The 62,374-nt window shown below is 44.2% G+C and overlaps 1 protein-coding gene and 1 long non-coding RNA gene across 2 annotated transcripts; one reads left to right on the top strand and one right to left on the bottom strand.

Moving 5' to 3' along the window:
• Window positions 1-9,675: 9,675 nt before the first annotated feature.
• LOC108516700 (EMILIN-2) lies at window positions 9,676-51,253 on the bottom strand. Its single transcript, XM_017854304.1, has 6 exons — window positions 51,203-51,253; window positions 50,688-50,954; window positions 50,079-50,201; window positions 18,925-19,100; window positions 11,651-13,576; window positions 9,676-9,812 (listed from the first exon to the last, which is right to left on the bottom strand). Exons 2-6 carry the CDS (start codon window positions 50,819-50,821, stop codon window positions 9,676-9,678), a joined length of 2,496 nt encoding a protein of 831 aa, XP_017709793.1. The 5' UTR covers window positions 50,822-50,954; window positions 51,203-51,253.
• A 1,714-nt stretch (window positions 51,254-52,967) lies between these two features.
• Window positions 52,968-56,709, top strand: LOC108516709 (uncharacterized). Its single transcript, XR_001881912.1, has 3 exons — window positions 52,968-53,075; window positions 54,347-54,520; window positions 56,610-56,709. It is a non-coding gene; the product is annotated as an uncharacterized LOC108516709 (long non-coding RNA).
• Window positions 56,710-62,374: the final 5,665 nt, after the last annotated feature.

The following is a 62,374-nucleotide window of genomic DNA, read 5'->3' as shown; positions in this document are numbered from 1 at the left end:
ATAATGTAAATATTTATAATTATATATACATAATATATATTATACACAAATATGTATTACAAAGACACCCCCACCCAAGAAAATAGCATATAGAAATGCCCAAAAAGATCTAATCCTGGACTATATATTATATTATATTGTTCAATAATATATATATGAACAATCCTAATAAATGTGTATTATCAATTCAATTGAAAAACATACCTTCATACTCTTAGTATATACATTTTCCCAAAATCTGTTTGCTATTATTTTTCTCTCTCAGCTTTATGATTGCTATTTCCTGAATAACTTTTATGAGTAGCCTTTTCCATCTTGATTGTAGGTCTATATAGTCTATAGACAATTACTCCATCTAAAAAGAGAAAGAGTTATCTGTCTATTCTTATAGTGGTTGTACCTTCAGATATTTGGTTTACTTTAACACCTGGGATCTCGGTATGAAACCCAAGATATAGTTCTGTTTCTCCACATTATTTGACAAAATTTATTTCTTCTTGGTACATTTTTTTAAGGGAAATAATTTCTTTCAACTAGATTATTCCAGGATTAGATCTTTTTGGATATTTCTATGTGGTGTTTTCTTGGGTGGGGGGTGTCTTTGTGTGTGTATGTCAGTTATAATTAGTATTTACTATGAATACTATTCAACATGTTACATAAAAGCATATACTGAGGAATAATAATGATTTTTATGTAACAATATAATTTATATCATATATTTAATAAGATGCCCTTAAGTATTATAAGTAACAAGAATAATAAAGAAACATGTTTGTGAAATTTCTTCAATATTCTCACACAGTTGGCATAATTAAAAATTGACCCAAATATCTAAACTGCCTAAGTAGGCAGACATGATGCTAGAGGGACGGACCAGAATAGGAAGAGAAGAAAGAAATGGCAGGTAGCATACCTAACTACTTAATAAAAGTTGGCAGTTATAATCTTGATAATTTTATGGTTACTAATTGTTGTTTGATTCTGCTGTACTTTCATCTTTTTTGTTAATTGAAGGGATTTTTTTTTTCCCTCTTCACTTTTTTTTTTTCTTTAAGCATCTCATTGTCTAAAGGAAGTCCTAAAATGGACACAAATTCTACAAGTGTTTGCTCTTCGTTTTTGACCATTTTTTTTTGGTTTTGGTCTATTTCTTTTTTAGTTTAGGAAACTTCAGCTGACTCTGCAGATGAGTAAACATAGGTTTATTGCAGTTTGTTACTTTCCAAGCTGTTCTTGTCATCAAATATCTGCTTCTGTTTCACAGAATTCAGGTGCACTTTATCCAAATATAACAAATGACAATGTGGTTTGTAGTGGACATGTGGAAAAGTAAATGGTCTTTCTCTTGTAGATTTCCAAAAGACAGTATACGTTGCTGACTAGCTGCTTTCAGCATAATACAAACTTTCAAGTTCTGCTATTGCACAAAATATGGATGCTAGAGTTTTTTTAAAAAAATTGTGACTTGGGTTTGTTCACAACTTTTCAGAAAGGATGTATAGTTTTCTTATTGTTTTCATTTGTTTATGTTCTATTTTGGTCCCAAAGAATAAATGAGAGTTAGAGATGTATTTTAATCTTTTAAAAGTTACCAAAAAAGTATTAAAATAAGCTTTGATGCTGCCACCCCCCCCCACCCACCATTTTGTCTTCGAGTCACGGTTCATTGCCCTTTATATATGGAAAATTCCTTCATCTTCACAAAATTTAAAAATTTTTTCATATGTTTACTTACGAAATTTGGGGAAAAGTACTCCCAAAATGTTCCTAAGTTCTGGCTTTCTTTTTGTTTTTTTTCCAAAAATGTCTTGAAATTCTGAATTCCAGAAATTCTTCTACTTTGAATTATTTAAGGAACTTTTAATATACAGTATATGATTTATGCTTTGGATAATTTAAGAAAGTATTTTAAAAATAGAAACGTTTTTGTCACCTAAAACTGCTCTAAAATAGTGTAATTATAAAAAGAGAAAAAAAAACAAATACCACCTATATCAGAATTTCAATAGCCTATAGCAACTCCTTTTAACAGTGTGACAGTTTGGTGTTTCTGTTTTGTATGTATAAAACTGGAATCTGATTTATATGACATGAGCATTCTTTAGTATCAGATATTCTCTATAAATGTGGTTTTAAATACATGCATAATAGATCATTGTGTGCTTGTATCTAAATATTATTTAATATCCTGCTTATTGTTAGACACTTCTTTTGTTAGACACTTTCATTTTTTACTATTTTTGTTAGACACTTTCATTTTTTACTATTAAAAAGTAAATGCTGAAATAATTGTGCATATTCCTAAATTTATTATCTCGGATAAATTTCTGCAAGTAGAATTACTGGGTGATGGGTGATGAGCACTGTTTAAGTTCTTTATACAGATTATCAAATTGCCCTCAAAGTAGTAACAGTTTTTTCTACCGTAACCATATATGAGTGCTGTTTTTTTCTTGCACATTTGGTATTATCATAAAATAAATGCCAACTGTTAGGTTTCCTTATTTATTTATTTATTTACTTACTTACTGTTAGTGAAGTTTAACATTTCTATATTGGTCATTCATATTTCTTTGTGAATTATCTGTTCATGTCCTGCGTCCCATTTACATGTTCATTTTCTTCATACTGATTCATATAGGCATTGTTTATACACTAAGAAGATGCTTAACCCTCTGTTGTGATGTGATTATTTTATTCATTTTGTTTTTTGTATTTTGCATTAATTTTTTGTAAGTTTCTTACCTCCAATATTCACTCATTTTCTGTTCTCTTAGAATGAAAGATACATTCACATTTCACGTAGAGACTACACTTCATTTTATCGCCTTTGGATTCTGTGTTAATGATTATAAATCATTGATGACAATGGTTTACATCATACTTCCCTCTGCCACTCCTCCTCTTCATTCCAGTTACCACCCCTCATGGATTAGTACCTCTGTGATTTAGGTTCTACTCAAGAGCTGATTATGTTGGTGCAACTCATGTCATTGCTTTGAAACTGTTTTCCTCTATGTAGAAGGGGTAAGGTGGGACTAATACCCAGAATATACAAGAAGATCAAAGGACTCAACAGTAAAATAAATAAATAAAATAATACCACTAAAAATGGGCAAAGGGCATAAATAGACATTTCTCAAAAGAAGACATATAAATGGCCAGCATGTATGTGAAAAAATAAAAACCACAATGAAATATCATCCTACCTCAGTTAGAATGGCTATTATTAAAAAGGAAAAATGTAACAGATGTTGACAAGTATGTAGAGCAAAGGGATTTCTTATATATTGTTGGTGGGAATGTAAACTACTACAACCTCTACAGAAAACAGTATGGAGATTCCTCAAAAAATTAAAAATAGAAATGCCATAAGATTCAGCAATCCCATTACTTGGTATTTATCCAAAGGAAATTAAATCAATATATCAAAAGGATACCTGCATCCTCCTGTTTATTCTGGCACTATTCCCAATAGCAAAGATACGGAATCAACCTAAGTGTCTATCAACAGATGAATGGATAAATAAAATGTGATGTATATATGCAATGGAATACTGTTGACCATAAAAAAAGAATGAAATCCTATCATCTGCAGCAATGTGGATTGAACTGGAGGTCATTGTGTTAAGTGAAATAAGCCAGACACAGGAGGACAAATACTGCATGATTTCCATCATATGTAGAATCTAAGAGAGTTGATCACATGGAGGTAGCAAAGGAATGATAGATACCAAAGGTTAGGAAGAGTGGGTGTTGGATAGGGGGTAAAGAGAGGTTGGATAATGGAAACAAACATACAGTTAGAAAGAGTAAGTTCTAATGTTTGATAGCAGAGTAGGGCGCCTATAGTTAACAACGATGTATTTTTCAAAACAGAAGAGAGGCGACTTGAAATATAATAAATACTTGGGCGATGGACATCCTAAATACCCTAACTTGATCATTACAAATGTAAGAAAATTATCATTCGTGTTACCTTATGCCTATAAGAGGATATCACAAGTGCCCCATGAATATGTACAAATATAATGGATCAAAAGATAAATTTAAAATAAATAAAATTGAAAAAACAAAGCTCCCACTAGTTGCACAAGTGTCTGAATGTTAATTTGTTTCTTTGTATTTCTCCTTTCCTTTATCCTGGCTATTCTTACAGTCCCCAAAAATGTAAAGAACAAGTAAAGGAGCATGACTTGATACTTTACTTTCAGGACAAATCTTCAGGTCATTGTTTTTGAATCTTTATAGGTACTCTTACTTCCTAGTCTAGAATACCAAGGAACTTGATTTCAAAAGTTAGCTTCTTCCCAAGGAATTTGGGAATATCTGCTCCAATTGTCCACCAGCAGCTGTCAGGTTGGCATCATTTCATTTATCTCTCTTCTTCCCGTAACATTATACCTCAACTCTTCATATTTACTTAAAAATAATTGGAGTTGTTTATTGGTTTCTTTGTAAAAACTAAGAGCCTTTTCAGGCTTTTTTGTTGTTGTTGTTATTTTTATTTATTTTTTATTTTTTTATTTTTTGAGATGGAGTCTCACTCTGTCGCCCAGACTGGAGTGCAGTGGCGCGATCTTGGCTCAATGCCAGCTCTGCCTCCTGGGTTCACGCCATTCTCCTGCCTCAGCCTCCTGAGTAGCTGGGACTACAGGCGCCCATCACCATGCCCGGCTAATTTTTTTTTTGTATTTTTAGTAGAGACGGAGTTCTTTGTATTTTTAGTAGAGATGAAGTTTCACCATGTTAGCCAGGATGGTCTCGATCTCCTGACCTCGTGATCCACCCGCTTTGGCCTCTGAAAGTGCTAGAATTACAGGTGTGAACCACTGTACCCAACCCAGGCTTTTTAAATTTTATGTAATTACCTCACTGTTTTAGTCTTGATAATGTATACTGCGTTGCCTGGTCTTATGTTTGTCAGCTTAGAGAGAGAGAGGAGCTGGGAAGATTGGTATTTAAATATTTTGATGAAAAATTTTTGTCATTTTATTTTGGAATAGAAAAATTTACTTTTCATACTTCAAGGGATGTTTGACCTGTCAAAATACCTTTTAAACTTTGCAATAATGCCCTGGAAAAGGCCTGATCACTAAGTAAACCAAGATTGGCAGCCTGTGGCAAGAGGAAATTAAAAAAAAAAAAAAGTCAACACATTCACAGATGAAATCCATAACCAATAATGAGAAGTGATATTCTAAATTTGCACTGAGCTCTGCAGATCACATTGTATTTGCTATTTTTGATATTAACCATTGTATTTCACTTCATATTTTCTTATATTCTAAGGATGACATTTTAAATTATGCGTTGTGTAAGATTTTGCACAATGTGTTTTCATGTCTGAGATTCTTATTGCTGTATACAATATCTGGGTTTCTGCTACCTGTGAGTGTGTTCTGTAAAGTTGCCTGCATTCTTGATGGCAACCATTTTGTTATGAAGACTGGATAATGCATGGATTATAGAATTTTGTTGCTTAACGATAGCTGAGGAAATCATCTTGTTTGAGCATTTTCTTCCTCTCTCTTCTTGCATTTTTTAGGTGAAACTGAGAGTGTCAGTTTTGCATGCCTACCTAGCAAATTTGTTGCAGCGGGCAGGGCTAGACTTCTCTCTGTTAACTCTTCATTCTTCTCTTTTCTTCTGCTTCTATATTCTTATAAAAGGATAGTGCATCTATATAGGTGGGCTGTGGGTAAGTAAACCTGGTGTAAATTCTCAATTTCACCAATGGCCTAGGCATTTAGTCCAAGCTAGGTAGCCACCACGAACAGAAAGAAGCACATGCAATTTACTTCAGTGTAGCGTTCCCTAATTCCCAGGCCCAAGGAAAGGGTGCTCAGTTTAGAGCTAACACGTTGCAAAGACAGGACCTTGACAGATCTGAGAAGCTTATGTTTGTGCTGTGCCATACATAGTCTTAATACTTTAAACTAGCACCACAATTCAGAAAGAATTTATGTTCATACCTATTTATAATCCTTTGAAGGGCACGTTTGTTTATCAGGCTCTCCGATACCCTTGGTTCTTTAACTAAATCCAGCATCAGCAAAGCCCTATCTTTCATGAGGGAAAAATGCCAAGTTAGTACTTAGAGGAATTCTGAGCTGTGGCACTGCTGCAGCTTTCTGTTGGGGAAGTCCATTTGATCACAGATTCCATTTTACAGGATTACTCCTTCATTAATCAGGGAAATGCTCTTTAACTTTAAATGCCTTTCCTCAGGAAGTTATTTAGTTTTATTCATTTTCGTTTATTTATCTTGTCAGCTTAAGGTTAAGTAATGTTTCTTTGAACACCTATAGTTAGTTATGCACTTCATTAAGCGATCTCTATCTTATATGTGGATAGTTTTTTTTTTTTTTTTTTTTTTTCAGGAAGCTCTTCCTAATTTTAGAGTTACAATTTTCTTTTATGTTCTTTTTTAAAACAGTTTCTAAGAGTAAATAATCCAATTTCCCTGACTCTATGACCCTGAAAGCATCATAAGTTTTATGCTTGCTCAAATGTTACTCTTAAGTCAGTTTCGTGCATGTCCTCTGCTAATCCTCTGTCAGATTTACTCAATAGTTCTTTTTATCATTAAGCTTCTATTTTTAAAGCTTTTTCTCTTTTCTTTGGCTTCAGGGAGAGATCTTGAGAGAAAACACATGTACCTGTGTTAGCACAGTCACAGTGGGGGCTGGCTTCACCTTGACATACTTAAAGCTTTTCTCTTTCATTGTCATAAAAATGGATAGATTAAGGTTTTGGAAAGCATAGAGCATTAAACAAGTAACATACACAAGCCTGTGACTAGCTAAGATAGTCATTGATCATCTGTTTTCTAGTACACTATTGGTTTTGTTTATAAAATTTAATTTTATATTGATTACTATCAAAGTACTTACTGGAAGGATAATTTTCATTTGACACAACATAAAACATACTAAGGACATAGTCCCCCTTACAATTGTCAAAAATATTCATTTTTGTCATTGACTGTTTCTATGAGACAGTATGGAGAATCTTATTTTCATAAGAACGTTGAGAAAAGCATTCTTTTGCATCTGAATCCAGATTGGTGAATGAGAGTTTTATTTAGAGTGGTTAAGCTGATGAGTTAAAATTTAGTGTCTTGAATAAACACTATTTGAAAAAAAAATTCAAGCTGTTTAGGAGATACCAACTCTTTTTAGGGATACAGGGATGATATAAAATGTGTATGAATTTATCCTATAAATAGGTATCTGCTATCTGTGCAGTATCATGCAGGCATCCTCCAGGGCGTATTGGTTCTACCTTGCTCTTAAGTACTTCCTCTTTCAGTGTGAATTAGGGCACATTCCCAGCATTCGTAACCAACATGTGAGGCAAGACCATGGTCTCTCTCTGTGGCCTAGACTGGAGTACAGTGGTGTGATCAAAGCTCACTGCAGCCTCAAAGTCGTGGGATCAAGTCATCTTCCTGCCTCAGCCTCCCAAAGGGCTGGGATTATAGGCATGAACCACTGTGTCTGCCATTTTTTGACTTTTTAGTACTAAGCCATTCTGACTGGTGTAAGATGCTATCTCATTGTGGTTTTAATTTGCATTTCTCAAAAGATGAGAGGATAGGGGGAGGGAAGTGAGGGATGAAATACTACCTATTGGGTACATGTACACTATTTGGGTGATGGGTACACTAAAAGCCCAGAAGGTTCATGCAATGTATCCATGATATAACACAACTACACTTATACCCCCTTAATCAGTCTATCTATCTATCTATCTATCTATCTATCTATCTATCCGTCCATCCATCCATCCATCCATCCACATACACACACACACACACACACACACACACGCCTATGCATATATATTATATATGCATATATATATATTATATTATATATAATATATATATTTATTATATATATTATATATATTTTATATATATTATATATGCAATATATATGTGTGTGTGTGTGTGCATGTAATTTCAGGAATCCCTTTTAAGCCCAAGAAAGAACACCTGCCCTTAACAGAAGGACACGAAAGAGACTTGGATCTATTTAAGCATCAGTTGAAGCCCCTTCTTCTCCCCTATTGGTTGCTTCTTGGATAATTCAGCCTCACCTCAGTGATGCTTCCAAAGGAAACAGGATCTGTGAAGAGGGCAACAGGCTGAGTAGAAACACCACAGTGTGTGTTCCTGGTCTGGCGATCTGCTTACTGGTCCGAAACCGTCACACATCTTCACCTCTGGACCTGTGCTCACTGTGGTAGATATCATGACCACCATTAATCCCCCTTCCTTCCCCAAACATACCAGCCACATCACCCTTCAAGAGCAGACCTGCTTTGACAATAGAATGTGGCAGCAGTGATGCTGCTCCAGCTCTGGGCTAGCCTGTGGGAGGCCCAGCAGCTTCCACTTTCCCTTGACAGTCGCCATCGTCTGACTACTTGAGACCGCCATGCTGTGAGGAAGCCCTGGTTGGCCACACGGAGAGAGAGGGGCCAGGTAGAGGAGCACCGAGGCACCAGACGTATGATGGAGTCTTCACAGACCTTCCAGTCAACCACAAGCCAAATGCAGCTGAATGGGCGACTCAAGTTGATGCCACATAGAGCAGAAGAACCGCTGAGCCAAGCCCTGCCGGGGTTCCTGACCTACAGAATAATGGAAACTAATACATCTTTGTTGTTTTAAGCCAGCAAGATTTGGAATGGGTTGTTAAAATGCAATAAATAGCTAATCCACAATGTCCTCCCCTCCTGCTTTCTGAATCCCATCCATCCCTCAATCAGATCCAGTAACACCTCCTCTGGAAGCTTCTCTCATCTCACCTCATTCCTCACCCTATCAGCCTCTGTACTCTGCTGGGTAAATACCTACACTGAGGGCTCGGCTCAGGGCTCTCTCCTCAGAATCCCTCCCTGACTTCCACTGTGGGTGCTTCTCTGAACACCCAAGGTATCTCGTGCACACCCCATTCCTGTGACCATCTGTCTGCTTGTTTCCCCATCAGACTGTCTTTTATCCACATACTCCCCCACACAGCCATTACCTCCCACATAATAGGGGCTCAATAAGATCTTATGAACTAAAGGGATCAACCGCTATGATCTCATTCACTCTCTCTGCAGACCTGAGTCTCTTTCCCACTGTGATTGCAAATGCTTTAGACTAAGGATTATACCTACTTATCTCCAGGTCCCCCAAGAGCCTTGCACATGGTAGGCACTCAATAAACATTCTGTTGACTTTTAACTGACTGACATGTCACTCTCACGGTGACCTTAGCTCCAGATTCTCCCATGTCCCTCTGATACTCAGGTTCCAGGTCTCCTAGACCTGGATGCTAGACAAGGGCAGAGGAGGCTCTGCTTGTTTATTTCTGGCTCTTTTCCAATCAATGAAATTCTCGAAACTCCATGCAGTCTACACTCACCACAATGAGCTCTGTCCAAAGGGATAATGTTTTGTAAGCCACATTCTCTTTTAAAAGGATTCACCCCCGACTCCTACTGCAACAGACAAATGTGAAAATGTTAACACAGCTTCCCACGCCACCAGAGAGTTCCAAATCAACTGGAAATATCTGATTCAATCTGTTATCGTAAGACACAGACCAGACAGCGTTGTCACCACAAGGGACAATCATTCTATGAACACATACATGGTCTTGTGACCTCTACTCAACATTCCAGAGATAGAGGAGCTGTGTGGCCCTGGAGCGGGGGAAGGGCTGGGTTATAAATAGTGAGGTGCAGCAGGCCGGACACTGGGGTGGGGGCCAGATTCCTGGTCCTCCTGGGCCTAGGCGACTCCTCATCTGCAAGATAAGCACAGTGCTCTGGGGACATCCAGGGCATTTCCCACCTACCTCGGACCCTCTCCACCCTCCTGAGCTGCCAGGACCTGGCCCTGGCTCTCCCTGGCCAAGCCAGAGCTTGCCTGCTTCCCATGTTCTAGCCTGCCCTGCCTTGGGTTTTATGTCACATCTGGGACTTGATCATAAAATCCCAAGGCTCACAGAGGCCGTAAAATCTCAGTTCCTTGTGCAAGGGCCTGTGTCACCCGGAGCGGAACCAGGTCAGGGAGGTAAAAGTCCCAAAGGCAAGGAAGGGAGAAAAGAAAACAGGGACGGGGAGGTCAGGAAATAGGCTCCTTCTAGCACAAAGCAGGCCCCTCAACAAGTCCCTGTGGACCAAGTAAGTCTGCACTCAGCTCTGGGAGACACACAGTCATCATGGCCGGACGGGAAGAAAATAATTCTTGGATGTAGCCTGGCCTGGTTCTCATCCTGGCTCCCCCACTGAACAGCCACATGACTTCGGGCACATTTTCACTGTTGGAAAACAGCCTTTCTGTGAGGCCGTGATGGAATTCAGTCCCCGTGAAGGGACTAAGCCGGAGCTGTACACTTTCTATGTGTGTACATAGAAAAATGTACACAAAAATGCGAGCTCTCTCTTCCTTCCTTTCACACCCGGACTCCAACTAGAGGGGGCTGGCTCATGTCTGAGGCTGTCTCAGAGTGTAAACCCAGGTACAAGAGAAGTTCTGTCCTTCAAGGAGACTGCGTTTAGCACCCCCAAGTAGCAAAAAATCTTATTGCATATATTACTCATTCATTTGTTCAACAAACATTTGTTTGTTGAGTGCCTAAGGTGTAGCTAGCATTGCTCTCAGCACTACTGCTGAGCTTCCTGGATCCAGGCACTATGGAGCTTCAGATAGTTCCTGCCCCTAAACTGCTCTCATCCACGGTCGTGTCTGGAAACAAATATGACAGCATCCTATCTGCCATCAGCCAAGCCCTGAAGATGATAATGACACAGATAAAAAGTGATGCTTGAAGAGAGGTACGCAGGAGACTCCCTAGGTAGAAGAGAGGACAACATCCACTGCCCCAAGCTGTTATGCCAAAAATCTGACCCCAACTCTGAGCTCACCAACCTGATTCTACAGATAATGTTTTGCCATCCTTCTGTGGGAAGAACCAGTTTTCCTTTATTTTCAATGTGTTGTGAACTGATATTTTTGTAAAATACATAGATCATGTGCTTAAACACTGCAATGTTGTTAGTTTGTTTATTTATTTGAGATGGTACTTCACTCTGTTGCCCAGGCTGGAGTGCAGTGATACAATCTTGGCTCACCTTAACCTCCGCCTCCCAGGTTCAAGCAATTCTTCCACCTCAGCCTCCCTACTAGCTGGGACTACAGGCGCATGCCACCACACCCCGCTAATTTCTGCATTTTTAGTAGAGATGGGTTTTCACCATTTTGGCCAGGTTGATCTCAAATGCCTGAACTCAGGTGATCCACCCTCCTTTGCCTCCCAGAGTGCTGGGATTACAGGCGTGAGCCACTGCGACCGGCCTGTCAAATTATTTTAGAAGTTCCTAAATATTAACATTGAGAATATATAATTTATCTCATTGCTACCCAGCACCAAATAATCCAGGCACCAATCTAGGAACCACATTTGGGTAGGACTGATGGCATTTAGTTCATTCCGTGAACTGTCCAAAATCTAGCATAATACTGTCACATTTTTACCTGATGAAGTTTCAACAAAATCAAAAATGAACAAAATATTATTTTAAAAATGTTGTTGCATGCTGCAAAGAAATACAAGAAATAGAATTGTAAGATTCAACTTACTTGCTGATGGTTGAAATTTGACCAGATCTTGCAAATCAGTAGAAATCTGGAAGACGTGGCTGTAGAACTGCTGGACTGAATTCTTCAGGCCAGAAATGTCTCTGGAATGCGACCTGAGTGTTCCGTTCATCTGCCTAACGCAGTTCCACAGGCTGCTGACATGCTTGTTGAGCCCTTCCTTGATCCTCTGAAGATCTCCTGAGATAGAGTCCAGCTTGCTGCAAGTTTTTTCCATATGAGACACCCTGCCCTCCACCATGGAGACCTCCCTCTGGACCCCCTGCGTGCTTTCCTTACAAGCGTCCAGTTCCGAGAGGAGCTGGCTCTGCAACCTCTGCCACCTCTCCTCCAGCTGACTGCAGCAATGGGTCATGGGGTGCTGGGGGGACGGCAGGGTGTCCACTGCCCTTTCTTGCTCACCCACCTTAGTGAACCCACCCACGCCAGCATTTTCACCTGCTCTACAATTGCTCAATTCCTTCTGAAGATGAGCCACATTATTTTCTGTGTGGTTTAATTGAGAATAAAGAAAACTAAAATCCTGTTGAAATTTCTGGATGGTTCGTTCGGTTTCTTGAAACTTCCTGTGCATCGTGTCGTTGAGAGATTTCAAAAGGTGCAGGTTGTCGCGTACTGCGCGATCTTCCCTGTTTGGCAAGGCACCTTCCATCCCGTGAGGCTTTCCCTGGATGTTCTGCAGGCAAATGTCTTCAACAAATTGAACTTTGTCCTTCAGGTGGTTTAATTCCATCATGACCCGCTCATCTCCTGGCCCTGACACTCCTGGCGGGGCTGCTGCCCCTGGGGGACTGAGCTCTGCACCAGTGTTGTTGGCCATGTGTAGGAGAACAGCCCCCAGACGGTCTTCCAGAGACTGTATTTGCTGATCGACAAGCTGCTTCAAGTCACCCACCTCTCCATTAATGGTCCCCCGAAGGGTTTCCTCAATGTAAAAGCAATGTTCTTCAGCGTTCTTCTCTGTCACGTTGATCCTTGCATCAAGTTCGTTCCATTTTGCATCAAAATCCACATCTGGCTCTGGAACTATAAGGCGGTCAAACTCATTGTCCATTCTTCCATTCAGCATTCTGGTGGCTTCAGCAACTCTCTCAATTTTCTGGTCCAATGTCTTGATCTGTTGACCAATGTCACCATTCTTTTCACTGTCACAGCAGTTTGCCTGGGCTGAAGGCTTCTGTAGCCGGGCTCGGAGGTCATTTATTTCTTTTCTCAGGCTTGTTTCCTTCTCCCCTATGAGCTCTATCACTCCCAGGTAGCTGCTCCCATAGTCGTCACACTGCTGTTGGAGGCCAGTGAGCTTGTACTCACACGAGTTTTTCAGGTCAGCCAGCTTTCTGTCCATGCCCTCCATGAGCTCCTCTCTCAGGGCGTCGATCTTACTGTCCACATAGGCTTGGTAGAGCTCGTTGGTTGTCATGGTCACCGTTGGGCCCTGGGCTGCTTCCTGGAGCTGTCTGAGCTGCCCTTCGTAGCCCTTCACTTTTCCATCCAGCTCTTCCAGCTTGTCACTTTTGTTCTTTAGAGTATCTTTGACTTCAGCCAATTCAGACTTGATGTCCTTCACGCCAGATTCCTTAGTGTTGAAGACGCCAGGACTCCGGGCGGTTTCTGTGTCTCCACTAATGGTGGTGTCAGGCTTGGGGTGCTGGCTGCTGAGCCCTGGTGCCCGTGTTTTACTGGCATCATCCTGAGTGGCATGTTTGAGATTTTCACTCACTCCAGCAAGGGAAGACTGGAGGTCAAGAACCGTCCTTGTGAGTCGGAGAACCTTCTCCTCTAGCACCTGTATCTTCTTTTCCTGAAGTTCCTGGGGCCCCTCTTTTGGATCTACTCCCCGGCTTGGTTGTGCTGTACCAGTTGGGGACAAAGTCTTCTTGGGCTGTGAGACTTGGCTGGGTTCATTATCTGTTACAAAGATAAAGTTGGACATGAATGAACACTTTCTACCTTTAGCCAGATTCTGCCAAGACAGTAAACAGGGTACCTACAAAATACACGTACACCTTCACTTACAGGTCACTACACAATTGTAGGTAATTACTGTGGTACAGTAGAAAAGAGTAAGGGCTTTGGAGTCAAATAGACCTCTATTTGCATTCTGGCTCTGCTATTTACTGTTTGTCCTTGAGCAAGTTAACTAACTTCTGTGAACTATAATCTTCTCATCTATAAAGAAGGGGTACAATCCCTCCTAGAGCTGTTAAAATAATATGTACATGGCACCAATTAGATAACCAATGGTCTCTTTCACCCTAAGGGGAAATATTCGTTATCTGCTTTATCATATGAATACTTCATTCCATATTAGTGAACTGCAGCCACACCCCAAGAGTTGACTACATACAGTAAAACCACAAGAAGCCACTTTAGCAAGATCCACCCATTAGCTGTTGCATGGTGATATCATATGATATCATATCATCTGATGTTACCCTCAAAGCAGTGCCTGAATGTTTTCTCTTTTACTTTTACTAACATCTCTGTGCTCGAAGAGTCTCAGAGACATTGTTTAGCCCTGCTTGCAGTTTGGGAGACAAAAAACAATAGAGATAAAGCAACTATTCCATCAGTGCCTCCTAACAGCAGCACCGTCTGACCATATATAGTAAGATTCACTAAGTCAAAGAATGCAAATATTGAAAGTTGGTCAGGGAGGTGGTGTGTGCCTGTAGTCTCAGTTACTAGGGAGGTGGGAGGATGGCGTGAGCCCAGGAGTTCAAGGGCATCCTGGGCAATATAGCAAGACCCTGAATCTAAAAAAAAAAAAAAGAAGAATGCAAACACTGAATTTTGGGTAATCTTATTGTGAGAAAACACCAAGGAAACAATCCAAAAGAAAAAAATATTAATTTTTAATAATGATAAGGGGGGAATGATAGTGATGAGTCCTAAAACAAAGATAAATTAATAGACATAGAGATAAATAAAAAGGGGACTATTGAAACCTGCAGCAATAGGACAATAAGAAACAAACTATGCCCTGAGAACAGCAGGATACAAGAAATACTGCGCCCGCGCATGACGGCTCACACCTGTAGTCCCAGCACTTTGGGAGGCTGAGGCGGGTGGATTGCTTGAGGATAGGAGTTCAAGACCAGCCTGGCCAACATGTGAAACCCCATCTCTACTAAAAATACAAAAATCAGCCAGGTGTAGTGGCGGGTGCCTGTAATCCCAGCTACTAGAGAGGTTGGGGCAGAAAAATCGCTTGAACCCAGGAGGCGGAGGGTGCAGTGAGCCGAGATAGCACCACTGAACTCCCGCCTGGGCAACAGAGAGAGATCCTGTCTCAAAAAAAAAAAAAAAAAAAAGAAATACGGCGCCGGGCACGGTGGCTCAAGCCTGAATCCCATCGACTTTGGGAGGCCGAGACGGCGGATCGACGAGGTCAGGAGATCGAGGACCATCCTGGCTAACACAGTGAAGACCCCGTCTCTACTAAAAAATACAAAAAACTACCCAGGCGTGGTGGCGGGCCACCTGTAGCCCAGCTACTCGAGGAGCTGAGGCAGGAGAATGGCGTAACTCGGGAGGCGGAGCTGCAGTGAACTGAGATCCGACCACTGCACTCCAGCCTGGGTGACAGAGCAAGACTCCGTCTCCAAAAAAAAAAAAAAAAAAAGAAATACTGAAAGAGGTTAACACTGACAAACCTGCAACTATAGTTAGTGAGACATATCATATAAAGTAGAAAAAGTCAAACACAACATAGGTTGCAATTAAATAAAATGCATTAACACAATACACTGGAAAACATTGGAAATTAATTTAGAATGCTATAGATATTTGAATTCAATGATCATTGTTTTTTCCTCCTCTGAACTTTTGCACAAGCTCATAATAGCAGCTTTTATTAAAATCAAGTTAGTAGTAAAACCAAATCTGAAATTCAGATATCCAAATTCCCAAGAATCTTTCTTTTTGCAGAGAACTAAAAAGAACACCTCGTTTTCCTTACTGAAATATTTATTCTCTCAAGATGCTAAAGAAAGAAACAGGTTATTGAATCATATGCAAGTGGAAATGCTATTCTGAGCAAAGGAAGCAAAACAAAGCGCAGTGAAGGGGGAAGGGTTGAGGATGTAAGGAAACGCTTTGCTCATATGCCACTGGTGACTGTGCAAACTGCATTTTTTTCAAAGGATAATTTGGCAATATGTATCAAAATACTCAGAATCTTTTGACCCTACAATTACACTTCAAGAAATTTATTCTAGTAAATAATCAGAAATGAGTACAAAAATTTAATAGGAAAAGATGCATATTCATACATTATCTATAATAGTGAAAAATTACAAACAACCTAAGTGACCAACAGTAGAGGATGGTGTTCAGTAACTCATTCTCTCAAGTCATTAAGTGGTATTGTAGAATATTTCATGACATGGAAGGTTGTCCATTATAGGTTATTCAGTAAAAAATAAGTTCCAGGTCAACTGCAGTGGTTCACGCCTGTAACCCCAGCATTTTGGGATGCTGAGGTGGGAGGATCACTTGAGTCCAGGAGTTCAAGGTTGTGAGCTATAATCATGCCACTACACTCCGGCCTGGGTTACAGAGCCAGACCCTGTCTCTAAAAAAGAAAAAGTTGCAAAAATAGTATGTTTTTTTATAATGACAGTGAATTCAGGATATGTTCGTCCATTCTGTGTTGAAATAAAGGAATATCTGAGACTGGGTAATTTGTGAAGAAAAGAGGTTTATTTGGCTCACAGTTTTGCAGGCTGTACAAGCAGCATCTGCTTCTGGTCAGGACCTCAGGAAGCTTTTACTCATGATGGAAGATGAAGAGGGGGCCAATGTGTCACATGGTAAGACAGGGAGCAAGAGGGAAGGGAGAAGGTGCCAGGCTCTTCCAACCAACTAGCTCTCATGTGTACTAACAGAGCAAGAACTCACTCATTACTGCAAGCAGGGCATCAAGCCATTCATGAAGGATCAACCTCCATGACCCAAACACCTCCCATGATGCCCCACCTTCCACAGTGAAGATCACATTGCAACATGAGATCTGGAGGGGATAAACTTTCAAACATATATATCACAGGATAAGCATTTCTTTTTACTCCTTCCTAAAATCCCACCAAAAGGACAAAAGAGGGGGGAGACAAAAAAAAAAAAAAAAAAAAAAAAAAAAAAAAAACTATTCAAGTCACACACAAAAAACTGGGAGTCAGAAGAGTTTTGGTCTTTTTTTTAACAGCAATATTGGAAGCTAGAGAAAAACTGAGCACTATTTTGAAAATTCTGAAGGAAATTGATTTCTGACCTAGATTTCTGAAGCTAGAATAAAAAATAGTTTTCATACTATAAAGTGGTAAAAAGTTTGCTTCCCATGTAATTGTCTCATGAAGCTACTAAAGGACATGCTCAAGCAAAGCAAGGGGATAAACCAAGAAGGAGGGAGCAGGCAACACAGGAAACAGGGAATTCAATAGGAGAGGGGTAAGTTAAGATCCTCGGGTGATGACAGGGAAAGAGAACGTCCCGTCCAGGTAGGACAAGTGAGAAGGCTCAAAGGAGACTTCTTCAAGAAGATGAAACTGCTGTGTCTGAACATATGGAGGGGACATTTAGAGAACCAGAGAAGAGCTGGGTTGAAATAGCAATAAAAAGAAAACCAAGCAAAGGAAAAACATAAGACAATGATTAACTGTAAGGATTCAAACAGCTGTGTAGAAAGAAAACCTATTCACAGTACACCACATGGCTCAGCTGTAAACATTATCTACATAGTTATTACAATGTAAACATTGAATACTGAATAAATAAAGAATACGGTCTAACTGTATGGAAGGGATGGGGGGATAGGAGCCATGTGTTGAGGAGTGGATGAAAGGGAGTTAAATTCTCACCTTCCATAATGAGAAACCAATAGATGTGGAGGTAAATTCCAAAAGATTCATCTGAAGAGTTTAAAGTACTACCTCTGAGAAGGGAAAATGAGGGAAAAGGGTTTGGGGGTGATCATTGTTTTTCCTATTCGTCCTTATAAAGCTGTTCAGCTTAAACTACAATATGCTTAAACTTCTGTCAAAACTAAAATGAAACAAAACAAAATAAACAATTACAAGCCCCAGCCCCCATATCATGTTCCCCCTATCCCAGTATCTGTCATGAATTATTGTCATTACTGTCTAATGTCTGCCTTCTATGAAGTCAGGGACTCTGTCTGCTTTTTTTCTCACCTATTCCAAGTACCCAGTATAGAGCTTGACAGATACAGAAGTTCAATAAATATTTGTGAGATGAATGAATTTTTAACAAAATGAATGTACAGACATAGGAAAGAGAGTAAGGTTCTATAACAAAATGTCAACAGTAGTTCTCATTTAGTCATGAGATTATGTATCCTTAAATATTTTTCCTATATTTTATAAACATTCTTTAATTGACATGCATTACTTTTGTAGTTAAAAAAGCATTTTAAAATCTATTTTTACAGACAACGTTGGGAAGCACTACAAGTTTCAAAATTGAGAACACCTCATGGCAAAATATCATTTAGGCATCTAATTTCATAAGAAAACTATGCTGCATTTATTGTGACTGAACTTAAAAAGATGAAGTGATGGCCAGGCACAGTGGCTCACACCTGTAATCCCAGCACTTTGGGAGACCGAGGTGGGCAGATCACCTGAGGTCAGGAGTTTGAAACCAACCTGGCCAACATGGCGAAACCCCGTCTCTACCAAAAGTACAAAAATTAGCCAGGTGTGGTGGCAGGTGCCTGTAATCCCAGCTACTTAGAGGCTGAGGCAGGAGAATTGCTTGAACCAGGTAGGCAGAGGTTGCAGTGAGCCGAGATTGTGCCACTGCACTCCAGCCTGGGTGACACAGCGAGACTCCATCTCAAAAAATAAAATAAAAAATAAAACAATTTTAACCCCTTTAAATTCAGATGTATGGACCCAAGTAAAAACAAACAGTACATCATTACATCTGAATCTCTTTACAACCATGCCTCCAGGTGACACAAATCTGAACCCACTGGCATTTCCTACCCTGATTTTTAAGGCACTGGCTTTCACAACAAGCTGGCCCTAGCAAAGCAATTTACTTGCAAGGAAGTTTGTCTTACAATTGCTACTGCTCCTACGAATAAATTTGTCACGTGTGGCTACCGCAGGCATTTATGTGTGGTATTTGTAGGCCATTCAAAGTTCACCACTGTAAAGCACAAATCCCGTTGTTTGAAGGAGCACCGGAAATATTAAAGGTGGCCATACGTAACAGCACAAATAATAAGTTACCTGTGGCTTTCTTCAAGCTGTTTCGAGGCCGAGCGGGAGTGGGTTGGAGGGTCTTCACCGGCTCTTTGGGACCTTCTTGGCAATCTCCCCCTCTAAAGCCAGGACAGCACCTCCATTCCAACTGCGTCACTGTCTTATACCTAGTGACATACCTAGGTCTGAAGTTCACTCGATACCTGTGGACACAAGGGATGGCATCTCTTCTTTATCGGCTGCCATGACAAGCATCTTCCAGCGCTAGACCCAAATAAAGAGGACTCAGGGCACGCAGGACCCTGCCTGCTCTCCAGGTTGGCCCAGAGGGGATGTCAGTCTCCTCAGTTCAGATCTGGCTGTGGGGGGTTCAGCCTAACTCAGATCAGCCTCAGGAAGCCAGGGGCTCCCCGATCCTTCACCTGCCCTGAGTGCCCCTGTTTCCCAGCAAGGGGAAGACACAGCTTAGAAAATCACCAAGACTCCCATTTGAGAAGGACACTTTTCAGCCTCCAAACCAAGCTTCTGTTTCACCAATCATCTGTTCTACAATTCACAGTTTGTGGGGACTTGTTTCCAGTGTCACTAGCAATTGTTTTGTTTTGTGTTTTAAAGAAATATTCCTGGCCAGGCACGGTGGCTCATGCCTGTAATCCCAGCACTTTGGGAGGCCGAGGCGGGCGGATCACTTGAGGCCAGGAGTTCGAGACCAGCCTGGCCAACATGGTAAAACCCTGTCTCTACAAAAAATACAAAAATTAGCCAGGCGTGGTGGCGTGTGCCTGTAATCCCAGCTACGGCTGAGGCATGAGAATTGTTTGAATCCAGAAGGCGGAGGTTGCGGTGAGCCAAGATCATTCCACTGCACTCCAGCCTGGACGACAGAGCGAGACTGTCTCATAAAAAAGAAAAAGAAACATCCCTGGCGCCCTGCTCTCCATCATGTCTGTGTGTTTACTGCTGCACCTCCCTTCCCCGACACTAGCAAAGGTGGCCACCAGCTTTTGGAGATAGCAGCTCACGCTATTTGTGTTCACTTTTTTACAGAGATGCCCTGGTTCATACTGTCAGTGACAGAAATCAGGAAGCAGAATTGGAAGCTCTCAAAAAGCCCTATTGACAGTGCACATTCCCTCATGCCCTGAGCAACACAGAGAGCTTTGCAGCGAGCTGGAAAGCCCTCCAGACTCAGGGCTGGGCCTGGGCCTGGGCCCACAACAGACTTCGACAGCCCCGCAGCCCTGGGCTCACCAGGGATGGAGGCGGGAGTTCAGCCCCCACAGGGACCCCTGTTCACAGCACAGGGAAAAACCACAGCCACACAGGATGGGGCCTCCCTACTTCAGCCCAATTGCGATTTCCTGCCTTGGAAATCATCTCTCTTGAAACTCTTCAGCTCCTCTTCATTCCTTACACCAGCACCAGCAGCTGGCCTTCTTCTTGAGCCAATTCCCAGAAAGCAACAAGCTGAGTGTCACTTTTCCACATGGGTTGCTGAGAGCTGCCCATGGGGGAGGCGGGACAAAAGCAGCAGGGGGGTTACCCAGCAAATCTATTCCCTCCCAAGCACCAGCCCTGTGGCAGGTGGACTTCAAAGTTACCTCCCTAAGGAAAGCACAAATCATGTGCTGGACCTTTGACACGTGATGGACCTTTGACATCCTCCCCCAGGGCCACACCCTGACAATTACAACCTGGGTATAGGATCCACCCCACTGGGACTGGCCAGGCACCCTGCAGAATCCCAAGAGGGCCCTGCTGACAGCCAGGACCTGCCAAGCCCGTTAGACTTCCTAGCACCTTCCACTGTCCCTGTTTCCTTTGGCTTTTCTTGTGTTTTTTTTGTTTTGTAGAGATAGGTATCACTTGGTCGCCCAGGCTGGAGTGCAGTGGTACGATCATGGTTCACTGCAACCTCAAACTCCTGGGCTCAAGCAATCCTCCCACCTCGGCCTCCCAAAATGCTGAGATTACAGCCACCATGCCTGGGTAATTTTATTTATTTATTTATGTATTTATTTGAGACTGAGTTTCACTCTTGTTGCCCAGGCTGGAGTGCAATGGTGCGATCTCGGCTCACTGCAACCTCTGACTCCCGGGTTCAAGCGATTCTCCCGACTCAGCCTCCCAAGTAGTGGGGATTACAGGCACCTGCCACCACGCCCGGCTATTTTTTATATTTTTAGTAGAGACAGGTTTCACCATGTTGGGTGGACTGGTCTTGAACTCCTGACCTAAGGTGATCCACCCACCTTGGCCCCTCAAAGTGCTGGGATTACAGGTGTGAGCCACTGTGCCTGGCCAATTTTTTATTTTATTAAGAGTTAGGGTCTCATTATGTTGCCCAGGCTGGTCTCGAGCCCATGGCCTCAAGTGATTCCCCAACCTCAGCCTCCAAGTGCTGGGATCACAGGCACGAGCCACCATGCCTGGTCTGTTTGCCGTGGTCTTTTGGGCAGTGGTTCTTAGCTTGAGCCATCAGAATCACTCCGGAAACCGTGAAAAAATACCCATGCCTGGGTCTCACCCTCAGAGGTTCTGATTTAAGGGGTCTGGGGTGGTGGCCAGGCATGCAGATGTTAGAAAGTTCCAGCTAGCCTTTTCCAAGAAAACTAAAGAGGAAGCCCGATAGCAAAATGAAAAAACAAGGGCTGCTCCAGGGGTTGGGGGGATGAGGAGGGGAAAGACCTTCCTTCCAGGCTCTTCCTTCTCTCATTCTTGTCCGCCTCCACCAAGGCCCCACTATACATTTTCCCCTTTTCACAAGTGAGAAAACAGAGGCTCATGGGGTTAAGTGACTTGTCCAAGTTCAAACAGCCTGGAAGGGGCAGGGCCGCTGAACTCAAGCGTCCTCCCTGCACCCCACACAAACAGCCCTTCTCTCTGGTGGTGCCTTACGTTTGAGGAAGCAGCCCTACCTGGAGATGTTCCAGAAGGCCCTAAGGGCTGGGTAAGAAGGTAGGCAATCCCCACTTCGGCCAACCCATTCCTGAGCATCCCACCCGTGGCCAGGTACACGCCAGCCCTCCGTCTCCACCACCATCTAGCAAGAGTCCTCTGTGTGGTCCTCGAAAATGGAAAAAGGGAAGAAAGCATCATTGCACTGGATTGTTTTGCGTTCTCCAGTAGAGCATAATGCCGGAAGAATGTGTAATCTCAGAAAAACGTGGTTCCTCTGAGCATTCAGACTGAATATGAAATGTGTTTGCTCTTGGGTTTTGTTCATCTGCCAGGAATGACGGCCCAGGCCTGCATGAAACCCTCTCAGAGGAGGCCGAGCCAGGCCAGGCAGACCACACTCCTGTGCCCACTGAAGAGGAACGGCCCCCACTCCAGCCCAGCAGGGGGCTGTGACCTCCGTCATGCCCCAGAGCGGAAGAAAGGCCTTGCTGTGCCAACACACTTTGTTCTTTTCTTTCAAGGCAATTTTATTCTGGGGCCAGCTCCCCAGCTCCTAATGCTGGAAAGTTCCCTGGAGCCTCCGCCCCTCCCACTCTCCACATGTTCCCCACTCCTGTTCGGCGTCTAATCTGCCTGCTGTTGAGTTTCTGGCCAAGGGAGTTCAGGTTGAGGTGCTCCTGACAAGTTTTTAAGTCTAGCGTGGGGAAGAGGCCTTCCTGGCTGGCACCAACAGCTGGAACCCGTCAGCAGCCACCTCCTGCGGTGGGAAAGCTCCCTAGGGATGTCGCACGGTGATGACAAGGCTGGATCTCAGAGGTGGCCTTGGACCTGCTAGTCAGCCCTCAGGCTCAGTTGGGAGGGAGCTCAGGGGGAGGGGGAGATGAAAGGGTTGGCCAATCCCAAATCCCTACTGGGATTTTCCCAGCAGAAAGGGGTTCCCACTAAGGCAGTAGCCAGCTAGAAGGTTCCCCAGAGGATGGGGAGCAACCAAGGAGTATTCTGGGTCACGCTCTTCATCACCTAAGGCACTGCAGGAAAATAGCCAGTAAGCTTAGAAAATGTCAAGGAATTTTCAGGAAAATTGTGCCTTAATTGGTGGAGGGTGCTCATACCTTTCTCAAAGTCCCCAAGTCATTGTCAAGTGCAGCCAGAGTGGAGAAGCCCAATCCAGGCTCCATTTCCTCCCTCCAGGGAATCGGCCACCCTCGTATTAGGCCTGGGAGCCAGAGGACCAGGCAGGGGACATGAAGCAGAGGCAGGCAGCCCAAGCATCCCCAGGGGCCCCTGGGCTGCGAGCACACGGGAGATGCTCACTGCATCCAGAATCAGTCAACTAACTGCAGCGTGGGGGTGGCCAAGCCGAGGCACCCGCAGCCAGAGGAACAGTTAAGGTGGCGGGGCTGGGCGGCGCTGGAGGGGCGGACTAGGCTGCAGCCCTGGCTCCCTTCCCAGCCTCGGCTGTGACTGTGATAGTTCCCCAGCCCTCTGGAGAGCCCCGTCCACAGCTGCCTTGGGTATGGGCGGGGGCGGTCCTTGGAGCTGTAACCCTGGGCCTGTTGCCCTGCCGCCTCACCCCTGTGAACTCTCCCCCATTCCAGCCAAGTCTCCTTTCCCCGCCTCTTCCTCTAAAACCCTTTTGGAGGTGAAACAAGAGTTTCCCATTTTTATGGGTTCAGCCAACATGTCAAGACACTGGACTGGCCCAGGAGATTCTAATGAGAAGGAAGGTATCAAAAAAAAAGGCCTGGAAAAGTTGTGTCAGTGTCCAGGGACCATTTGACTGGAAGTGTCCCTGTTAAAATGTGATAAAATGACAGTACCTTCACTTGACATCACCCCCACAGACTCCTTCTACTGACTCAAGTTGAGACCTCCTTCCTAACACACCTCAGTTCACACTTGTGTTTGCTCACTCCGTGTTTGTCTTCCCTGCCAGACTGTAAGCCCATGAGGATAGAATTCCTGTTGGTTTTGTTCACTATAACATCCCATTTAAAAAAATTAATATACCAGGCTAGGCACAGTGGCTCATACCTGTATTCCTAGCACTCTGGGAGGCCAAGGAGTGAGGATCACCAAGCTCAGGAGTTCAAGACCAGCCTGGGCAACACAGCAAAACCTCGTCTCTACTAAAAATCTTTAAAAGTTAGCTATGCATGGTGATGCACACCTCTTATCCCAGCTACTTCGGAGGCTGAGGCAGGAGGATCATGTGAGCCCTTGAAGTTGAGACTGCAGTGAGCCATGATCACACCCATTGCACTCCAGCCTGGGCGACAGAGACCCTACCTCAAAAAATCAATCTATCAAATTAATACACTTAATTTTCTTTTTTGGGGGGCGGGGGGGTAGACAGAGTCTCCCTCTGTCGCCCAGGCTGGAGTGCAGTGGTGCAGTCTCGGCTCACTGCAACCTCTGCCTCCTGGGCTCAAGTGATTCTCCTGCCTCAGCCTCTTGCGTAGCTGAGATTACAGGCGCCCACAACCACGCCAAGCTATTTTTTTTTTTTTATTTTTTAGTAGAGATGGGGTTTCACCATGTTGGCCAGGCTGGTCTCGAATACCTGACTACAGGTGACGTGCCTGCCTTAGCCTCCCAAAGTGTTGGGATTACAGGCATGAGCCACCGTGCCCAGCTAAACTTTTAAGAGCAGTTTTAGATTCACCGACAAATTGAGAAGGTACATAGATTTCTCACATACTTCCCTCCATCACGTACAGCCTCCCTATCAACATCCCCCTCAGAGTGGTGCATTTGTTACAACGGACGAACCCAACCTCCAGTGACACACCATCAACACCCCGAGTCCATAGCTCACCTCAGGGTTCACGCATGGTGCTGTCCATTCTACAGCTCTGGACAAGTATATAATGACATGGATCCACCATTAGAGTATCGTACAGGGCATTTCACTGCCCTGAAAATCCTCTGTGCCCCACCTATTCATCCCTCAGCTTTTTACTATCTCCACAGCTTTGGTATTTCCAGAATGTCATATAGTTGGAATCATACCGTATGTAGCCTTTTCTTCTTTGTTTGTTCTACAGGGTCTTGCTGTCTTGCCCAGGCTGGCGTGCAGTGGTGCAATCACAGCTTACTGCAGCCTTGACCTCCCATGCTCAAGCAATCCTCCAGCCTCAGCCTTCTGAAGAGCTGGGACAAGAGGCACGTACCATCATGCCTGGCTAATTTTTGTTTCTAATTTTTTGTAAAGACAGGGTCTCACCCTGTTGCCCAGGCTGGTCTCAAACTCCTGAGATCCAGTAATCCTCCCACCTCAGTCTCCTAAAGCGTTGGGATTACAGGTGTGAGCCACTGCATCTGGCTATCTGTAGCCTTTTCTGATCAGCTTCTTTCACTTACTAACATGTATTTAAATTTCCTCCTTGTCTTTCCATGGCTTCATGATTCATTTCTTTTTAGTGCTGTATAACATTCCATCATCCTTTCTTAAAAACATCCCCGTTTTTAGGCCAGCCATGGTGGCTCACACCTGTAATCCCAGCACGTTGTGAAGCTGAGGCCAGCGGATCACTTGAGGTCAGGAGTTTGAGGCCAGCCTGGTCAAAATGGTGAAACACCTTCTCTACTAAAAATACAAAAAAAAAAAAAAAAAAATTAGCCGTGTGTGGTTGTGTGCACCTGTAGTCGCAGCTACTTAGGAGGCTGTGGCATGAGAATCGCTTGAAACTGGGAGGTGGAGGTTGCAGTGAGCCAAGGTGGCACCACAGCAGCCCAGCCTGGGCAACAGAGTGAAACTGTGGCAAACAACAACAAAACATTAAATCAATAATTAATCAAACAATTAATGACCAGTCATCTTGTGCTAGTAGGTTTTAGGGAGTCCAGTGTCCATACTGTAAACCCCAGTGTCATCCTCAGGTCTAATCAAAGCAGATGTGAATTCCTGAGTCTTTCCAGAACCAAGTCAAGCTCCAGGATCCTTAGGCTGTAATGATCTGGACGAGAATCACACCAGAGCTGACCTAGGGCTGTGCTGTCCAATAAGGTAGCCATTGGCTGTACGTGGCTCTTAACATTTAAACCAATTAAGATTGAACATTTCATTCCTCAATTACACTAGGCGTATTTCACAGACTTAACAGCACAAGTGGCAGTGGTTGTGCCTGCAGTGTTGGGCAGCGTGAACATCTCCATCATCGCACAACATTCTACCTGACAGGGCTGGGCTGGGGATTCATGAGACTGTTGAGTAATCAGCAGCAGGCACGCATCTGTTCACATCTCAATCCCTAACCCCCCATCAACCTGTCTTCTCTCTCCCCCTACATCCATTCCAGACCTACGAATGGAATCTTCCCTGAAAATACCCGCATGTCCCGGAGGGAATCCTCCCAGGGGACCCTCTCTCCAGCTGCTCCACAAGGCAAGACTCCTTGCTGTCCTTGTGTTTATGGCACTGACCTGGGTTTTATTTTGACACAGGCTACTAAAACTGCACAGAACCAAAACCTGGTGCCCCCCGGGGACCCTCGCTGAACGGGATTTCTCCTGAGAGGGAGAGCTGACTTTCTACTAAATCCCTCTCGTTCTAGTCATTGACTGCCCCCAGAGGCCTGGAGCCAGCTCTTCTTGCTCCATTTGTGTGTTGGGGAACACAGTATTGACTGGAACAGAGCCAAGGGGATGGAGGAAGAAACCAGAAAGGAGGTGTTTCCGCAGGGATGGTAGGAAGTACCCTAGCCAGGCCAGGAGGAAGAACTGCCTCCCCCAAAGAAGGAAAATGAGCATTTCCAGGAGACTCCGATTCTCATGCAGGGCAGACTGGGTTGGGTTACCCAGAATCCTCTACTGCACTGTTTCCACAGAGCTGTAGTTCATTCCAGCCACCGTAATTCATTCTTTTCAAATTTGTAAAATACATATTACATGAAATTTAGAATCTTTTTCTTTTCTTTTCTTGAGGCAGAGTCTCACTCTGTCACCCAAGCTGGAGTGCAGTGGCGTGACCTTGGCTCACTGCAACCTGCACCTCCTGGGTTCAAGTGATTCTCCTGCCTCAGTCTGGCAAGTAGCTAAAATTACAGGCACCTGCCACCAAGCCTGGCTAATTTTCTTATTTTCAGTAGAGACAGGGTCTCACCATGTTGGCCAAGCTGGTCTCGAACTCCTGACCTCATGTGGTCTGCCAGCCTCTGCCTCCCAAAGTGCTGGGATTACAGGCGTGAGCCACCGCACCCGGCCACCTGAAATTTAGCATCTTAACCACTTTTAAGCATACAATTCTGCGGTGTTAAGCACACTCACGTTGTTATGCAATCATCACCACTAGCCATCTCCAGAACTGTTTCACCTTCCCAAACTGAAACTCTGTCCCCATTAAACACCAACTCCCCATTCCCCTCTGTCCCCAGTTCCTGGAAACTACCACTGTACGTTGTCTATGAATTTGATGACTCTTATACCTCATTTAAGTGCAATTATAGAGTATTTGTCTCTTTGCAACTGGCTTATTTCACTCAGCATCATGTCCTTAAGGCTCGTCCAGGTCATAGTGCGTCAGAATTTCCTTCCTTTTTACACAGCAATTCACTTTTACAAAGTTGACTTCAGTGTTCTAATTTAAAAATTCACAAAACAGTGGACTGATTTTCTTTCTTTTCTTTTTTTGAGATAGAGCATGGGTCTGTTACCCAGGCAGGAGTGCAGAGGTGCGATCTTAGCTCACTGCTACCTCCACCTCCTGAGTTCAAGTGATTCTCCTGCCTCAGCCTCCTGAGTAGCTGGGACTACAGGCACATGCCACCATGCCTGGCTAATTTTTTGTATTTTTAGTAGAGATGGGGTTTTGGCATGTTGGTTAGGCGGGTCTCAAACTACTGACCTCAAGTGATCTGCCCACCTCAGCCTCCCAAAGTGCTGGGATGACAGGCATGAGCCACAGCACCCAGCCAGTAGACTGATTTTCTAGGAACTACTTATGACAAATGTTTTGTTTGTAAAACAAACAAACAAACAAAAAAAACAAAAAAAAAAAAACAAAAAAAACTGCCAATCAACGAATAAAAAAATAAGCTTTTTTCTTAGACGATGTAGTATGAGAAAAAAAAAGAGGGCTTTTTATATTTATTGACACTGCTAAACGTGTTGGGCAGTAGAGGTTATAAAGTTTGAAATAGGAAGTAATTTCAAAACTAGGTTGAAGGAAAAGTAGTTCTGTCCAGTGGAAGCAACACTTCCCATCTGAATCTACTTTGTCCTCCTGACAGTCAAAAATCGGCCATTTGGAACCATGTGCATCTGAATCTACTTTGTCCTCCTGACAGTCAAAAATTGGCCATTTGAAACCATGTGCATCTATAAAGCCAATCTCTGCATATTAGGAGGTGCACTCTGACCCCTGAGATCCCTTCCAATGCAAACATTCCACAGTCTGAAAAAGTCTCCCACTCCAGATAAAGTCAAGGAACCAAAGGACCTTCTTGCAGCTTAAAGTACATCAAATGCCAAAATCAGAATTTTCATCTTATCTCTTTCTGCTACATTACATATTTTAATCAGATCTCTACATGGAGAAATTAATAACATGAAAGCAAAGCAATGTGAAAATATTTCACTTGGCCTTTTAGGAAAATTCATCTAAATTCTAAAAGCCAGAATGCTTGGGCAAATATATTTCTGAAACACAAAATGTACCCAAGGAATCTAAAAGATTGAAGAGCCCTGATAAAAATCAGATTATAATGTAGCTTTGTACATATTTTTAAAATCACAGATCTAAGACCAATGCAGTGTGTTCGAAATGAAAATATTCTACAGGAAACTGTTTCCCAGTACAAAGGATATATCTGCTGGAGAAACCACAATTGCAAGCTGCTTATTTTTCCATTTCCTCTTGAATTAATTTCCTTATCACAGAGAGTGGCAAGCTAGATTTTAAAATCTAAAATCCTGGCCAGGCACAGTGGCTCACGCCTGTAATCCCAGACTTTGGGGGGCCGAGGCGGACCAATCACGAGGTCAAGAGATGGAGACCATCCTGGCTAACACCGTGAAACCCCGTCTCTACTAAAAATACAAAAACTTAGCCAGGTGTGGTGGTGGGCGCCTGCAGGAGTTCTCTATGAATTTGATGACTCTTACACGTCATTTAAGTGCGATTATAGAGTATTTGTCTCTTTGCAACTGGCTTATTTCACTCAGCATAATGTCCTTAAAGCTTGTCCAGGTCGTAGTGTGTCAGAATTTCCTTCCTTTTTACACAGCAATTCACTCAGGAGGCTGAGGCAGGAGAATCACTTGAACCTGAGAGGCGGAGCTTGCAGCCAGCCAAGATTGTGCCACTGCACTCCAGCCTTGGTGACAGAGCAAGACTCCGTCTCAAAAAAAAATCTAAAATCCTTTTCACTTCTCAGTATTTTTGCCCTGATCATATAGCATAAGGAACAGGAGTTTTCCCCACAATTTATCACCCCCCATACCCCAAAAGACGGAGCAATTCTATAGTCCAAAAGAAAGGTGATGAAAGAAAACCACAGCGGCTCTGCTGCGAGGCCTGGTCCCAACTTGGCTGCAGCAGACAGTGAAGTTGTTATTCTTAGATTCACTAGGAGAGCAGGACCTTCCTTCTGAGTAAACTCACATGGCTAAAAATGACATCATCTCCAAGTGCAGGCTGCACCCAGCCCCATGAAATACAGCTCATCGCATGCCTGCCACCGTGGGAGATGCAGCACAAAACTCAAGGCACTGCCCTGAGCGTGGGGAGGCAGGGTGTGAGCGTGGGGCATCCCACGAGCCTTAGCTAACTGACATGGCTGAACCATCCAGGACTTGGTGGAGGCCCAAATCCTCCTCAAGAATTATTTTGGGGAGGGCCATCGCTGCTGCAGGCTCTTTCAGCCAAATACATTCTATACTATCCCATTCTGAAACTGACATCATGTTTCCTCATTCCTGGAGGCAGAATCACAGAACACTGGTCTCACGATCCCTCCCTCATCAACTCCCCGAGTGTTCCCACGGCACAGCCATGAGAACATCTGCTGGCCTGAGCCATTAACGTGGTGCTCACCACGAAGCGACCCTCCCTCCGTGGACTTGGGATCCAACCCTTTTTCTATTTGGAGCTGCTGAGCAACTCTATTTTGATTATTTCTTTCCTTTTTAAATGGCCCAAGTTCTCCTACAAAAGTCACAAGTATGACTTTCTTTCTCCTGCTTATCCCTTGACCTGGCCTTTCCCTGGTTTGCAGCTCTTCAAGGACTCCCTCTTCAAGGACTTTGGTCACCCCGTGCTTTTCTCTTCCCAGGTGGCACATCCTCCAGCTGAATCAAGTGATTCAGCTTCAGAATCACTTGAACCCAGGAGGTGGAGAGAACTGCCCATCCACTGTTCTCAGTGTTGTTTTTAGATCCTGTACACCAAGAGAAGTGGCCGTGGCATCCCTTTTGGAATCAATTTCAGACCTTTGGGTGAAGGCCACAGATGCTGACAAGCTCTTAAACAGGCCACACCTGTAACCTGCTGCCAGTCACTCAGAAGCATCGAAAATCTGGAGACATTAAGAGTTTCTTTGCAGATATAAACATAGTTTCTTCCTTTCAGCAAATTTATTCTCATTTTAAAAATATCTAGATTTGAAAACACAGGGACACTTACATTTCTGTTCTAATTTATGACCATATATGGAAGGAAAAGGACCCAAACATTATAACCTGGTTTCAAATTTCTTCCGTAGTCCAGGTTAACACGGTATTACTATGTTTTCAAAATTCAGTTCACATAGTGAGGTGCAGACGTTTTCATTCACCTGCACTCTGTTCAGGAGTGGCATGGCGTTTCTGGAGGAAAGTGCCAGAGCCCAACCCACCTCCAGGCTGGAGGGATAGACAGTACCAAGGAGGGGAGGGGGCTGCTTAGTGAGATAAAGAGAAGAACTGATGCAGTTATTTTCCCCATTCTGTATGTCACCATGTCTTCAGCAAATGATGGTACACACACACACAAAGAATCTCTTCAACAACAAAAAGTAATCAACTACAGCTGGGTGCAGTGGTGCACACCTGGAGTCCTAGCCACTCAGGAGGCTAACGAGGGATTGCTTAAGCCCAGGAGTTTGAGACCAGCATGGGCAACATAGCGAGACCCTGTCTCTTAAAAAGAAAAAAAAAAAGTAATCAACTACTAATATATACTATTATACAACCTGAATGTATTTATTTGCTCTTAAATGTGAAGAGCGATGGAGGAGGTGGCCATGGGGGGAGTAAGAAGGAAAGAGGAGCTTTTCTCCAGGACGAATCAGGGTGGCCGACAGACTTTTAAGGTTGGGGACAACTATGATGTCCTTTAAGTCATTTGCGTTGTGACAGTCATCAGTAAAGTCCCCACGACTTTTGCAGGCTTGTGCGACTGTACTTCTATTAGAGAACTTGAGGGTATAAGGTTTCACATCAAGGCCAACCCAGAGCGGTTCAGACAGCTAGCACAGAACTCGGGAAGCTGCAGGACACTAAGCCTTGGGAATCGTCCCTGTCTACAGGGAAGATTTGGGGCTGCCCCAATTCCTGTACTTCCAGAGGAATGAGACACATATGTAGACTTTTGAGGTGAAGAGGAGCCCAGCTGACATCTGTTCACAATTGTTTTCATTTTTTAAATTTTTATTTATTCAGAGACAGAGTCTCACTCTGTCGCCCAGGCTGGAGTGCAGTGACGCGATCTCAGCTCACTGCAAGCTCCGCCTCCTGGGTTCACGCCATTCTGCCTCAGCCTCCTCAGTAGCTGAGACTACAGGCGCTCGCTACCACGCCCAGCTAATTTTTTGTATTTTTAGTAGAGATGGGGTTTCGCTGTGTTAGCCAGGATGATCTCGATCTCCTGACCTCGTGATCCGCCTGCCTCGGCCTCCCAAAGTGCTGGGATTACAGGCATGAGCTACTGCGCCCAGCTATTTATTTTGTTGAGATGGAGTCTCTCTGTCACCCAGGCTGGAGTGCAGTGTTACAATCTTGGCTCACTGTAATCTCTGCCTCCTGGATTCAAGTGATTCTCCTGCCTCAGCCTCCTGAGTAGCCGGGATTACAGGCATGCACCACCATGTCTGGGTAATTTTTGTATTTTGAATAGAAACGGGTTTTTGCCATGTTGGCCAGGCTGGTCTCGAACTCCTGACCTCAGGTGATCCGCCTGCCTCGGCCTCCCAAGGCGCTAGCATTATAGGCATGAGCCACCATGCCCTGCCCCGGCCTGTAAGTTTTAAATATAGGTGGCTTGCTTCCCATTTCTTTAAAATTAAGTTTTTTTTTTTTTTTTTTAAATCACATAATCTGCATTATTTTGTTGTTTTATTTAAATACAACACTTAAGATCTGTGGGTTAAGCAGTGTTTCTTGCCCTCTTAATAATAAACATGGGCATAAGCTGGCCCACGACCCCAAAAGACTTCACTTTGCCTCAATCAATTTTTACAAATAAAATGTAAAACCAGGCATGGGATTCTCAAAGAAGCCACACAGTTAATATGAAAAACAATTCCCTATGTGTTTAGTATTCACCTTTTTCAAAGAACAGTTACATCTTTGGTCACTGTATCCTCTCGGTAATGCCAAACCCTTCTCTATAGTGGCATGACATTAACCCTCACAATTTGAAAGCCGTGTCATAGATCAGAGACAGTCACTTACAGCTTGGCAAAAAGCATGTAAGGTCACACCGAGATTGCCAAGTAAATAATCTACATTACAATTTATATCATTACTTTGATTGATTTAATTAGAATCTACCATATCACATCACTTTAGCTGCAAGCTACTGCTTTTTCATGGAGTATTAAAAACCATTTTCAGTCCAGGCACGGTGACTCATGGCTGTAATCCCAGCACTATGCGAGGCCGAGGCAGGAGGATCGCTTGAGCATAAGGGTTCGAGGCCAGCCTGGGCAACATGGTGAGACCCCATACGAATTTTTTATGTTAAAAAAAAATTCAAAGACTATATATCTCATAATTTCTATTTTAAAAATACAAGCCATGGACAGTTGTTCAAATTTATAGTCTCCATGACTGCAAATTGAAAACCCAACCCAGATCACATGATTCTTAGTAGAAGAAAAGACAAGCTAAAAGCACTTGCTTTTTCATCCATTCATTAAGCAACAGCAGCATCCTTTGGATGCCTACCAGGTGGTACCCAGGCACCACAGCCTTTCTTGAGCCATCAGTATTCAATATGAAGCAATTATACTAATATGGAAACTGTATGAACAATCAACATATCTCTATCATCCATAACAACTGAGGTGCACTAGTCCCAGCTTGGCCAAAGATCAGTTACATCAGACAAGCCCCAACCCTGCTCTAATCCTCAGTTACCTCAAATATCAACTAAGATTTATAATATTTGCTCCTCTTTTGCCCTCCAGACATTAAAAAAGGAAAAAGCTTTGAAACAATAAAGCTTTACAGAAATGAAAATTATATACAGTGTATTTATTTACCATAAGGCAAACATTTGCAATAAAAACTTGGATTCCCTCCATAATAATGGACTCCACTGCCCACATGAACGGTTATAATTTCTGACCATCAGGTGATGAATAATGAGGTCCTGATTGTCTCTCAGATAAAAGCAATCCTGCCATAACCTCCAAATGACAGGCCATGAACTAATTCAACTTTCTTTGCAACACGTGGTTCTTTCTAGCAATACCCTCAACAGAGGAGCACACCGATCCCTGCTCAGTGCCAAATCTCCACGTCCTCAGAACCTGTGGGGCAGGAGGAGCTGCAGTCCCTGGCCCAGTGCTCACTCCCTCCACTGCCAGCTGGGCATCCCCCTCAGTTCTGGCACGGACTGCCAGTCTCCTGAGTGAGTCCTTCCTGTGCCCCTCACCCCACCCAGTCCGCCAACCCAAATACATTTTGCACACACAGCTGGTTAGCATTTGAAAGCACAGCTCTGATGATGTCCCTGCCTGGTGTGGTGCCTCACGCCTATAATCACAACACTTAGGGAGGCGGAGGCAGGAGGATCACTTGAGCCCAGGAGTTCGAGGCCAGCCTGGGCAACACAGCAAGACCCCATTCTCCATAAAAAGGGGGGAAAAAACCAAATTTGATGATGTCCCTAATGAAAGCATTTGTGACCCTCCTTTGCATGGATAATAAAGCCCACACTCCCAACCACAGTGTCACGGACTGAACTGTGTGCCCCCCCGAAAGATATGTTGAAGTCCCAACCCCCAGTACTGGAAAATGTGACTTTTTTTGGAGATACAGTCTTTACAGAGGTGATCAAGTTAAAACAAGGTCATTAGAGTGGGTACTAATCCAATAGGCCTGGTGTTGTTAGAAAACGGGGAAAATTTAGTTAACAGGGTAGCTAAAGAAGAAAAAGGGGGTAGGGGAATTTGGAGACAGAGACAGGCACAGAGGAAAGATGATGTGAAGAGACACAGGGAGAAGACGGACGTCTACGAGCCAGAGAGAGGCCTGGAACAGATTCTTCCTTCGAAGCTCTCAGGAGAGCCAACCCTGCCCATGTCTTGATCTGTGACCCCCTGTAGACACGCACCTCCAGGTCCCTGCTTGTGCGTCTTGGCTTACGCTGACCTTGGCCTTCTCTCACATCTGCATATATTCAACTAGAAGCTTCCTTCAAAGTCCTAAGATGTCACCACTTGCAAACAAGTTCTCGGATTCCTCCTGGCTGGAAATAACTTTCTTCCACCTCTGAACACCCCCAGCACTTTGTGTTTCTCTTACTGCAATTCTCATTCCTACCTTTGATGTTGGAATTATTTATGTTTATGTTTCAGTTCACTTGCTAGATGTGAACTTCCGGAAGCCAACAGAAAGATCCTCACCGTATCCCTGTAGAAACTAGTTCTGGGCCACATGTAGGCCTTGCACAAAAATATTTGTTTAATGAAACAGTCTTCAAATAATAAGTCTTTCAAGCCTATTGAACTTTCTGCCAATTCAAAATGGCTTATGCTAATTATGAATCCTTAATCCAACATTTTCCAGGGCTATAAATGTGAAATGTTTTTTACTTCATCATGTTTTTATTTTTATTTACTTATTTGAGACAGGGTCTGTCATGTAGGCTGGAGTGCAGTGGCATGATCATAGCTCACTGTAGCCTCAACCTCCCCAGCCCAAGCGAACCTCCCACCTCAGCCTCCTGAGTAGCCAGGACCACAGGCGTGCACTACCATCCATCACGCAGTCTCTATTTTTGGTAGAGGCTGGGTTTTGCTGTGTTGCCCAGGCTGGTCTCTAACACCTGAGCCCAAGTGATCCGCCTGCCTCAGCCTCCCAAAGTGTCATATTACAGGTGTGAGCCACCACGTCTGGTCCATTATTATTTTATCTAGTGTTCTATATCTGTAATGTATTTCCCATCTCAGTTGTTCTTCAGAAACTCCGAGAGGTATCCTTAGTATACTATGTTATTTTGCCCACTCTGTAGTTCACCATATGTCTTCAGCTACTATATACAAATGATGGTACACACACACAGGAATCTATCCAACAACAAAAAGTAATCAACTACAGCCAGGTGCAGTGGCACACACCTGGAGTCCTAGCCACTCAGGAGGCTGAGGTGGGAGGATCGCTTGAGCCCAGGAGTTCAAAACAAGTCTGGGCAATATAGTGACATCCCATCTCAAAAAAAAAAAAAAAGAGTCAGTTACTGATACATACTACAACATGAATGAATCTCAAAATCTTTCTGTTCAATGAAAGAAGCCAGCCAAAAGAGAGTACAATCTGTATGACTATTTACATAAAACTTTAAAATATGCAAACTTATCCCTAGTGAGGGAAAGCGGATCAGCAGTTCCCAGGGAGGGGGTGCATGGGGAGAAACTGGAGGGAGGGATTAGCAAGGGATATGTTGACTGTGATGTTGGTTTCGCGGGTATATATGTCAAAATATTAAATTGTACAACTTCAAATATGTGGCATACTCATGTAAATTATATTTCAATTAAGCTTTTTTAAACTATGTAATTTCTGCATTAAGATATTTTTAAATCTCTTCAAATCTGTGAAAGCAAAGTACCAGAGTCTTTTCTTGACTATGCAATAATGTATTTCAATTACATAGAAACTAAAATCAGCATCATTAAGTCTTTGTCAAAGTTTCAGAATGAAGGTTTAACTAGATTTGTTTTTTAAAAAATCTATCAGATTACTCTTCATATACATAACCAATTGTTTCTGCCTATTGAGAACTCAGGTCTAATATTTACTTTTGTTCTTTTAAAGGTATTGGATCAATGATTAAGGAAGAAAGCCAAACAGGATTTAAAAAAAAAAAAAAAAACTCCCTTCAAACTGACATTGTGTAAAATAACACAAAACATGACAGATGTATATTAGCATTTTGAAAATATAACAAGAAAAAAGTCCAGGACCAGATGGATTCACAGCTAAATTCTACCAGACATTGAAAGAATTGGTACCAATCCTACTGACACTATTCCACAAGACAGAGAAAGAGAATCCTCCCTAAATCATTCTACAAAGCCAGTATCATCCTAATACCAAAACCAGGAAAGGACATAACAAAAAAAGAAAACTACAGACCAATACCCCTGATGCAAAAAATCCTTAACAAAATACTAGCTAACCAAACCAACAGCGTATCAAAAAGATAATCCACCATATCAAGTGGGTTTCCTACCAGGGATGCAGGGATGGTTTAACATATGTAAGTCAATAAATGTGATACACCACATAAACGAATTAAAAACAAAATCACACGATCATCTCAATAGATGCAGAAAAAACATTTAACAAAATCCAGCATGGCTTTATGATTAAAATCCTCAGTAAAATTGGCATACAAGAGATATACTTCAATGTAATAAAAGCCATCTATGACAAACCTACAGCCAACATAATACTGAACAGGGAAAAGTGGAAAGCATTCCCTCTGAGAACTGGAATAAGACAAGGATGGCCACTCTCACCATTTCTCTATTCAACATAGTACTGGAAGTCCCAGCCAGAGCAATCAGACTAGAGAAAGAAATAAAGGGCATCCAAATCAGTAAAGAGGAAGTCAAACTGTCATTGTTTGCTGATGATATGATTGTATACCTAGAAAACCCTAAAGACTGCTCCAAAAAGCTCCTAGAACTGATAAGAGAATCCAGCAAAGTTTCAAGATACAAAATTAATGTACACAAATCAGTAGTTCTGATACACACCAACAGTGACCAAGCTGAGAATCAAATCACAAATTCAACCCCTTTTACAATAGATGCAAAAACAAAAACAAAACTTAGGAATATACCTAACCAAGAAGGTAAAAGACCTTTACAAGGAAAACTACAAAACACTGCTGAAAGAAATCATAGATGACACAAACAAATGGAAACACATCCCATGTTCATGAATGGGTAGAATCAATATTGTGAAAATGACCATACTGCCAATAGCAATCCACAAATTCAATGCAATTCTCATCAAAATACCATCATCATTCTTCACAGAACTAGAAAAAACAATCCTAAAATTAATATGGAACCAAAAAAGAGCCCACACAGCCAAAGCAAAACTAAGCAAAAAGAACAAATCTGGAGGCATCACATTATCTGACTTCAAACTATACTATAAAGCTATAGTCACCAAAAAAGCATGGTACTGGTATAAAAATAGGCACAAAGACCAATGGAACAGAACAGAGAACCCAGATATAAACCCAAATACTTACAACCAACTGATATTCAATAAAGGAAACAAAAGCATAAAGTAGGGAAAGGACACCCTATTCAACAAATGGTGCTGGGATAACTGGCAAACCACATGTAGAAGAATGAAACTGGATCCTCATCTCTCACCTTATACAAAATCAACTCAAGATGGATCAAGGATTTAAATCTAAGACCTGAAACTATAAAATTCTAGAAGATAACATTGGAAAAGCCCTTCTCGACATTGGCTTAGGCAAAGACTTCATGACCGAGAACACAAAAGCAAATGCAACAAAACAAAGATAAATAGGTGGGACTTAATTAAACTAAAGAGCTTTTGCAAGGCAAAAGAACACTCAGCAGGGTAAACAGACAACCCAAGCTATAGTCACCAAAAAAGCATGGTACTGGTATAAAAATAGGCACAAAGACCAATGGAACAGAACAGAGAACCCAGATATAAACCCAAATACTTACAACCAACTGATATTCAATAAAGGAAACAAAAGCATAAAGTAGGGAAAGGACACCCTATTCAACAAATGGTGCTGGGATAACTGGCAAACCACATGTAGAAGAATGAAACTGGATCCTCATCTCTCACCTTATACAAAAATCAACTCAAGATGGATCAAGGACTTAAATCTAAGACCTGAAACTATAAAAATTCTAGAAGATAACATTGGAAAAGCCCTTCTCGACATTGGCTTAGGCAAAGACTTCATGACCGAGAACACAAAAGCAAATGCAACAAAAACAAAGATAAATAGGTGGGACTTAATTAAACTAAAGAGCTTTTGCAAGGCAAAAAGAACACTCAGCAGGGTAAACAGACAACCCACAGAGTAGGAGAAAATCTTCACAATCTATACATCTGACAAAGGACTAATATCCAGAATCTATAACAAACTCAAACAAATTAGCAAGAAGAAAACAAACAATCCCATCAAAAAGTAGGCTAAGGATATGAATGGACAATTCTCAAAAGAAGATGTACAAATGGCCAAAAAAAATATGAAACAATCCTCAACATTACTAATGATCAGGGAAATGCAAATCAAAACCACAATGTGATACCACCTTACTCCCACAAGAATGACCATAATCAAAAAAATTAAAAAATAATAGATATTGGCATGTATGTATGTGGTGAAAAGGGAACACTTCTACACTGCTGGTGGGAATGTAAACTAGCCCAACCACTATGGAAAACAGAGTGGGGGTTCCTTAAAGAACTAAAAGTAGAACTACCATTTGATCCAGCAACCCCACTACTGGGTATGTACCTAGAGAAAAAGAAGTCATTATATGAAAAAGAAACTTACACATATATGTTTATAGCAGCACAATTCACAATTGCAAAAATGTAGAACCAACACAAATGCCCATCAATCAACGAGTGGATAAAGAAACTGTGGTATAGGGCAGGGTGTGGTGGCTCACACCTGTAATCCCAGCACTTTGGGAGGCTGGGGTGGGTGGATCACTTGAGGTCAGGAGTTCGAGACCAATCTGGTGAAACCCCGTCTAAACTAAATATACAAAATTAGCCAGGCATGGTGGCGGGCACCTGTAATCCCAGCTACTCGGAGGCTGAGGTGGGAGAATCACTTGAATCCAGGAGGCGGAGATTGCAGCGAGCCAAGATGGCACCACTGCACTCCAGAGCCTGGGCAACTGAGTGAGAATCAGAAGAAAAGAAAAGAAAGGAAAGAAAGAAAGAAAAGAAAGATAAAAAAGAAACTATATATGATGGAATACTACTCAGCTATAAAAAGGGATGAGTTAATGGTATTCGCAGCAACCTGGATGGAGTTGGAGACTATTATTCTAAGTGAAGTAACTCACGAATGGAAAACCAAACATTATGTTCTCACTCATAAGTGGTAGCCAAACTATGAGGATGCAAAGGCATAAGAATGACACAATGGATTTTGGGGACTCAGAGGAAAAGGGTGGGAAGGGGCTGAGAAATAAAAAACTACAAACTGGGTTCAGTGTATACTGCTTAAGTGATGGGTGCACCAAAATCTCACAAATCACCCCTAAAGCGCTTACTCATATAACCAAATACCAGTCATTCCCCCAAAAACCTATGGAAATAAAAAAACAAAGAAACAAAAAAGAAAATACAACAAAAGGCGCTTCCTAATTGGGATTACTCATCTTCCGGTAACGATTCTGACAAGGAGTGTCTAGAAAGTGCTTTGCTCTTTGGTTCCAGACACGAGACACAGCAACATTTCTGCTTTCCCCCTGCACCGGCCGTGAGAAGCAGATCTGTGCCTTGCCTTGCCAGTTATTTTCAGCAACAATGCAACAGAATGACTCGCAAATCTCGAGAGTGGCCAGGAGGTGATGAAACTTGTTGTGATGGGAAAGGGCGCATTGCCCATCATGGCGGAGTGGGGGCCCTGACCTTGCTTCCTGGCACCAACAGGCTGCTGCTCCTGCTGAAAGCTGCCCAAGATCTCCAAGGTCGGAGACGCCTGACACAAACCAGGCCTGAGCACCGTCAGCACAGCAGACCAGACTCAAGGTTCTGGAATGTGTGAAATATTAAGAAAGGCTTGACCATGCCTCCCTGCTCCAGTCCTTCATTCAGAGGCTAAACGCAAGCCAGAGTCGCTTTAACTGAGAAAGGTTCTCCCAAGAAGGGCTGGATTGTGAAACTTGTTCCACACCCTAAGTTCTGTCGCAATCGCCCCCTCGGCTTTCCTCCTCCGTTTCAAGATATGTGGAAAAGCTTCAGTTAGCAGAAAAACAAGTAGCATTGTCACCACTATGGTTTAGAAAACATTTTTAGGTCTTTATCTCATTATCCTCTCACAACATCCCTGTCGAGCAGATGTAGGGAAACCACTTCAAGTAAGATGGAAACATCTTGTGCCTTGTCTTATGATGGACTGAAAGTAAATCTCTGTAAAACATAACCTAAGGAAGGCCGTGCATTAGGTAGAACCTGTGCAATCACAAAGGTGCACCGAGATGGGAAAAGTTGGGGAAAAGCTGCAAAGTCTCAGCAAATTCTTCCATCAAAATTATCGACTTAAAAAGCTTCACCTACACTGTTTTTTCTTTAACCAAACTTCTTTTAATTAAAACACATAATAAAATACATTGTCCTGAAAGGCTGACACTGCAAAGAGTAATTCTTAGGCGTATTCCCTCATCTTCTAATATTTTCTTAGGTGGAACAAAAAAAAAGGGCAGCTGAGTCCTTCTGGGTCCTGCTAAGTGACACACCCAGAAACGTTTGCCTTTACAGCACTTTCGAACCAGGAATCTGGCTCATTTGAATGCTCTTTACTTTGTTTCAGCACCCATCACCATTTTAAAACAGGAAGGAAAGAAGAAAACTTACTGGCATGTTTAGTTTTAGTCATTTCATTATTTTTCCTTCAGTGTGAACTGCTGTCATGTTGGAAAATGAGGGGCTCCTCCCTCGGTTCTCCCAGGGAAACAGTTCTTTGTAAGAAGTCATGCTCAGCTGTACCATGTTATCAAGTGGTTTGTTGTTATTTTTAAGCCCAGAAAACTACTTCATCAAGGATGGAAGCAGTTAACGCTGAGCAGTAAGTCATACGGCCAACAATAAATCAGAACTTTTGTGTGGCGGACTAGAAGGAATCTCACCACTGGTATAGTTTATCCCGTTTTCGATTTTTAAAAACAGGATATAAAGTTCTGTGTAACTGTTGGATGTGGCACCTACTTCATTATGTACACGCAGCACACGTTAGTAACATCTTAATATTAGGCACATGAGGAAGGGGATTTTTTTCTAAAAGAATTCAAGGAACACATCAGTGGCTGTGAGACAGATCACCTGGGGATTGGCACTAGTTTACCACCACTCCCAGCAACATCCAACATCTAGCTAATCTTTCTTTACGGGCCTACTCCAGGCACACAGACACCTGCAGAACCAGTAAGAAATCCTCAGGGGCCATTGTAGCATTGACCTTGACCATAACCATTTATGTGCATTCCCCAAAAGAGACTGCACTGCTGGCTCAGCTTCCAGTGTCATCTCTAAGAATTTCACTCAGTTTTTTTACATTTAAATTTTATTTTATTTTTTAGAGATGAGGTCTCACTACGTTGCCCAGGCTGGATTCAAACTCCTGGACTCAAGCGATCCTCCCGCCTCAGCCTCCCGGGTAGCTGGAATTACAGGAACACACCACCGTGCCCGGCAGAGCTTCACTTAATCTTTTAAAGTTCATCTTAGGCAAGTCAGCGTCATTATTATCTTAATTCACTGAATCTAACGATTTCAATTGTGAGAGTTTTAGCCTTTCTCCAATGTGTCAGTAAGCATTAACTTCAAACCCAAAGTTTTTCAAAGATAAGATCACCTGTGAGGCAACAACATTCCAAACCGACAACGAAAACAGTGAGTGTTCACCAGACGTGCCTGCTAGGTGTGCCTTACATTAGTGTGACAGCGCAAGTTTTAAAAGTTCTGTCAGCTGTGTTCCCGCCCTTGGGCCTCCTCCCCACAGCCCTGTCATGTAGACGTGAGGAAAGTGTGCCTCAGAAGGGCTAAGTGACTTGCCTGTGGTCACACAGCTTGGTGGTGGGAGACGTCAAGCTGCAGGCCAACTCTTCTATCTCCTCTTCCAGAGCACGTCAGCCACCCACCCAACCTGGATGCGACACCCCCAAAGCTCCCACCTGTTTGCCGTTCTTTACAGCCTGCCCCCACCTGCCTCCCCTTTTCTGGCTACCTCAGGGTTTTTAACTCAAATACCACGTGCCAATGTGGGCGGAACAGATGAACAGAGGAAGACCAATTACAGGGCTTAATTAAAACAAGTTCTAACAAAAAGCAAGCTGTTTTTTGTAAGGCCATTACCTCTCTTTGAATACTATTCTCTGTTCTGTACGACAAAGGTAGAAAGTGTAGCCCCTAAGCATGAAGTTCTTTTTCCAAGACCCCAGTCTCAGCCCTACCTAGTCTGCTGGCTGAACTTGTGATAAGAATAAAATAATGGTGTGGAAATGTTCTGGAAAAGCCAAAGGGCCCTGCAAGCAGAGCATCTCCTCCACTGGGAACCTAGGAAGAAGACAGGAACAAGAGAAATAAGAAACTTCAAAGAAAGGTCTGGAGATTTTAGGGGAGCAGCCCCAAGGGGCCAATAAGGAATGGAAACCCCAAGAAAGAAACTGAAAATAGCAAGAGTGTGCAGCTCTCCAGGATTGGGCGCCTGGGGTCCCAGCCCTCCCGGGCAGGAGTCTGACGCGAGCTCAGTCCTCCTCAGCTGACTCCAAGTTACCTTCGATGCCAAGGAACAAGCCTCCTAACAGCCAATTGATGGCGAAACTTTTGTTTAAAAGCTGAAGGAAAAAAAAATTCCCCCAAAGCTATACACAAAAAGTACTTTCTGAACTGAAAGTTATTCTGTTCCTGGAGATGTAGAAAACAGAAAATGGACTCTAGAAGATGTAAGCCCTCATTTTCTTCCCCCAGACCCCCACAGCTTTACATGTTCTATTCTGGGTTTTGTTTTGTTTTTGGACTCTGTCACCCAAACTGGAGTGCAGTAGTGTAATCATGGCTCACTGCAGCCTTCAACTCCCAGACTCAAGCAACCCTCCCACCTCAGCCTCTCCAGTAGCGGGGACTACAGGCATGTACCACCATACCCAGCTAGTTTATTCTATTTTATGTAGAGCCAAGGTCTCACTATGTTAATCAGGCCGGTCTTGAACTCCTGGGCTCAAGAGATCCTCTTGCCTCAGCCTCCCGAAGTGCTGGAATTACAGGCACGAGCCACCACGCCCAGCCAAATGTTGTGTATGTGTGTCTGTGTTTTTTTAAGCCACCTTTCCTGGCTGAGGTTATTCCGTAATAGACAAATTTTCTTCCGACTGAACAACCACCTGCTCCCCTCGGAACCTGAGGAGGATTAGAGGTGTTCTGAACGCAACAGAACTCAACACCTGCTGCAAATTCCTGGCGGGCATTATCTCAGCAGCACAGGCTCTGTGTGTTGGCCCCACCCAGATCCCTCCCCCGACTGATGAGATCTTTTTAGAAAAGAGCTAATAGGAAAAATTCCACCAAGATACAACCCAGGCCACGAGGGGGTGAGGAGGAGGTGGCCAGATGCTGATAAGCCCAAGTCAGTGTGTGGTGTCAGAAAGACAAAACTCTGGGCCCTACAGAAACTCAGCCCTGAGTTTGGAGGCAAAGTGAACTCAGAGGGAAGAATCCTGCCTCACCTCTGGGGTCCTTGAATTCTTCGCCAACAACGCAGCCTATCTGTGGACCGGACGCCTCCCAGTGCCTCCAAGACTAGAACCATCAGGCTGAGCAGGAGACGGCGGGACAATTTGGACGCATGAAAGAGAACAACGCCAGTCCAATAAAGAAAAGAAAGATTGTGCTGTTTTCTACCAGCCGTACATCCAAACACGACCAATGGGTATTGGAGGCTGTAAGACACGTCAGGCCCTTCCCTCCTGCCTTCCCACCCTGCCAGGGAGGCTGCCAGTTCAGCACCCACTGCGTTAGGCATCACACAGTCACCCTCAGCGTGCTCAGCCCGGCTGTGGGTTGAGACCTTCCAGGGTTGCCGGGTGTGGAGTGGGAGGAGTGTGAGGTTTGAAAATAACAGGCCTGGATTTGGAGGCAGGCTCTGCTGCTTCCTAACTACTTGCCCTCCTGTAAAACGGGGGTAATGACCCCAGAGGGTTGCTGTAAGGATGGAGAACAATGAACGTGGCGGGTCTCGTCACATTCTCATGATGCACCTTAAGGAAATACTCCCACCGCGGTCAGTCTCAATCCCACGGATGCCAACCTGCCCAGTGCCTCATACAAAGAATTCCAAGTCACTCCGATTCCAAGTCTCCACATACCTGTCCCTAAAACCAGCCCATGACCAAGGCAGAACCTCTCCACCTTTACAGCCACTCCGGAGAGTCCAGATTCAGAGGCTGCATCCACCACACTGACGGGCGATCGCAGGGAATATCCTAAGGGCTGGGGGGTGGCAGAGTCTACCAGACCGTTCAAGCTGCTAAGAGTTTTTAGAATTGGAAAAATTCCCCAATACAATGAAATTTTTAAGAGATTTGGCTTTATGAATGTAGAAGTAGAAAGTAAAACAATTCTCAGCCTCAGACCCACCTTGGGAATCAGGACTGAATGGCGAATGCCCAGCCTGCAGGTGTGTGCTGTTCAGAGTCCACAGGCCCTTCTGTATGACCCTTTCCTCCTCCTCCTCAGATCCTATTGAGCCACCCTTAGGAATTTATGGAGGGAAGACAAATCATGTTTTGTTGAAGCAATCCTGTGCCCGGAAGATGCAGAGCCCTCCTCACATCTAGTACCTGTGCACTAGAGAGAGACACAGAGAGAGAAGACATCCCAATTTTAAATTCCTAAGGGATGGTGAATCTTTATAGGTGTTAAGAATGATTATTGCAGGCCTGGTGCAACGGCTCATGCCTATAATCCTAGCACTTTAGGAGGCCAAGGCAGGCGGATCACTTGAAGTCAGGAGTTGGAGACCAGTCTGGCCAACACGGTGAAACCCCGTCTCTACTAAAAATACAGAAATTAGCTGGGCGTGGTGGTACAGGCCCGTAATCCCAGCTACTCAGAAGGCTGAGGCAGGAGAATCACTTGAACCCGGCAGGCGGAGGTTGTAGTGAACCGAGATGGTGCCACTGCGTTCCAGCTTGGGCAGCAGAGCGAGACTCCATCTCAAAAAAGAAAAAATGAATTATTATTGCACAATTACTTACACATAAGACTAGTATCACAACCATTAGGGCGTGGGCTTTAAATTCTTTTTCTGGAAGCCTGCTTTTAACACCATTCCCCTGTGACAAGTTTCATGCTGGCAGCTGAGCTCAGGAACATACGTGTGGAAGTCCTGAAGTGGTCAAGCTCATTGGTCCATGCAGTATATCCGATAACTCTCGCCTCTCTAATAACAGCTTTAAACAGTCTAATCTGCCAGTGTTTCATTAAAATAAGCCAACAAACTGTACAGTGTGAAAAATGGCAGTTCATGCATCATAGGAAAATGACCCACAGTAACGAGAGGGTTAAAGGCACATGCATGCATGTGCACACACATGTGAATGCACACGGAAATGCTTTCTCAACACTTTTATATGAGAATTGCCTTTTATGAAAGAAAGTGTAAATACTCTTAGTAGTTGAGTACTGTGCAACCTACCGAAAGCACACACTCAGACAAACAAACGGGCACATTCCCATTGCTATAGAGACAGAGGGCAGTCTGCAGAGCCCTGGACTAGCAGGCGGCTCAGTGGCTACCCTCACATGATCACAGGCAACTTAGGGAGTGGCTCATCTCAGTTTTCTCCTTGGTGAAATGGAGATAATGCCATTCAACCTGAAGGGCTGTTGCAGAAACTAAATAAACTAATATATGGAATGGAAAGCCCTAACACGGGGCCTGGCACATAGAAGGTACTTTATAGTATCAGAAAAGTCATTACTTAAAATGCCCACTTATCATAAAAAAAAAAAAAAACCCTTTTTGTTCCTGGTTTCACCTAACAATATTCAAATCAGCAAATCTGTGAATCTAAGGCTTTTTTTTTTTTTTTTTTTTTTTTGAGACCGGAGGGTCTCGCCTCTGCGCCACAGGCTGGAGTGCATGCGCTTCAGTCAGCAAGTCGCCTCCCGGTTCAACGCATTCTGTCTAGCCTCGCCTGGGGATACAGGCGGCTGTTGCCGCTAGTTTTTTGTATTTTTAGTACAGACGGGTTCAGATTAGCCAGGACTGGTTCGTCTCCTGACTCATGATGCGTCTCGGCCTCCCAAAGTGCTAGGATTACAGGCTTGAGCCACTGCGCCCGGCCGGCTTTTCATACATATAAATGGGGCACTGTCTCATCCTTCTGACAAGGCACCTGCGGCCTACAGTCAGTCTCTACAGCTAAGGAGGCTGGTAGGGCCCAACCACATGGCCAGGCGCAGAAGCCCTCCTCCTGTTATTTGAATGAGTACCTCCATCACACCCCATTTCCCAGCGGTTTCACCCTCAGTCTTGGAGCACTCTCTCTATGGCTACTTTACGTCTGTCCCCAGATAGGCAGAGCACTCTCTCTCTCTTTCTCTCTCTCTCTCTCTCTCTCTCTCTCTGTTTTAGACAGGGTCTCACTCTATCATCCAGGCTGGAGCGCAGTGACATGATCACAGCTCACTGCAGCCTCGAACTCCTGGCCTTAAGCAATCCTTCTATCTCAGCCTCCCGAGTGGCTGGGACTACAGGTGTGCACCACCATGCCCTACTATTTTTTTAAAAAAATTTTTATAGTGATGGGGTCACACTATGTTGCCCAGGCTAATCTCAAACTCTTGGGCTCAAGTGAGCCTCCCGCCTCGGCCTCCCAAAATGTTGGGATTACAGGCATGAGCCACCCTGCCTGGCCCAGAGTTCTCTCTAAGTAATTATTTACCTGCTTGGCTACTATCTAACTTTTTTTCCCATCAGAGCCTTTTCCCCATCATATCGTTTTCTGCGTAACTAAGTTTCTTCATGACTCACTCCCTCAATCTCACACAAATTACAATGCCTGCACCCCACTGACCTGAATAGTCTCTTTCTGCAGAAACAACTGCTTCCTGCTCACTAACCCATGGCTTTTCTGGAGCCTGAAGCCTCCAGGACTTCTCCTGAGTCTCTAAGATGGGGTTTCCTCTACCAATATCTTTGCTTCACTCTCTCTCCTTGCCTGGCTCTTCCTCTTCCTTCCCCTCCACTATTCCGAAGAACTCAGCTCTGCTCAACCATGTCAAGGCCTCAATGACGCCAACCTGTCACTGTCACTGTCAACTGCAGAAATGTGTTTCTATCTCCCGCATCTCGGCCAACCTCCAGCCCTGTACTTCCAACACTGCTCACAAATTATCCCTCAGTCACTCTAGGGTGAGTTTCTGAAGAACCTTCTTTTCCAGCCTGGGCAACATAGTGAGACCTCATCCCTAAAAAAATAAAAATAAAAAACTAGCAGGATGCTGTGACTTGTGCTTGTAATCCCAGCTACTCAGGACGCTGAGCTGGGAGGATCGCTTGAGCCCAAGAGTTAGAGGTTGCAGTGAACTATGATGGTGCCACTGCACCCCAGCCTGGGTGACACGGTGAGACCCTGTCTCTAAAAAACAATAATAATAAAAACTCAACTTTCCTTCCACAGGTCCCAGGTGACTCAGGCTTCTGGATTCCTCAGAAAAAAACTGATCAATTCCATGTGAAACAGCCATTCCTCCTTGTTAAGTATAAAAAGAAGGCTCCTTCCTTTGTCTTCGTTCATCCACCAATTCTCCAAACTTAGGGGCCAGACATGGTGGCTCACGCTTATAATCCTAGCACTTTAGCAGGCTGAGGTGGGCCGATTGCCTGAGCTCAAGTTCGAGACCAGCCTGGCCAACAGGTTGAAACCCTGTCTCTACTAAAATACAAAAAAAAAAAAAAAAAAAAAATAGCTGGACATGGTGGCATGCACCTGTAGTCCCAGCTACTCGGGAGGCTGAGGAATGAGAATTGCTTGAACCCAGGAGGCAGAGGTTGCAGTGAGCCAAGATCACGCCACTGCATCCCAGCCTGGGTGACATGGTAAGACTCTGTCTCAAAACAAAACAAACAAACAAAAAAGAAACCTTAGGAAGCATTCCTCAGTTGAAAAATAAGGTAAACCATTCGGTCCCACCCCTAAAGATACTGAAAAAGGTCAAGACTGAATTTACTGCTGAAACTAAGGTCAAGATTTTCAAGTTCATCAGCTCAGTCTGTCTTTGTTTCTTAAACTTCACACTTACAGTGCAGTACTTAAAATGTAAAAATGCACTTGAATTGTTTACGTGGTTATTACTGAAGAAAAACACCCAGGTCACTTATTTTGGCTTTAATAAAACAACAGAAACATCTGTCATTTTGTATAACAATTCTGTTGTCCTACTCACTGGGTGGCAAAAATGCACTCCCACTGCCTTGCATTAACCTACGAATCTGGAGGCGATTCACTCCCCACTGACAACCAAGTTTCACTGAGTTTTGGTCAAATAGAACAATTAAATCATCCTTTGGTTTTCCAAGCAGCTAGAATAATTTGAGAAAATAAAAACAAGCCATCTTTTAAACAAAAATGCATTACCTCCCGAAATGAAAAATTCATTTATCTCCAAATTGTCACCAGTAAGTTTTAAGGTTATAGCAAGCCACAACATGCAGTTCTTGTATAAGATGAATAAAATATTCCTAATAACTCAATTCTAATTTTAAACAAATGCATTCAAACTGAGTTGAATACTTAATTTGTATCACTCCCACAAGGTATAAAAACCTTGCTTGGTTCTGATGTCACTGACTGCTGGCCGTAGACGATGAGGTCTCAATCTTACTAAGAGATTAAGGTCGGATGACAGTATGGTATCTCTCTGACAATGTATCCCACTCAAAGAGACAGCCTAGCTGGGCATTCCATTTCAGCGTTTTCCACTGTATATTAGGAAGTGGGGACCTCGTCTAAGTTTCTGTTTTGCTTTGTTTTTGCCAAGCAGGAATTAGCTGAACCCTGTTGGCAGCTCCTCCAGCAGCCCACGTGGGGTAGACCCAGCCACCACTTCCCACAGGACTTCAGGCTCATGTACTGTTCTCTGGAATAAGGTTTCCTGGAGTACAAGTTCCAGTCTGTCCCTTGGTTTGGCCAAAGACAGATCCGCCTACTGACTATTCTCTGCTATAATGACAACTGTGCTCTAAGACAAACAACTTCTTCTTAGTGGGAAACAATTAATTTCAGCCATCACATGTGCTCCTCAACAGCCATTTATTCACACTGGCCCATCTTCCGATATCAGACTGACACAAAACCCCAAAGACTTGCCCGATGACAATTGAATGAGTGTCATGTATTTAACGGCATTTGTACTTTATTGCATTGCTTCCTGCTTGTTTAAGATGGTGAAATCTTTATAAGCAAAGAGATGATTAATTCTTCCCCGTCTTTAACGGCCATTCTCTCCCACAATCTCTAGCGAATCTCCAAATCTAAGTTGCGGGGAGGTATGCTGGGGAACCACACTTTTAAGCAAAATGTTCCTGAGGTTTTAGCTCAGACATCTACAAGACTGGAAGATTCCGTTTTATGGGGACATAGGGACAGAACTCACTCGTTTTAGAGCACTACATAGCCAAACCTCTCAACGAATCCTACATTGAAAAGTCTTTAGCAGTATACATTTTGGAATCTTCTGTGTGCCCCAGAACACACAATATGGATCTAATTAGATTCAGCTGCCTTATGTTAGAAACAAACATTGAAAGGAAAAAAACAGAAGTAGGAGTGGGAACTTTGTTCATCCTCTCGTATGCCCCCGCACGCCTCCCAAGGCGTGCGCATCCTACCCGCTCACTCCGGCAGCACACGCTCCCTAAACACCCCAGCGTGGCCGGTGCCCCGCGCAGCGCTCTGAGCGCTTTTCCGCTGCTGGGTTTTCACCGGATCTGGAAGAGATTTACAGGAGGATTGGAGCCCAGCGCGGCAACCCCACCCCACCCCCACCGCCCCGGCCCGGGCGCGCCCCGCCCGCTCCCCGGCTCCAGGACTTACACCAGCGCGGACGGACAGGGCATCTGGTTCCAGGCACAGTTGTACTGAGCCTGAATAAAACTCTCACTTCCCTCCAGCACGGAGCAGCTCACATTCTTGTTCACGATGTAGGCGCACCAGTTCCTGGGGTGCAGGAGAGAGAGGGAGAAGGGCACGGTGTAAACCTGGAGAACAATGAGGCCAGGGGAGAGGGGACGGCAGCCCCAGACCGCGCGAGGGTCGGGGGGAGGGCCGTCGCCCTCTGCGGAGGCGGGAGCTTCACAGAGCAGACGCCGGAGGGTGCCCGGGTGCGCCTCTGGAGAGCGCGCGCCTGGACCCGACCAAGACGGGAAAGAAGAGCACTCACGGTCCCAGGGGCTCCTGGAATTCCTGGGAGTCGTTTTCGGACCAGCCGGGTCTGCGGGACACTCTGCGCCCACGCCCCCGGAGTCAGCTCTGCCTGAGGCGCCGGCGGCGCAGCGCGCGGTCACCCAGAGAAGGAGCCGCCCGGGGAAATCCAAGGGAGACCCCCGGCTGCCGCTCGTCGTCTTTGGCAGGGCAGCTCCAGGGCTCAACTGGGGGCCAGGGAGGGGTAGGCGGTTTGGGGCCAGCCGAGGGGCGCGCACTTACTTGTTCCTAGCGCTGGGCCGCGCGGGATACCCGGGCTGCGGGCCGGCATGGCACAGCCCCGCGCAGCCCAGGGCCAGCAGCACCAGCGCCCAGCGCCAGGGCGCGCGGGGCCAGGGCTGTGTCGGCTGCCACATCCTGCGCGCAGCGGGCACTTCCCGCCTGCCCGGGTCCGGAGCGCGGCGGATCGGGGCACCGGCCACAAGGTTGCTGGCGGCCAGGGCGCCGCCCGCGAAGGCAGGAGGCTCGGGCGCTTCGCGGCGCTCCAACCCGCGCTCTGCGGCCGCNGCGGGCCGGCATGGCACAGCCCCGCGCAGCCCAGGGCCAGCAGCACCAGCGCCCAGCGCCAGGGCGCGCGGGGCCAGGGCTGTGTCGGCTGCCACATCCTGCGCGCAGCGGGCACTTCCCGCCTGCCCGGGTCCGGAGCGCGGCGGATCGGGGCACCGGCCACAAGGCTGCTGGCGGCCAGGGCGCCGCCCGCGAAGGCAGGAGGCTCGGGCGCTTCGCGGCGCTCCAACCCGCGCTCTGCGGCCGCCCCCTCCGGCTTCTCGTTCCTACTTCTCCTTTTGCAGCCCTGTGCGCCCTGCGCTTCTCCTCGGTCCCTCAATGACGCACAGGTCCCCCCGGGTGCCGCCCTCTTTATTTCACTTCCCTCTGCGAAACGTGACTCTCCCTCCACCACGTCTCCCTGTCTCCAGTCCCTTCGCTTCTCGGCAGGGGGCTTGGGGTGGAAGAACTAAAGGGTTTGGGATAAGGGTCTATGTTACAGAATTTGCAATTACTCATTCCTTTGGTCTCTTCCCAGATGCCGAGCAACTCCGCCTCCCACCTTCCAACAGGCGCGCTCCCGGCCCCTCGGGACGCGGCCGCCGTCGGCGAGTCTGGCTGTCCTCGCGTCGTGCCTGGGTGCCAGCCTCCCGGGGTGAATGAGGGACATGTTTATCAGTCCCGCGGGGAGAGGAGTGGGGACTCGACTTGGATTTCCTCCTCGGGCAAGACACGGCCATTCCCCCACCACCTCCATGGACTTATAGAGTCCAGGGGGAAATGAACGCTGGTTCTCTTCTTTCTTTACCCATCTCTGCCTTAGGAATCATCTAACAGTTTCCGAGTCCACGTGGGGGGCGGCAGGACAGGACAAGCCACAGCCCCACCAATTCCCAGTGGCTGCTGCAGCTCGGAGTCCAGCTCCACAATTTTTGAAAGGTGATCTCACAGCCTCTGCTTCTGAGGTCCTACTGTGAACTTTCTTTTTCTATTGAAACTAAGGCATTTACTCACCTTTGCTTCTCAACAGTTCAGGCACTGCTAGACATCTGTCTTAAACTTTCTTGTGTGTTTTCTGCCTATTCTTGAGTTACACTAATCTCCACCAATTTCTTTTTGGGATGAAGTACTGGAATGTTAAATAAAATCACCACCCAAGTGCTGTATTCTAAGGAGTGTTGGAAAGAGTTATGTATTTGAGATGACCTGCTGCATCTAATTAATGTACAGGGTCGTCAATGACATGATTACCAGACTCCACAGATAAACTGTGGCCTCTGTGAGCTAACCAGACGCTGTTAGCCATGACTTGTCAAGTGAATAAAGCTTTGCTGTGGGCCAGGCGGGGTGGCTCATGCCTGGAATCCCAGCACTTTGGGAAGCCAAGCCGGGTGGATCACCTGAGGTCAAGAGTTCAAGACCAGCCTAACCAACATGGTGAAACCCCGTCTCTGCTAAAAATACAAAAAAGAAAAAAAAATTAGCCGGGCATGGTGGCACATGCCTGTAATCCCAGCTACTTGGGAGACTGAGGCAGGAGAATCGCTTGAACCCGGGAGATGGAGGTTGCAGTGAGCCGAGATCTCACCACTGCACTCCAGCCTGGGCAAAAAGAGTGAAAATCCGTCTCAAAAAATAAAAAATAAAAAGGTTTCCTGTGTTCCTCCTCTACTAAATGAAGCCATTGGTCTATTTTGTTTCTACTGTTCTTTGATGGTGTTGTTGGACCTTTTGATTTGCAGATGAAAGAAAGAGAAGTCCCTAAGTAGAAACTACAAGGGCCAAGCAGAAGATTATACCATGTAAGGACATCATCTGTCCCTGGACTCTAACGGAAGATCATGCAAATAGTGGACTGAAGTCATCCCAGCCTTCAAAAGAGCCACCGTGGGGGGGGGGAAATCACAGAAAGGGATAAAAAGCTGTCTTTCGTAACCCAATCTGTATCTTTCTGTGTGACTTCCCTATCCTGCCTGTCCTAACACCATCTCGGCCGGAAAGACCCATAGAATAGAAACAGAGTATAGAAATGAAGAAGGGGAAGAGGGGAAAAAATGGAGGAAACGCACAAGTTGTGTGTGTCTACAACTAGCAGAGAACAACTCCAACGTGTCTCTGATACAGGTAAATCTCAAACTTGAAAGTGTGTTGAACTGATCAAGTCAATCTGTTTTTTCTGTCCAATCAAAGTTATACTAGGAAGTTGTCCAAGAGTATAAGGACCAACTTTTCATTGAGATGACCACAATACTATATTTAATCAGCTATTAATAGCATTTATCGGTAAATAAATTTCATTCTGAGCATCTGTTACAAGCTAGGCATTGTGCAAAAATACTGAGGATTCGTGAGTGAGCCCAAACTGACACGGGGCCTGTGTTTGGAGGGCTTCCAGGCATTGCCATGCAATGAAGGGTGTTAGAGTTCCTGATGGACAGTCAACTAAGTGAGCTAATGTTTATTGCACGTCTTTCTCTAGACACAAGCCCATGTATGTTTTTGTGGGCCTGCGCTGGGAAGACAGAAAATTCTTGACTTTCAGAAGGTTACTTCCCTCTTTTGTATTATTTATTTATTTATTTATTTATTTATTTATTTATTTGGGGGAAAGGGTCTCACTCTGTCACCCATGCTGGAGTCCAGTGGCGTGATCATGGCTCACTGCAGCCTCGAGCTCCCAGGCTCAAGCAATCCTCCCACCGTAGCCTCCCACGTAGCTGAGACCACAGGTGTGTGCCATCACACTCAGCTAATTTTTCGAATTTTTGGTAGAAATGGGATCTCACCATGTTGCCCAGGCTGGTCTTGAATGCTTAATCTCAAGTCATCCTCCTGCCTTGGCTTTTTAAAGTGCTGGGATTTCAGGCATGAGCCACTGTGCCTGGCCTATTATTCCCTTCTTTTACTTTTTTGGTTTTTTTTCTCTTGAGATGGAGTCTTGCTCTCTCATTCAGGCTGGAGTACAGTGGTACAATCATGGCTCGCTGCAGCCTTGATATCCCTGGGCTCAAGCAATCCTCCTGCCTCAGTCTTCTGAATAGCTGGGACTACAGGCGCACACCACCATACCAGGCTGATTTTTTGTACGCCATCATAGCTCACGATAGCCTGCAACTCCTGGGCTCAAGTGATCCTCCTACTTCAGTCTTCTAAGCAGCTAGGAGTACAGACACACACCACCATGTCCAGCTAATTTTTTATTTTTTGTAGAGATGGGAGGGGGTTCTTACTTGGTTGCCCAGGTTGATCTTGAACTCCTGGTTTCAAGCAGTCCTCCTGCCTTCGTCTCCTAAAGTCTTGGGATTACAGGTGTTAGCCACTGTGCCCAGCCGCAAGGTTATTTCTTGATTTGAGGCCAAGATCCCAAGAGACCCTCTTTCTTTTCTCTTTTCCAGCTGGAGGAAGGGATGCAACAAACTCAGGAACCAGAATGCCTTGCACAAGAAACAAGACAGAGGGAAGCTTCTGGAGGATAGAGAGCTTCAGCACATTAAAAAACAGACTAATTGGGCAGGACTTCTGATCCCTGCCATGAACAATGATGTGGATATGCTGCCAGAAAGCTGCAGGTATGAATTGTTTACAAGCTGCCAACTGCCTTAAATGAGCACTTGAAAACTGTGTTTTCTATAACAATCTGAAGGAATTTCTTCTACTTTGAAAACAAGTGTCCCATAGTAACTTGGGACGCACACCCTTGATTGTGTGACCAACTTACCTAAAGCAAAAATTCAAGGAAGAACTACTTCATTATGAATGGGTCATTCATACAATCTATTCTCTCATTCACTTGTGGATCATGACATAAGCTGTTCATCAGGTTCTGTGCGTGCTTAGGGACGGTTGTCTTGGAAGCAGTGAGCCTCTCGGGCCTCCAGCCCACCCAGGTGCCCCCTCCACCCTTCCATTGCCTGCTGGAAAAGGAGGGTGACTATCACTGAGGCAGCAGGCAAATACATTTCCCCTAGCCCCACCCCAGCCATCTGCACAGGGACATTTGATCAAGATGAACTGATTTGCATCTAGGATGTGGTCAAGAATCATAAGATTGGCCTGGGCTTTCCGCCCTTCTGATCCCTCATCTGTTTTTGGTTTTTTTTTTTTTTGGATATAGGGTCTTGCTCTGTCACCCAGGCTGAAATGCAGTGGTGCTACCATGGCTCACTGCAGCCTCCACTTCTCAGGCTCAAGCAATCCTCCTACCTCAGCCTCCTGAATAGCTGGGACTACAGGCACATGCCACCTCATCTGGCTAATTTTTATCAATTTTTTTGTAGAGATGGGTGTCTCACTATGTTGTCAGGTTGGTCTTGAACTCGTGGGCTCAGGCGACCCTCCCGCCTTGGCTCTTTACTTTCTGGAGTTCAAAAAAACTGTTCCCTGGATTTCTAGTGTACTTTTAGGTATCTTTATTGCTTCCTAGTTCTGCTTAGTTAATGATGGAAAAAGAAAGTTCTTGAAGACTAGATATCTTGAATAAAAGACATCCTTCATTCTTTTAAAAACAATGCAGTTTAATAGGGAAAGAGAAATATCCCCGAGAAAAATGAACTGGCTGCAGCATCTAGCCTGTTCTGTGTTCTGGAATGCCAGGGGGTGGGCGATACAATTTTGTTTAGCTCCATTTGAAATAGGCATTGTGTTGGAGAGGGACCTTCAGAACAGTTTTTTTTCTTTTCTTTTTGAGATAGTGTCTGGGTCTGTCAACCAGGCTGGAGTGCAGTGGTACAATCGGGGCTCACTGCAGCCTTGACCTCTTGGGCTCAGGTGATCCTCCCACCTCAGCCTCCTGAGTAGCTGGGACTACAGGTGCACCATACTGAGCTAGTTTTTGTATTTTCAGTAGAGACAGGGTTTCCCCATGTTGCCCAGGCTGGTCTGGAACTCCTGAGATCAAGCAATCCACCTGCTTCGACCTCCCAAGTGCTGGGATTACAAGCACGAGCCACTGCACAAAGCCCAGAACAAATTCAGTGAGACTCCAGACTTCAAAATTTATAAATAACAGCTGCTTTCTTGTCAAAGGCTTTGATAAAACAAATCAAATCAAAACAAAGAACACTTGCCCTCTTCAGTTTTTCTTAACTTACTTATTTGTAAATATCTCCTTTGCTATACAAAGCTAAGGAGTCAAAAATCTCCTTATCCTTTGAACCTGACAGACCTTGTCAACTGACTGATTAGATGACACTCTTAAGGACTATGGCCGTTATTTTAATCATCTTTCGTGAGAGATGCCAGGAGGAAATGTTTCTACGTTGATTAGGGGCGTGTGCCTTAATACATTGTACACTATCACCTGGCCTGGGAGTTTCAAAACTGTGAAAAATTGAAATCACATGGAGAAAAAGGGTTTTCAGAATTCATGCAGGAGCATTAGTGTACTGTTCAAAATATGACACCCTCACCCGCTTAGCTGAATGATCTTGGACAAGCAATACACCCCTCTATGCTCCATGTTCTCCTCTGAAAATTGGAATCACTCATCTGGCTGTGGGGAGGATTCATTGGATTGCCAGATGTAAACTGTTAGCATCGTGCCTGGCACTCAGTGAAAGGAGGGTGAATATTCACCATTGTTACTGACACACCCACATCAGTAACAGTAACAAATCTGGAGTAATGCTCAGGGGCTGTATCATTCCTTTTGTTTTCCAGTCAACATGGAAGCTGACCATCTACTGCAGTTCCTTCCGAACATGAAGTGTGAAGAGTGCATGTGTATAACTCAATCAGAATGGCCCTCAGTGCGATTGTCCAGAATAGAATACTGCGCTCTGGGGAGCTCACACCTGTGGTCCCAGCACTTTGAGAGGTCAAGGTGAGCAGATCACCTCGGGGCAGGAGTTCAAGACCAGCCTGGCCAATATAGCAAAACCCATCTCTAATCAGAATGCAAAAAATTAACTGGGTATGGTGGCAGGTGCCTGTAGTCCCAGCTACTCTGGAGAATTGCTTGAACCTGGGAGGTGGAGGTTGCAGTGAGCCGAGATGGTGCCATTGCATTCCAGCCTGGGTGACAGAAGAAGACTTTGTCTAGAAAAACAAGAATACTGACTTCTAGCCCAGTTTTCTTTCTGCTGCTCCCCAGAGAAAGCAGGTAGCTCAGCTTATTGTTTAGAAAATTTATCTTCTATACAGCAAAGGAATTTATTTTAGAACAAGTCAATGAGCTCTTTGAGAGATTAATAATGCTGCATAAATAAATTCAGATCATCGGGCAATTCAACAGTGAAGATCTTCCTCAAAAAGATGAAATCAGTTACTCCCATATCCCTTAATTTTTTCCAGATGTTTCTTAGATCTAAGAATACTTTCTACAGTTAACAGTATGCCATACACTGCATTTGAGATGTCATCGCTGACACACTTATGGTATGGTTTTGAACACATTTTTTTCATCATAAGAAATAACTGACAAAAATAGGCTCTTAGAATTTTTTTGCGTGTCTCTTTCCAAGAGAGCTATAATAGCGTAGGCAATAATGTCTTCATTTACATGAGCCACATCAAACTATGTTGTAGTTCATCATTTATTTATGGAATGTGAGTTGATTGTTCTGGAATCTAGGCAAAATGTATTTGGTGATTCTGAAATAAATTATTAAATTTTAGCACAATCATGGTCTATACTCAAAATAGGATGGACTAGTCATGAACAAGTTAACTCTTTCTAGCATTTCAGACTGAGCAATTCCAAACAATATTTAAGTACAGTCAGTTCTCTTTATTTGCAGTATTTACATTTTATAAAGTTGCTGTGAACGCCGAATTAGCAAATATCGAACAATTGCTTCTAAGAAATACAGCATTAGGTTCTTGCAAGCCTCTGGCCAAAAAGTGCTTTTATCAATCAAGCAATACAGAACTTTGTTTTATGTGTGTTTTTATTTAAAGATACCTAATTTAATATATCTTTTTGATTAACACTGAACTCGTGGCCAATGCAACTATAACTCATATGGAAATGATGCTTAACACACACACACACACATTTTCTCCATAAGGCACATCATAGCCTTCTTGTGCAAGAACATTACACAATCCTTCAGCACTATGCCTGGGAGCCATTTTAAACAGTGGAATTGTTACCGGCAATTCCGTATCTGTAGGGAGTCTGCAGCAACCTCAATTCTTGCCTCCTCAAAAGAAAGAATTCAACTAAGGGGCATAAGGCAGAAGGAGAGGCTCTGCCTTCCCCAGCCCACTGACTCAAATTTTAATCTCTTTTGGCAACACCCTCACAGACACACCCGGAATCAATACCGAGCCTCAAACATGCTAAGATTGCCCTGAGTGAGAGTCTTATCTCCTGTAGAGAAAGCTGAAATTCTGGAAAAACAGATGCAAGCTCTTATCATGCAAGTGGCTGACCTGCAATGAAAGGTGCAGGCACAACCTTGCTAGGTGTCTACTGTTAAAGTGAGGGCATTGATTGGAAAAGAATGGGACCCTTGGAATGGGGACGTGTGGGAGGATACTTAATCTGGTGGGCACAATCTAATCAGCTGCTGGCTATTAAAGCAGGCAGAAAACCGTGAAAAGGAGAGACGGGCCTAGCCTCCCAGCCTACATCTTTCTCCCGTGCTGGCTGCTTCCTGCCCTCGTACATCAGACTCCACGTTCTTCAGTTTTGAGATTCAGACTGGCTCTCCTTGCTCCTCAGCTTGCAGACAGCCTATTGCAGGACCCTGTGATCATGTAAGTTAATACTTAATCAAATATATACATATATATCTATATATAGTTCTGTCCCTCTAGGGAACCGTTGCTAATACAGAAGGTCATATAGCAGTTAAACTCTGCCATCTTGTCTTGTGGTCATGCTTGAGCCCACTCACCCAGCTCCTGAGATCTTATCTGGAAGCTGCTTATCACCACCTTCAGGTGTTTTCTATCTATTGGGAGCCTGCCCTTCCCTGGCTCTGGCTGAGACCAATTGTTAATTTAGCGAGACAGTTAACAGCTGCAGAACCATCACCTGATGGTCGCCGCACATTCCCGGTGTGTGTTGGGGGGCGCCGCAGGGGAACTCTCTCCTGCCCTGCTCATGCCTGACTGACTACTATAAAAAAATCAACAAAAAGCACAAAATGCAAAAAATAGAGTACTGAATTTACCATGAAAGGATACTTACCTACAAGTGTGAGCGGGAACAAGAAGGCAGGCTGTGGCTTTCTTGTACATTGCTGGGAACACACATCAGGCAGCACACATTTCTCACCGCTGTGCGCATATCCACAAATGACCATGAAAGTGCCATAAATGTCACTCTTGAGGCTACAGATTTCAGTGAGTGAATTCACAAATAGGAAATCCATGAATAATGAGAATTAATTATATTTCTACTGTCAGGGAATAATAAGTAAATGCCACCTGGGGGTGGGTGAGGTGAAGAAAAGTTCTTGGAATTTTGTGACCGTCAAAAGATTTCTTTATTCATTGAGAATATTGAGGGCTGGATGCAGTGGTTCACGCCTGTAATCCCAGCACTTAGGCAGGCTGAGGCGGGTGGATCACCTGAAGTCAGGAGTTCGAGATGAGGCTGGCCAACATGGTGAAAACTCCTCTCTACTAAAAATACAAAAATTATCTGGGTGTAGTGATGTGCACCTGTAATCCCAGCTACTCAGGAGGCTGAGGTGGCAGAATCACTTGAACCCGGGAGGCGGAGGTTGCAGCGACCCGAGATAGTGCCACTGCACTCCAGCCTAGGTGACAGAGTGAGATTCAGTCTTAAAAACAAAAAAAGAATATTGAGGACATGTTGCATATTGAACGGTGTACCAGGCAATCTGGGCGCCAGAGAAAAGCAGTTCTAGTCCTGTCCCATCATAATGGACGAGTAAGGCACAGACAGATGAAAAGAAGCAGTGACTTAGGAACACTGTATATTACGCTCAACAAACAGAAGATAGCATAGTAAAAACCTGTGTACTGGGTGGTGGTGAAGAAATCGACCTTGAGGCAATCAGAAAAGTTGAATATTAATTAGGAAAGACTGTGGAGTAGTGTGGGTTTGAGCCGAGTGTTCTCTTTCTTGTTTGGTTTGGTTTTGTTTTAAATCAGCCATGATATCCAAAATGAATGTGATTTGCAAGAGAAGAGGGAATAGTTAATGTGACCTTGTACATTGGATGTTTGTAATAAATAAGGAAAGGCAGGGCTGGCTGGTAGATTAGCTAGATTGAGATACACGGCCCTGCAGTAGCCAGGAGGGAGGGAGGGCAGGTAACCAGGTGAGATTGAGGAGCAACGGACTTGAGGAAAGGGTGCAGGATATGCCACTGTGAAAAGATGCAGTGGGCCACGCACAGTGGCTCACACCTGTAATCCCAGCACTTTGGAATCATTTGAGGTCAGGCATTCAAGACCAGCCTTACCAACATGGTGAAACCCTGTCACTACTAAGAATACAAAAATTAGCCAGGTGTGGTGGGGTGCACCTGTAATCCCAGCTACTCAGGAGGCTGAGGCACAAGAATTGCTTGAACGCAGGAAGTGGCTGCCTCAAAAAAATAAATAAAAATTTAAAAAGACACAGTAAAGGCTGGTGGGGAAAAATCCCAAAAACTCTAGTTTGTTTTCTCCCAAAGAAAAGTAGGTGTCCAGATGTCCTGATTTGCCCGGTCTGTCTCAGTTTGCTTGTGTTGTAGGTCAGTAACACTGTTAATTATCTTTAGTGTCTCTTTTCATCTTCAAAAGTGCCTAGTTTTGGATAATAAATTATTCGGTGGTTCTAAAGGACCCAAAATGAACTGAAAGCCACACGATGTTTGTTTAACAAATCTTGATAAAGGCTACATCAGTAAGTATCAATGCACTAGTAAAGTCAGGAAAGTAGACAGAGCTGGACTGTCAGTCATCACTCTATCCAGGACAGGTTCTTCTCTTATTGCCTTATGGATTTTGGTAACTTTTGACATTTATATATGTTTTTTAAGTTGAAGAAACACTTCACACTCAGTGGTTTAGTTGGTTGTGGATGAAGCTGGATATTTGCATGTGCTTTCCTTGGCTTTATCTTTGTAGACTTCATTACTTAAAAATTAATCATCAGAGACATACTTCTCAACTCCTCCTCAGGAGCCAAGTAAGAAGAATACAGACACGTGGTGCAATAGTCTATTTAAATGCCCTGGACTCGATCTCCTGACCTCATGATCCACCCACCTTGGCATCCCAAAGTGCTGGGATTACAGGCGTGAGCCGCCACACCCAGCCTGAACAATTTTTATTTAAAAAGAGTAAGACATAGCTAGGCACGGTGGCACGCACCATGAGGTCAGGAGTTCAAGATCAGCCTGGCCAAGATGGTAAAACGCCATCTTTAGTAAAAATACAAAAAATATCTGGGCATGATGGTGGGTGCCTATAATCCCAGCTACTTGGGAGGCTGAGGAGGGAGAATCACTTGAACCCCGGAGGCAGAGGTTGCAGTGAGCCACTACACTCCAGCCTAGGTGTCAGAGCAAGACTCCATCTCAAAAACAAAAACAACAAGAACAAAAAAGCTTTATTAAATTTTTAAGTGTTTATTCAACTTAAAAAACATATATAAATGTCAAAAGTTACCAAAATCCATAAGGCAGTAGTACGGTGTTTAAGTAGTACAGCCTTTTAAGATTGAAACACATTGGAACTAAGTTAAAGTATCTTTTATTCTAATATTCTATTTTTCCCAGAAATCCTGGCATTGCTTTGCCCCCAAAAAGCCCTTTAGAAAGCAGAACCTCAGAAGATTTAAGAAATCAAATACTTTGTTTTGTGTTTTTTAAAGTTAGGCAAAACATGTAAGAGTGCATACAAAATGAAGGCAGGGTCCTCCTTGACCCCTCGACACTCTAAATAGGAAACGCTCATTTCACCTTGCACTTTCCATTAGTCCAAAGACAGTAACAGCTTTGATCTGTCCATAGCATGTTTATGTTGTTTTAGTTTTTTCATTTTCCCTGCTTGAGAATTTTTTTAGGGTTTTTAAACAGTTTTGAGGTCAGAAAGTTGCTAGTTCAAATCATGTGATGATTTTTTTCGTTTTAAGAGATGGTGTTGGGCCGGGCGCGGTGGCTCACACCTGTAATCCCAGCACTTTGGGAGGCCAAGGCGGGTGGATCACAAGGTCAGGAGATCAAGACCATCCTGGCTAACATGGTGAAACCCCGTCTCTACTAAAAAAATACAAAAAAATTAGCCGGGCATGGTGGCGGGTGCCTGTAATCCCAGCTACTCTGGAGGCTGGGGCAGGAGAATGGCGTGAACCTGGGAGGTGGAGCTTGCAGTGAGCCGAAATCACGCCACTGCACTCCAGCCTGGGTGACAGAGCAGGACTCCATCTCCAAAAAATAAAAGAGATTGTGTCTCGCTCTATCACCCAGGCTGGAGTGCAGTGGCACAACCACAGCTCACTGCAAACTTGAACACCT

This window comes from Rhinopithecus bieti, unplaced genomic scaffold (genome assembly GCF_001698545.2).
Source record: "Rhinopithecus bieti isolate Rb0 unplaced genomic scaffold, ASM169854v2 scaffold_36410, whole genome shotgun sequence".
Lineage (NCBI taxonomy): Eukaryota > Metazoa > Chordata > Mammalia > Primates > Cercopithecidae > Rhinopithecus > Rhinopithecus bieti.
Note: the sequence above shows the minus strand (reverse complement) of the source record. Positions and strands in the feature narration are given on the sequence as shown.

Coding starts and splice junctions, on each gene's coding strand:
- LOC108516700 (XM_017854304.1), bottom strand. CDS start 50,821: ATGTGGCAGCCGACACAGCCCTGGCCCCGCGCGCCCTGGCGCTGGGCG. Junction 19,101..50,078: donor CCCTGTCCGTCCGCGCTGGT/GTAAGTCCTGGA, acceptor TTGTGTCCACAG/GTATCGAGTGAACTTCAGAC. Junction 9,813..11,650: donor CAAATTTCAACCATCAGCAA/GTAAGTTGAATC, acceptor CTTATCTTGCAG/ATGAGGAGTCGCCTAGGCCC.